The sequence below is a fragment of the Pieris brassicae genome, chromosome 11 (genome assembly GCF_905147105.1).
Source record: "Pieris brassicae chromosome 11, ilPieBrab1.1, whole genome shotgun sequence".
In the NCBI taxonomy this organism is placed as follows: Eukaryota; Metazoa; Arthropoda; class Insecta; order Lepidoptera; family Pieridae; genus Pieris; species Pieris brassicae.
Window position 1 is genome coordinate 3,991,598 of NC_059675.1, and position 72,089 is coordinate 4,063,686.

General features: G+C 32.3%; 3 protein-coding genes across 4 annotated transcripts; 2 read left to right on the plus strand and 1 right to left on the minus strand.

Moving 5' to 3' along the window:
- Window positions 1-375: 375 nt before the first annotated feature.
- Window positions 376-3,345, plus strand: LOC123715876 (leucine-rich repeat-containing G-protein coupled receptor 4-like). The gene is made up of 3 exons (XM_045671213.1): window positions 376-526; window positions 1,399-1,577; window positions 1,897-3,345. Exons 1-3 carry the CDS (start codon window positions 523-525, stop codon window positions 3,220-3,222), a joined length of 1,509 nt encoding a protein of 502 aa, XP_045527169.1. The 5' UTR covers window positions 376-522; the 3' UTR covers window positions 3,223-3,345.
- Window positions 3,346-3,768: 423 nt separating this feature from the next.
- Window positions 3,769-8,148, plus strand: LOC123715874 (chaoptin-like). The gene is made up of 4 exons (XM_045671210.1): window positions 3,769-3,904; window positions 4,203-4,270; window positions 5,069-5,270; window positions 5,539-8,148. Exons 3-4 carry the CDS (start codon window positions 5,091-5,093, stop codon window positions 7,588-7,590), a joined length of 2,232 nt encoding a protein of 743 aa, XP_045527166.1. The 5' UTR covers window positions 3,769-3,904; window positions 4,203-4,270; window positions 5,069-5,090; the 3' UTR covers window positions 7,591-8,148.
- A 336-nt stretch (window positions 8,149-8,484) lies between these two features.
- Window positions 8,485-43,703, minus strand: LOC123715875 (protein windpipe). Of its 2 annotated transcripts, XM_045671211.1 has the most exons (3): window positions 43,467-43,703; window positions 24,184-24,228; window positions 8,486-11,558 (listed from the first exon to the last, which is right to left on the minus strand). In XM_045671211.1, exon 3 carries the CDS (start codon window positions 11,556-11,558, stop codon window positions 9,438-9,440), a length of 2,121 nt encoding a protein of 706 aa, XP_045527167.1. In that variant the 5' UTR covers window positions 24,184-24,228; window positions 43,467-43,703; the 3' UTR covers window positions 8,486-9,437. The 2 variants fall into 2 exon arrangements, with proteins under 2 accessions (XP_045527168.1, XP_045527167.1); XM_045671212.1 differs by lacking the exons at window positions 24,184-24,228; window positions 43,467-43,703 and adding an exon at window positions 18,140-18,249 and having other exon boundaries at window positions 8,485-11,558.
- Window positions 43,704-72,089: the final 28,386 nt, after the last annotated feature.

The window sequence follows — 72,089 nt, forward strand, 5'->3', positions numbered from 1 at the left end:
TTTATAAGGCAGGGAAACTATTTAACTTGTACCTATACGAAATATAACTTACCAAAGATTCTCATCCATCAATAACTTTATAAGTATATGAGAATTTTATGATGAACGTTCTGTTGTGAACCAAATTATGTGATATATATCATTTTAGGCATTACATATAGTTATTACTTGTGTATTCTCAGATAATTATAATCCTCCGTTAAGGCTAAAATGATTAGACAACTAAGTAAATACCTACTATTTAAATAGGTAATTTTTTTCTCTTACAGTTTTGATAATCAACTGCTCTCTATTTTTGATAAAACTGATAAGTTTATAATATTAAAACACCATTTATATCTGACCAGCTCCACGGGCTGGGCCAATGCGAACAAATATAAGTTTTTCAAGATTATTTAGTGTGTGATAAGGTATAGGCTGTTTTGTGAAAAGGGCAAAATTTATGTGAAAAATCATTGCAGTTATACTATTGTGTGGAATATGTGACATGAAAAATACTATGCGGAAGAATATTTTTTTGTAATGGGTAAGTTAATCTTGTCTATCTGTGTTGCAATACAAATTACTTTTAACGTAATACTATCGTACCATTTATCTGTGATAAAGGTCAAAATGAAAGTAATCTTAATCTTGTTTCTAGTTTTATTACTAATCATATAGCCTGTTGTTTACATTAACTATACCTATATCTTCTGAATGTTGTCAAAGCGCAAATCTATCTTAAGATGTACATCATTTTGATATAGTAAAATGTCTACGTGTGTGTGTTAATGTTAAAAATTTTAAGTTATTAAGGAATTTTTAATATGAATTTAATTCTAATTGTATCCTCTTTGTACAATCAGTTTTAGAGAATTATCGCTTCCTATATTCTACTTAGATAACACAGTATGTAAGTGGTGATCGCATATATATATATATATGTGTGTGTGTGCAGAAAGAATATTAATATATCATACTAAAAGTCTTAAGGCATGCAATTACCCTGAAAATTCGCTATAGAAATAATGTTTTCGTGAGTAATTAACGAACGTGTCAATCCAGAAATGACGTTTTTTATACTGAATCTGTAAATGACCACTGTTTTATATAGGAATATCAAAAAAACATTGGTGATACGAAAAGACCCAGTGGTAGCCCCAGGTCTCTAGCCCAGCCAACCAGTTAGGACTAGCCCCTTCTTACATGACGAGGTTTTGAGCCATTGATTGATAGTAAATCACTCCTTCTGTTATTCATACTAAGGGACCTTAATTAAGATATTATATATTCGGCATTGATTTAAATCTAAGAATGTGAAAATAAGTTCACATTGTATTCAGATCCATAGATTTTTAATGTATTTAAGGAGGGCAATACCAAGTTTAACTCCATTCATAATCATTTATACACTTTCAGATGTGGGTGTTATATCAGTGGTAGTATGGTTGCTGCCAGCGGTGGTGTTGGGCGGAGTCCTACGCGACGACATTGATTTTCAGGATGACCCTTGTCGTACTTACAGTCTGGATGGCCTTACGTATTTAGACTGCTCAGATCGGGGCTTGACTGAATTACCCGATAATTTGAACTACGATGTAAGTAGGATTGTAAATAGGATATAAGAGGAAGTAATTTTTTTTGTGTGAAGTGAGACTTATATATATATATATATATATATATATATATATATATATATATATTACAATTTAGTTGATATTCGAGTTAGCTATTTAGTTTGGTAAATGATCAGAAGACAGAGTGCAACACATAAGTGTCATGTTTTGTTATGAAATAAGTACTTTCAAAAATCTGTTATATGTATATTTTGTTTGATGCTTTGTAACTCTGCCAGTGTTATTAATAATATAATTATTCAGTTATACATTTGAATAACATTTCCTTTTAAAATTTCAGGTGCAGGTGCTAATACTGGCTAATAACAACTTTGTTTCATTCCCGAAACAACTCGAACAGTTTTCAGAACTCCATACACTCGATATGTCTGGCAATCGTCTCGCTACCTCACTGCCTGCGTATATGGAAACATTTCAGTCACTAAAAATCCTTAATTTATCAAATAACAATTACGATACCTGGCACGCTAGTCAGAAAACCTTCAATTTCAATAGATTGGATCTTTCTAAGAATAAAATAAATGAAATAGAAGAAGATGCTTTCGCGAGGTTGCGCAACCTTTCTTTTTTGGATTTATCCGAAAATAGACTGAACGACTTACCGAAAACTATGTTCTCCCATGCGACTAGTCTATTTGAACTTAACCTATCGAGAAATTACTTTTTATCGGTGCCACAGTTCCAGTCCCGGTATTTACGAATTCTACATCTTAGCAACTGTCAAATTGCCGGTTTCAACAAAACCGCTATTTCTGAAATGACGTCACTCCTCGTGCTTGATCTCTCAATCAATCAGATTGAATCCATTCCTGATGATTTTGAATCATTAACGTTACAAGATCTAATACTGAGCTACAATGAAATAAATATGTTAACAGACAATACATTCTCGTCACTACCGCATTTGGCGGTTTTAGATCTGAGAGGAAATGCATTCAAAGAAGTCTGGTTGACCTCCTATTTTTCCTCAAATCCCTTTTTGAGGAATGTTTATGTGAAGGGGAACCGTTGGAGCTGCGAAGGGTTCAGTGTGAACTTGCTTCTCACTTATGACTTTTTGACGAAAGAACCGTCTAAAGTGAGTGACAGAGCGTCGTTAATTTGCTATTCCCCTTCGAATGTAACACAGTTATCTTGGCAACAGGCTTATATTAGGACGTGGCATGCGGACGATAGCTCTGGCAACGGATACACATTTATGGCTGTCATGATAGGTGTAATTATAGGAATTGTATTGACATCCTTTGTGTGTCGCAGCTTGATGTTTATAAATAAGCCAGATACATCTCGAACTACTGCGAATACAGTTTTAAATGGTACTGCAACCCCAGCCGCCACTAATGATACAGAAACAAGAATACCGTTAAGGGTTACTAATCGTGAAGATTTACCTCCTACTTACGACGAGGCTTTGCTTCTGCCGCAATTAACATCATCGTTTCATTCACTTCCAGATTTTGTTGATACAGAAGATAATTTAAGGAGAAATCGTAGATCCAGGTCTATTGGTGATTTAATAGAGCCAAGGCCTCGTTTAAGTGACAGACGATCAATTCGACGAACGGTCCGTTGGAATTCAAACGTTGAATCCAGAGAAAATTCCTAAGTGTACCGTATTTATTTTTTTAAAGTGTTTGTGTTACTGTTTTGTTGTTATATAATTAACGATTTGTTAAGGTTTAATTTATATGCGATTTTTAAATATAGTTTAATAAGATTTAGTTAATGAATTATACGTACATATAAAACTGTTTTTATTGTTTCATTTATGACAAATGTGTTGGATAGTTGTGTGTGGTCACGAATTTACTGAAAAGTGACATCTATATTTAGATATATAACGCATGTTAGCATGTAGAAACTGTGGTTAAGCTTTAGAAACTATAAATCAAGGAAAAAATTCTCAATATCAAGCAGAGATGGCGCTGCTTTTAAAACTATTATAAATATCTTTCAGAAATAAATTTAAAAGTATAATAATTGCTTGTTAAAATGCATTCTTAATGCAATACAAAATGTTATTACTTAGTCATCGAATTAGGTAAATAAACATATTTTGTTCTAAAGTTAGTTATGAACGTATAATCTCATAGAAACCTTATCGTTATCAATGATAACACGTCATTCGTTGATTTGGCTCATACAATGTTATCTACTATAGAATATCGCACGCAAAAGACAAAAAAATATTTTTTTATTGTGGCAACTATCTGCTTTAACTGTGTTGTGTGTGAAATATAAAGAAGAAAAAACAATCAAGAAAATTGTTAAATGTAAAATCGTGTATGGTAGGTTCAAAATTTTTGTTTAAAATAATTTTAAAATAAACCATAGAGTTTTCCCCTTTTTTATAAAAGTGAATTTTGCTTGAATGGGTCTTAAAAAAACAATTAAAACTTTCTCCAATAGTTTTTTTTTTGGTATCTTCACCGTTGCATCGTTGAACTTGAGCGTCTAAATTTAAATCATTATGACTCTATCATCAGAATTGTACAAGCTTTAGCTTTATAAACAAAACCTGAACCCTCATACTAATAGTTCTCTAAACTATTAAACTAGAATAAAACATAGCGGACTTCTTTGCAGCCATTACAGCATTTATAAACACATGGTACTGGAAAAATATTCATCTCTGTTTGCAGTTTCAATATCAGGTGAGCAAGTATATAACGACCTAAATTTAAGTATTCCATAACCACTTATCAAAGTTGATAACAGATAAAACTGTGACTATGTGTTTTACCTACTTAGTTTTAAACATATATTTGTCGATAAAAAGCCTTAGACGTTGACTTAATTTAATAACCACAAAATTTTGGAACGCCCTAAAATTTTTATAATCAAAACAATAACTTTGCTAATTAGACGGTTCGGCTTTTCAATTAACTAAAAATAGTTTTTCTATATAATCAAATTTGAAATTTGGCATTTTTGTACTGGGACCCAAAGAGTAGTACGAAAAATGTGAATATTTTAATTTGTTTATATTTACGGGCCATCAATTTAGCGCAGAACCATTTTAAGCTTCCGTCAAAGCGTGACCGGAAATAAATTTGAACACCTGACAATGACTCAAACAGGAAACGAGCTCTACAGTATGATCTCAATTATACTACTTGCAAATACAGATAAAATAGGCTTAAGAATCCTAGTAAATACAGTATGTTTACTAGGATTCTTAGTGTTCGCCTAGCTTAAGCGTAATCAACCCCGTGGTCGCTCTTTCGAATTACGGCTGAGCACTAATGGATTATATTTTCGATGTACTAAATTAACGGTTGCTCCTACAGTGAGGACACCGGCATTTCTTAAAACCAAAATATCGACGACAGTTATCAGGCCCAGAAGGCTGTTTACCTACTTGTCTATAAAACCAATAATTATAATATCCGCGTATTTGAACATTGGTATAGAATAAAACGATACACATATATTATTTTTATTAATTTCAGGTAGTAATGATCCAGAGACGTGATGATACTATTGCGACTACTAGGAATATGCGTTTTTATTTTATCAACAAAGGCAGAGTTATTAGACTTCGATGACTATACCAGCGAAATATGCTACCTATGCATATGCAATGACGATAGATCCAGTATTGACTGTTCTAGGAGAGGACTTACCAATCTTCCAGATGGAATCCCAAGAAAGGTAGCTACTAAATACACATGACTATCCATCTCTGCAGTGTCTGACTTGGGACCAACTAAATCTAGATATGATGTATTAAAGGTTTTTGATATATCAGCTCAATTTCTTTCATCTACTATAGGTAAACCAACTATCGCATGCCCTGTACATAGCGTTTAGTGAAACAGATTCCCTTTTAATTTTTATTAATGTTCTAAACTTACTGTAATTTTGTACAATAAATATGTATATGAACTATTTAACTTAATTTAAAAATTTTGATTTTCAGGTCAAGAAGCTTAATATTTCAAACAATGAAATATCAATTTTTCCGGCAACATTCAGCAAGTTGTATAACTTAGTATCGTTAGATTTAAGCGGCAATCAGCTCGTTGAAATACCTGAGAATTCCCTGCAAAATTTAACATATCTCGAAGTTTTAAATTTATCAAAAAACAATTTTGAATCATGGATAAGTATTAATCCTAATGAAATCCTACAGCCGTTATCTAATTTGAAAATTCTGGATTTGTCCCACAATAAATTTACGACATTGGCAAATTTAGCAAATCAAGAATTGTTAATAAGTCCATCGTTGGAAACCCTTATCTTGGACAATTGTGAAATAGAATCAATACACGGAAGATCACCATTAAGTGGACTGATAAATATTAGAGTATTTAAAATCAACAATAATCCTTTAATAAGATTTCAAAACCTTATCTCACCAACGCTTAAAAGTTTGTACTTAAGTAACTGTAAGCTTAGTTATATTAGCCCTAACGAATTATCATATTTACCATCGTTAGTTTACCTTAAAATGTCACATAATTATCGATTAGAAATATCTTCAAGTATTAACACTCTCTCTTCAACGTCCTTAAAATATTTGGATATCTCCTATTGTAACGTACTTCAACCCAGCCTTAAAGGTTTTCAGAATTTAAGAAAAGCTATCATTAATCACAATATGATAAGATTACTCCCGGGAAATGAATTTTTCGATAACTCAAAGCTGGAATACCTCGATTTGTCATACAACAACATTGGATCAATTTCTAGTGATACATTTCGAGGATTGACGTCACTTAAATTCTTAGATCTATCTTGGAATGAAATAGCTCAAATACCAGAAGATAGTTTGTTAGAAATGCCATCCTTAACACAAATGAAATTGGCAAGAAACTATATAACACGAGTTGGATACTTGAAATCTACATCACTATCAATAATTGATATGAGCTCCTGTGAAATAAATACGATAGGAAAAGCGTCTTTAGAAGGTATGCCATCACTCATCGAACTTGATGTATCACACAATCTTATATCACATATCCCAGACAGTATTTCTTCAAGCTCCTTGAAATATCTAAATCTTAATTATAACAGACTGAGCCATATAACAAACAATACCTTCTTCATGTTACCGCGACTCAGTGGCCTCGGAGTAGTTGGAAATCGATTTACAATTATCTGGAGTAGATATTTCTTTCAGTCTAATCCATACTTAGAAAAATTAGAGCTAAGTGACAATATGTGGCGTTGCGATTGTACGGATGACAATATGTTCGATTTTTATGAATATATTACTCTCGAACCGAACAAAAAGGAAGAATCATACAATTTAATGTGCCATGGACCGCAAGATGCAGTAGGACAAACTTGGTTAGAGGCATGCTACTTTACATGGAATCCCACGGAGAGAACACAAAATGCTAAAAGTTTAATATGGTTTATTATTATTATGATTGTAGGATTGACTCTATGTCTTGTATTAGTAAATGGAATTAAAACAACAATGAATCGTCGTGTAGCATCCCTCCAAGCAGAAAGAGAAAGACAAGTAGAGGAAGCGAGAGATAGACTAAGGCAGTTGAGAATACGTGCAGAACAGGAGGCGTTATGTAATACCCCAGACCCAAGAGACTTAATAGCCCCACCCACCTATGACGAAGCTCTCTCCATGCCAAAATTAAATGTCTCTTGCCACTCTTTAAATGAAACGGGAACTGGTAAAAGCAGGAGAAAAAGAGGTAGGAGGAAAACTAAGTCAAGTGGTGACTTACTGGAGGAAACCGAAGCGCACGCTGACACAGAAGACTTGGAACTTACAGAAACTAGTAACAGCCGAAGAAGGCGTCGTCGTAGATCTACAAAATATGGTAGTCATGAGATTACAGAACTAGATCAGTCACCAGGCGCAAGGAGAAGGCTTATGTCAGGTAACGAGTCTGACGATGATAATGTAGTAGTACAAGTAGAAGCTGATCTGGAAAGATCTATGCGGAATAGAAATAGGCGCCATTCTGTTAATGAAGCGCCAAGAGAAAGTGACTTTTAGATAATGTCTGCTTTATTGTACTATTTCAAGTCATCACGAATAGACATTTAATTCAAATGGACTTTGTTTGGAGTATACAAGTATTATACAAATTTTATAAATTATAATATTATTGAGACACGTTAAGTTTCGTCTTTTTATTTTATTTTTTGAATATGTATATAATATAAATATTTTGTAAGTGACATATGAAATAGACACATGTTAAACAAGGCAAACACTTAAACGAATTTACTTATTAAATTTAAATATATTTTATTGAAAGCGCCATCTTGTGAACTTTCTATAAAATCCTCACTCACTTATTAAAAAGTTTAAATTCTCGAATGGCATTAATTACAGAGTTGTTAGGAGTGGCTAACAGATGGCATGATTTACAGCATAACATTTATTAACCACGTCAAATTGATCAGATTTTCACTAACATTAAACTTTTCTACATATCAACCTGATTACTAATTATTTTTGTCCAACCTTAAAATTTTTATAAAACTTAATAAAAGCTTAATTTTTATCTATTTTTCCCGCATCGCATGTTGACAGTACTCGAATTAGTAGCTTGCAAGCCACGAATTGTCTCCGTAAGGTAAAAACATAATCGTCTTGGCACGGTTTATGTTACATCAAGTTCAAGTTACTAAGTGCATATTTTCGTAATAGTAAGTACATTTTTGGTTCTAAAATTGTAGGGCGAAATGATTTATATAACTTCATAAATTAACTATTTATAATTTTTTTTCAGAAAGTCGTATTAATAACCATTTGAGAATATTTAATTTGGGTGTTTGAGATCAGCCTTAGTAAAATACTGCTTACTTATCTGTTGTATTCTATTCATAAGTGTATGTTTTTCTATGCGTGTCAAGTTCATGTCTACACTATAAAGGCATAAAAAGAAACACACTTTCAATCAACATTTTATATCGTTCAAAATAAAATTACATCATTTATAAAAAATATTACATTGGAATTATTGTTCTCGTATTTGATCCTTATAAAGACTCAATATTTATTAAATAAAATATTGGTGTTCAGAATAAGTCACAAGCACGACACGAGATAATAGTTAAATGATAAAACAGGGATTTTTATTGTATTAAAAATAAAAATATGAAATAGACGTTACTTAAGCAAATAACTATCAATAAACATTTGTTTCAATCTGCATAACTAAGATTTTACGTTATAGCGTTGCTTACAATAAAATGGTATCACATTCTTAAATACTAAATAATTATAATAATATTACTTAAAGGAACTTATGCTTAAGTTATGAAACGAATCTCTGGTAAGACAGAAAGTAATAATAGTGACACCGAACTTTCCATAGTATGTGAGTAATGGATAGAACAAGTAAGTACACAACCATTGAAAACTCAACATTGTATCCAGATTTTTTATAGGAGATTTCAAAAAAGATACAGGGCCTATGGTGCCACAAACGTATCTGGCCTGGTAATACAAGTGAGGAAAAATGGAAATTTACCAGCCGTTACTGGGACAGATATATTTCTAGCATACAGGGATGCGATAACAGCCGAGCCTAACGAGGATTCCAATTTTAAATGTAACTCTAAAAATGGCAACATTTTATACACATTACAAAAATATTCACTTATCGCTCAATATACTCTCATAAATATACTAATAAGTTAAAAATAAAGGCACTGTCGACTACAAACACACTTTGGCAGTACTTAATACACAGTCAATACCTTCATACCAGTTACGAGTCCCCCTTTAATTGACACACATACGCATAAATCACAGAATTTTGCCAATAGTATAAGTTTGTTGTTAGACACCGATATATACAATCCCTTAATGTTTTAATATTAAACTAAATTTCAAGTAGCTGACTTGCGTGCGTTTCCATCGACTGAAGGTGTTATTATTATATCTCCTGCGTTAGACCTGCTCCTAGTAACTAGAACTGGAGTCTTAGGTTTTGGAGTTTCCGACATTTTGATTCGAACCCTGCCCATATCAGGTGAGTAAACAGGCACATATTCCCGAGATGGTGTCAGATAGTCGGAATCAGTGGCTCCATTAATAAGTGGTTGCGAAATATCAGAGCCTCCAGTGCCATTTAATCTGGGTGAATCATCATCAATAGGAACAAAGATATCTTCACTAGAAAGAGAATGTCTGTTACCAGATGTTGGTGATGCTGGGTCGGATTCAAAAGAAGTTTCTTGTTGTAAAACTGGGTCATCAATTAAATTATTATCCTTAGAGCTACTTTTGTTCTGGTTTGTGTCTCGTGGGCTATCCGTTCTTAGGTGTTTATCATCATTCTGCTTAATCCCATTTCCTACGTCTCCGTTTTCATTTTTTTTCAGATTGTTTTCATGTGTTGGTACTAGTTCATATCTTCCGTTAGTCTTTTTATCAATTGGCGCCTCTACTGCAGCTGGCTTTCCTAATAACGATTTATTCATGTCAACCATTTCTTTTGAAGCTTTTTCTACATCACGTTTTTGTTGCCTTAGAAGTCTTCTGTCTCTACGTTTACGCATTTGTCCTTTGGTTATTGCAAAACCAATTAATCCGACTAATAGAACCACTATTAGAGCTATACATACATAAGTTCCTGTTTTGTGTGGCGTTACTGTTTCTTCGGTATTCGGTATTTGACCCAAAACTTCTGAAGCCTGAGTTATTCGTATTTGTTCTGATACAGTCGTGTCTCTTGTGATTTGGGGTGTTACTGCTTTTTCAGTCACGACTTCAGCATTAGCATTTTGACTGTGCCAACCAACTCCACCTTGATAAATAGATGGAGGTTCTGGAATGGGGAATTCTGTAGTGGTCTCATTGATATCTTCATCATTTTCGAATATTTTATGAACCGGTTCCGGATTAAACTCCCCATATACAGGTGTTGTAGTCTCTGGTATCCTTTCAGTCTGATCTTCGTAATCGTAATGAAAAATTCCATCTCCAGAACCCTCTCCAGATCCTTCTAAGGGATTTTCTGTTGTTGTAATGTCATTAGCGGGTAATATTTCTTCTGAAACCATAAGATTGGCCAATATTTTTTGCCTATTAACTGGTTCAATAATATCACTTATCGTCGTACTTTCAGCTTCACCAGAACCCTCGATTTCACTTAAAGGAGAAGAAGTAGACAAGTGACCTACTTTCATAAATTGTACGCTATCGTCGTCTTCAGAGAGTTCTTCACCATGAATGATATTTCCATCCTCTAAGTCATTTCCAGATACTAAGGACATAGATTTTAATGCTGAAGTTTCCTCTCCAATCCTTATAGCATCAATTGGTTGGTCTCCCATCATCATATCCATAAAATCCGATCTAGCAGCTTTACATATATCTTTCGTTTTTAGTTCTAACCAGGAACGGCCTTTAAGCCTCAATGGAGTTTGACATTTAACATCATCTATGTACACATTTAAGGATAATAAATGGTCCCGAGCAATAACATTATCACAAGAACAATGTAGGGGATTTCCTTCAAGTTCCAAATGTTCTAGACTGGTCAAATGTGTTATGTCAGAAGGCACGTCTTCGAGTAAATTATTTGTTAAATCTAAAGAGCTCACGCTTTTTGGTAAATGCACAAGTGCCAACTTTTGAAATCTATTGTTAGCCAGATTTAAATGTACGAGTTTTCGTGCATTGTGTAAAAATTTATTGATTTCTGTGAGGCCATTCGTGGATAAATCTAGAGTAACAACTTCAGTAAGTTTATCTAATTCATGAGTTATTTTTGTTATATTGTTGTGCGAGAGATCTAAAATATTAACATTATGGTGTTTCTGACGTAGAGTGTATTTGTAAAGCTCTGCTAGGTTGCTGCACGTGGCCCGGTGTAAGCCATCTCTTGTAGTACTGCAAACGCAGCTTTTTGGGCAGATGGCAGCCAAAGATGAATTCAGAAGTAGGGATACCACTATGAAGCAAGCAGATATACGCAGCCACGCCATGTTGTAGCTTTGCGCCATCTGAAAAGAGAATACAATATTTTAGTACAGAAAATGACAAGAATTTTTCATCACAAAAAATATTTCTGGCTAAAAAAACTGCGAATCATTGTCACAGTGAAACAGAGTCACGTCACCTCAAATTCTATTTATTTATATTCATAAATCCTCGTTGCACTTGGCCGACGCGCGGGCCAGAAGTAGTTCAATGTTAGAGGCAGGAAGCAGACTGTTAACCATTTGTGCGAATGTTACACTGTCTTCGCGGGAGACGCCTAAGTGGACAATATTGCACAATACCTAATTGACTTCGTGTGTATATACTAGAAGCTTGAATTGTGCCATTAAATTTTGAAAACTGAAATAAACTCCAAGAAACGAATATATATATAAGAGTAAACTCCATGTAACGTCCTTTGATTCAACGACCATCTCCCTAAAGCGTCGAAATCGAAATAGGCTTTGGTTGGTTTAGCCAGTCTTCCATACAATAATACACTCTAAATAGTATTACACCCACTCCCAATAACGACAATATGTGCATTTTACACACGTTGACATTATATATAATATTATACATATTGCAACCATAGTTTATACTTTAAAGAAGACTACAATGTAACCTAATGTAAAAGTTTTGAAGCTAAAATAAAACCAACTCCAAAATTCACTCAAAATAAATAAGATCATTTCAGATAAATCCTTACATATAAATAATTGTATCTATAAACTATAAAGTATATAACTATAAAAATATAAAGAAAACAATGAAATTAAAAAGGTAAAAATGTATCGTCTAAGATTAAATGAGAAAATGAATTTTTCATTTTTTAATAACATACTCCAACATTCAACTAACTTGCACTTAATCGCTTGACCAATGTCTTTTGCATATTTGAATCAGAAGATAATTTGTATAATAATGTAGTTCCTTAGACATTTCATAATTCGGCGCCTATTGCTACAAAAGTATATACGATTAAAGACGTCATTCCAACTAAATTACCTTAGATTCATATGTATGTTATGGTTCACTGCAAAGGTTTCAAGTTTAAAAAATATAGAACCTCAATAAAATCAAAACCTATATATACGTAATTCCTTTATTTTTAACAATTCTTTGAGGTATTTTTTTACAGAATTTAAAAAAAAGAAGAGGATGATTTACTATACTTTATTTATTTTTTGAGTCAGATACCTATATTAAAAAAAACATGATTGTACATCCTTAAATAATCGCAACATATACTCAGTATAAACAGTATCTTTAAAATTCATGACACAGATTATATTATGATGATTAACTATTACATGATAAAAATTCGCCAAGGTCATTCCTATTCGTATACCAGTTGGCCCTGTGCGTATAGTCCAAAGGTTCTGTATCAAGCAAACAAAACTAAACTTTTCTATAAATAAAAATAGTTAGTGGAATCACACGCAATATTTTTATCAACATTGGTTAGGTGTGTCACACACACACATCAATAGTTATAGTTAGAAACACAAGATTTATAAACTGGCCTTAAATATATAATTGAAAGGCAGTATTATGAAATAATGAGTCACAAAGGTCGTTGCAACGGATATACGAACAGACATAACGACCTTGGACATTAAAACGTGTCATAATGATCCGATTTTAATGTCCTTTTATAGAGGTATGACATTTTAAATTTCGAATGCTTGTAAACTTGAAACAAATTTAACCTATTTACAGGGTCATATGTACTTGTTTAATTACCAACAAGATTGACGACCGTTTCATTATACATATATTGTCTTTTGTTTTTCTAACCTTTAACCTGTGTTTAGATACACATTTACATATACATATATTATATCATTTATCAATTGTATAAACAAAACTTTTAACTTAAAATTCTACGTGATTTTATATTAATAGATTTTAGGAAAAGATATATTTCATAAAACCATAAATCAATGCATGTACGGGTGGCAACTTCATTAATTACAAAAGAGAATTTTCTCATGGCTTTCGCGTCATAATGCAATAACTGAAGATCGGCTTTCCAACAAGGTTACTTACGTCATTGCATGTGTAACAAATTATCGGTATCTATAACCTATTTCTATCTATAACTAGCGGACCCGATAGACGTTGTCCTGTCTTAAATATGAATATTAGTTTCGAATTGGTATAATTAACTAAAAAATTATTTCAGAAAAAAAGTGTTTATTATTCGAATTATGATATATAACATTCTTTGTTTGTTTTTCTGGTCGCATTCTGTCAGTGTTATGTCAAACGCCATAAGGTTACATCAAAAAAATTGAATTGTATAAGCGATATGCGCACAAATTTGCTATCGTAACAAAAGTCAGGATTAATATGGTGGTTAAATATTCTTAAATTTTCTTTTTCTTTTCCGCGCAATTTTCTTAATTTTTTCTCTCATAAGATCCTTCTCCTGACAAAGACACACATAACAAATTTTTTTTTATCGAAAACGGTCCAACCGTTCACGCGTGATTTTCAATCAAGGGAAATAGGGATTCAATTATAGATTATCATGGATTAATAAAATTACAATATGGTGTAGGTATTGTACCTTACTGTTAATAATAAGGTAATGTAGGATTTAGTCTTTTTTTAATTCCTGGCTGCTTATAAAACTTAATAGATAGAATTTATAACTTCTTCCTTTTTGTAATTGCATTTGTAGAAATTTTAGCTAGAGACAGGTCATATATATAAAAGTGCATTCTCCGGTTTTATAGTGTTAAAATTAGAAAATAATTTATCGTAAGTAAATTCAAAATTCATGTTTTAAACTGTTGAAGGTGGTTTTAAAATTGCTTTGATAAATAAGTTGTAGTCATGAGTATGCACCTGTACCAACATTTTACGCAATCGTCGTATTAACGGTAGTATCAATAAGTTATATTGAAAAAGGTAAATCCTCTTAGACATTTTGTCGCCAATTAAAAATAGAATTAGCATTCAAGCTAATTTTAAATTCCATTGTGAGCGCTTTTCAAGAGTCAAGGTAAGTTTACCACACAATCACAGTATGGTTAGGTTAGGTTACCTATTGCAGGCTATTTGAATGATAAAGTTAAGAAATGTTCCATAGCCTAGCATCCAACCGTGGTCTTACAACAAAGAAACATTATCTATATGCAAGTTTGGACAACTAAAAAATTTATTGTGAAACATGAATACGAAAACTTTCATATTACTGTGTTAAGCCCCAAAGGATATGTTAAAATAGTATTAAAGTGTCATTGTATAACCTTGTCACCAAAACCGTATGCGTCACGTAAAATGAACATGAGATCAGAGATAACACAAGTTCCATTTAATTTACGTCATCAAAAAACCAAATTTACAAACCGCAAGAGAAATCTAGTTCTCAAAGAGAAGACGTCCTAAGGTTTATAAAATTGTCGTCTTTAATAATGAATTTAAAAAAAAACTGTTTTTGTTATAAAAAGCACGCCCATTAAGCTAAGTACTTTAATTTACTGCAAGAAATTGCGTTATAAATCGAGAAACAATGTTGCCAATTTCGGGGCTATTTTAAAATATTTAATGATACTGGCAAGTTCTCTCATTGTTCTGTTCAAAAAGTTTGTGATTTTCATACCACTTGTTAATGTCAACTTTCTACTGGAAAACCTTAATTGAGACTACGTAAATAAAGCGAAAGGTCACCCACCTCGGCTTCCTTATTAAGTTGTTTTTTTATCCTTTTTTGGGAAAATGACCTTAAGTCACGGAAAATGTTCTCCAGCGTATCTGTTACAGATTTATTGTAATACGATAATTTATGAGATATATAGTTATATTTATATTCTTAATACATAATAAAGGTATACCTGAAGAAGTAACATTGAACGCTGCCATGAACATTTTTATAGATTACTAGCACTCAAACGTTTATTTTAATAATGTATAGTTTTTCTTTCTGTAGTCTATGTCTTCTATAAAACTGTAATATCATTCTGGTCTATTGCCAACATTGAGATCTTCATTGATATATTTTCACACCTGGGATTACATTATCGAAGATTTAGTACATTTATATTATATTACTAGTCGTCACATTTTATTATGTTTTTCTATTTATTTATTGACAAAGGAAAATCATAAAAGTTCCCCTCCATAGCTAAGCATCTATTTGTTTAGCCTTCAAATCGAGTAAATAACCTAAACACGGAAGCAACGATGTGTTACAAAACAGTTTTTCTTAACACAACGTACAGAACAAAGTTTTCGTTACCCAATTTATTATAGACTTAACAACATTCCTCGGTTTTATTTAGAATCAAATACACTTGAACTTGTAGCGTTATTGCGTGTGGGTGAAGTAATAAATCTTTACTTCGAGATGGCGCGCAAATTGCATTACATTTGAAACGTAAATGATTTGGGTTGACTTCAAGAGATCGCTTAGGATAAGGCCGCCCGTAGCATCATGTTTTTTAAAAAAATATTGTTAGTATTATTATGTAATTGTCTGAAAAAAGTGTGAGTTAATAAATGAATATTCCATACTCGCATATACTGCATTTTTTAAATATTGACGCTCATAAGTTTACATTTATATAAATATTGAATTCTCTGATATAAGAATCACAGAATGTAGAATTATTCTTTTACGTTATGATTGAATAACACCATACCACTCACTCACATACCAGGTAAATAATTTGTATTATATAATTTATATTGTAGCTATCTTGAATAAAAAATGTATAGTCTTATAAACCCTTTAAAAATAATGTTTAACGTGCATTCATTACATTATTTACTTCAACCGTTCCATTCGATATGTAAGTCGAATTTAATAAACTTGCGTTTATATCCGAATTAAAGAAATATTTTAAAGCGTACACCAAAGCCGTTATTAAAATTATATTAATAAAAGACAGCGATTCAATTTCAAATAACATTATCCCAACTGTCTACAATATCTAAGTATACAAGTATATTAAAAAGTCCATTATAGCTGTATTACAAAAGTAATTTCCTTTAAGCTATAAAATCCCTCGCCCCTTTCCTTAATGCCGTCTGTTTTATGCGTATGCGCATTTCGTCGTAAACCTTGTTCGGTATTCCGTTCAATACAAGTGTAAAGCTAAATTCAATTATTTAGACAGGTCATGTAACGTGGGGCGCAATAATTCACATCACGTGACAAGTCGTGACTATTCATATTTCACATTTTCCTTTCAAGTAGTTTATATGGAATATAATACGACGTAATTATGTCATTATAGTTTATTTGGTTGGCTTGTGCCGGCATCGTATAACGATATTTTGTAAATAGTCTATTTAAATTTTTGGAATTAAGTGTTATTTTAATTTATTCGATACAAACATTAAAAAATATAAATTATTAGTGTTATTAATCATTTATTCATTTCACATAGTATACTCTAATGAACGTCAATAAAGAAATTCATATTAAATGTTTGTAATTTTACATTTACTGCCAGTTCTCGAATGGAGGGCGTACGGACGAAAGGACTGGTAATAAACTCTAAACTAAACTTATTGAAAAAACCAGCGCCTTAACAACTCTTTAACGTCTGGGCCTCAGATTTCTGTATTTGTTTCGTGATCATTTGTTTTTCTAATAGACAAGTATCAGCCTTCTGTGCCAGACACATGCCGTTGACCTTTTCGGTCTAAGTCATTTCCTTACGATGTTTTTCTTAACCGTACGAAAGTATTAGATGCGCACATAGACAGAAATTTCATTTATACACAGCTGGAGATGGAACCTACGACCTCAGGTAGGAGATTTGCTGAAGATTTCGTACACCCTTACTCCTAAAACCGTACTGCTCCTCCTTCTCATTAAATTTTAGAAACGTCAGAATATGTAATACGTACAATAACTATTCTTATATATTTTTTTTATTTTTTTTAGTTAATTATTACAGCTAATATACATATTATAAAACAAAACACTTAGATAATACAGAAAGCCAAAAAAGATTACATAGATAAACAGTACATATGTAACAGACAACCTAGGAGACCAAGCACCTGTCTTTCGAATTCTTCGCGATTTTAACGGATTGAATCGTGCTCATCCGGAGCTGGATATATTCGGTTTCAGAGAAAGCATGGTTAGGTGCCTATCTCGAACCTAATTCTCTGTTTTACTGATGGTTTTTTCATTATATGTTTTAATTGTATTTTTTATGTATATTTTTAATTGTTTTCTTTAATTTTTAATTTATTTTTTGAAACACTTATGTTTCCTTCAATTGTCATACATTTTAGATGAAAGATTTTGTATAATATGCACAGTTAAGTACAATGTATGATGTGGTAAGCTTTAATAAATAAACAGAAAAAAGTAAGTACATTAATGGACAATAATATATTCAAAAAAAATTAAACAATATAAAACTGAAATTTAACATTTGAAACAACAAATAATACTTAATATTTCAAATTACTGCAAACAAACTACTTCCCGCCTATTCAAATAGTTCCTCACGTCTTTTTTGGTGTGGTGGAAAATATCAATATCCTCATAGTTAGATAAAACCCGAAACATTGGCGAATTATGCAGGTAATGTGTGACATTAAATAACAAAGCTATATTTTATTGACTCACCAGTCCAGTAATTCATCACATCATTACGCACTTCTTAAAACGGATATGGAAAAGTACAAATATTAAACACATGAACAAAGAGACTAGCGAGAAGTGCACAAACATTCATTCAAAGTATCAAACAATCTCGGATGTCTTCGAGTGAAAACTGGAATTTATTTGCGGTAAACGGCCAAGGTGATCTCTCATTGGACTGTGTCCAAACACATTAACAGCACTCGTTTTTTAACGTAATATTATAAAAGTTTCGTTGTCACGATTATAGGTGGCGATATTGCTAATAATCCAGTATCGCTTTTATAAGTATCTCACCATTGATTTTTTATTCAAATTATTAATACGAAAAAAGTAGCTTTTCGTTTGCGCTTGATCATAATTTTCATGTAAAGATAAATGTTTATAAATATTAATCCTCTATACTCTATTAATCACGTTTCCAGAAATTAACGATCAACGGAAAGTTCCAAATGAAATGTGATTTTTAAAGACAACGTAATACGTGCATGTTCTTAAGTTAAAAGCTTTGACATACGGTCCTTATATATAATGTCATTATAGATTTTTTTTTTAATTTTATAAAACAGTTCAAATTGTTTTAGACAAGTTTTTTTAGATTAGAGCATTTTTCCAAGCATATATATATTTCATTTCTAGACTAGACCGAATTCGCAATAGTAAATTAAATATTTCCAAAAAACAATAATTCTATATACATTTAGTTTGTGTTGTCTCTAATACGGCTTTACACTCGCCTTGTACGTTATAACCAATGAAGATTTTAAAATTCGGTGACATTGGGACTTATCATATACTTATGAAATCTATTAATATATATCCTCATAATAAATCAATTCCAATCTGATGAAAAACACAAGTTTAAGTAATATATCTATTTTTATTTAGTAAAGAATAGCTTTAACATAATCTTATTATAGTCAATAACTAACAAGGTAAATTAAAAATATCGTATTACTTCATTATTCCTACGTAATGCGCGAAAGTGATATTTTCCTCAATAAAATTAACTAGAAGTCATCACATAAATTGGTAGATATAACGTACCTACTAAAAACACATAATTTAAATGAAGATAATATATGCTTATTGTTTACGTTCTGGTCCCAATTGCATAAATTGAACCTCCACTAACCCAATTTTGAACAATACATTGCAGTACCACATTCTGCCCACTGCACATTGTTTATTAGTTTATTATCATTGGAAACTTGGCAAACGTGCGTCAGACGCACGTCAAACTTTTTTCTGACTCGGTATAAATACCTGTTATTATGATACAACGTATCAACGTATTTTGCACATAAAATATGGTATTCAGTTACAATCCGTTGTTCCTATTTTGAAATTATTGTTTGTCGTCGTTTTTTTAGTAGATTAGTGAAATAGTCATTTGCCAGATCGCCCTGAAACGCAGGAGTTTTACTTTAAAAGCAGCCATTTTTATTTATAATTACAATTAAGTATATATTTCTTAAACATGCAGTTTTTAATATATATATCATACTAAATAAACGGATATATATAAAATGTTAACGCCAAGAGAATAAAACAAATATTAATCACCTTAGACTTTTTTATATCTGTCCTGAAATACAATATTTTTTAGAATATCTAATGAGATCTTTCATATACTTTTAACAGCTTCAACTACTAAAAGATGTTGCCGCTTTTGACGATGCGTGAGGCTAGATTTACACCGTAAAAAATAATAATTAAATGACACAAAGACCCAGTAACACAATGAGTAAATTGGAATTTTGTGGCAGGTTGCCAACGAAACAGGTGCGGATGTATACCAGACGACTAGCCGCCGGTTTGACTCTCGGACGAAATAATTATTCTAATTTTAAACTTTTATAACTAACTCGGTAATAACTCAACTGTACTACTAGTACATAGCTGATTTTAAACAATTTGAGAAGTGAGAATTGATCTTTTGTGCTGATTGTTCCAATTACTGTATCGCATTAATGTTTTGTGTTATCTGTGATAGTGTATGATTTTATGAGATATGCATTTACCCAATGCTTATGTAAGCTATAATATTAATAATAAGGCTTCATTTATTCCTTTGTACAATATTATTTACAAAAGACATACTTGTATACAAAAATAGCTATTCTCTATTGGACTCTTATTTATTTTAACTTCATCCCAATTGATGAAATCCATGACCAACTAGATATTAATTAGGTTTAGACAAAACCGAACGAGAGATAACTTTCGTAAAATTATGATGATATATTATTAATATTTAAATTGCGTATATGATTTAAATTTATACACAACAAAGACATTAATTATTAAATTTTAATCTGTGTAGGTAAAATGATCGATTCAGTACTTAACAACTACAATGATATTCGGACACGAGAAATTATTGGAATAAACAATTGTTCGTGATAAACTTTATTATTATAATTGATTATTATTAAAAGCGTTCAATAATGTAATATAATAATACTGTGGTTGAATTTTTATTGTTATTTTATAATGTTGCTTGAAAGAAAAGCTTTTACAGGACTAAAACGCTTTTTCATTATTTTAACCTTGATTTGTATAATTGAGATAAACACGTCTAAAATCTAAATCCTTTCAAGTATTTTTTAGATGTAAAGAATTTGACTAAAATCTAGTACAGTAACTAATGTAAAAAAATAAAAAAATCAATGGCGCTACCTTTTGAGATCTAGGTCTCATATTTCTGTATCATTTCATTGATCATTTGTAAATTGAATAGGCAAGTAGGTGATTGGCCTTCTGTGCCTGACGCACGCCGTCGACTTTTTGGGTCTAAGGCAAGTCGGTTTCCTCACGATGTTTCCCTTCACCAAATGTTAAATGCGCACATAGAATTTGAAAATCCATCGGTGCACAGCTGGGGATCGAACCTAAGACCTCAGGGATAAGCGTCGTACGCTGAAGCCACTAGGCCAACACTGCATCATAAACGGTTTTGAATGTAAATCGGACGATAAAAATATAGTGACGATACTTATAACAGATACATATGCTTATAAACATACACTTGGGTTTTATATAAATATATCCTACAATACCGACTTAAGTCAGTAGTAAATTACTTGTCTTAGGTGATTAACAAACTTGATTATTTAAAAAGGTGTTCTCATTATAGACTAAATAAATAATGACTACATGACTAGCTAATAAGAGCTGTCTAGATCCGTTAGATATATATTTGCCTAAATAGAACGTTGTTTGATGTTATATCTTAGCATCTTTATGAGAACTCAGAGCGGCGTACAAGATTTCCTTATTGTCCATTTAACTGCATTTATTTTAATCTATACTTAATATTATAAAAAGGAATGATTTGTATTTTATAAAACTCGAAAATTACTGGACAATAACTTAATTCACCAGCAGTGCTTCTTAGAAAACGCATACGTCAGGTTTGGTATCGCTATTGGAACTTGGAACTATTGAAGCGATACTAGTACTGTGTTCGATAGCGAGTCGTCATGTGTAGTAACTGAACAAGCGGTATATTCTTTGTTTATCTTAAGTGAAAATTAATTACTCAATTACAATTACAACATCAATTGTGGTGAGGCGAGGTCCAAATATGATCTATATACATTTTTCTAACCAGCTTTCCGTATTTCTATGTTTTCAAATTTACTACAATATATAAAAAATTTAATATAATTCACGTTTTGACGGTGTATATCTATTTTATTAATAATTGACAAAACAAATTCATTCAAGATGGTCGTGACAATTTTAAATTCTCATTTATCATTAGACATTTACACAATCTTTGTTTTTTACTACGCGATTACAACAGGATTTGTTTGACGTAAGGATGGCGTAGGTTTAAACGTATTATCAATTAGACGTTTTGATAATTTTATTGTATTAGATATAAAGATACGTAACGTATCGTATTTATATATATCGAAATTTTTTATACAACAAAACCTTTTTCAGAACATAGGCAGCGATTACTCTAATAAATTTAGTTCTGAGTCTGAACAAAAAAGAACAAGGAATATCTATAATTTAACAATTAACCATCGATTATGAGAATAAGAGACTCTGAGCAACTTCTGGCTGAATATAAAACATACTAAACAAACAACCGTGTTCAAAGTGACCGTTTTGGACTAGGGGTTTATTTGATTTGTATTGTACTAGGATTGGAATCTTTTTCTAATTACATTCATCAATCTGCCTCTTTTTTGGGTCGGTCATTTTTTAATTTAGATCAAACTACGTACTGATGATAAGTACATACTTATTCTTAGAATTTCTCACGTTCACATGCTATTTTTGCTTGTGTAAAAACTTTTTTTTATGACAAATTAGTGTTTTTGTTCAGCACTTACATTAATGTGTCTTGGACGGGTCGACTTTTTGTGTGGTAACAAAAAGCGTCAACATGATATTTTCGGAATGCAACAACATATTGAGATAAGATGTTACTGTTTCTGATTAGTAAACGAAATTGTTTAAATATTAGTAACGAAAAATGGTGGCCATTAGGTGAATCGCGATTTGTAACGAATACTATATAGACCACACGCAATATTGTATATTAAACAAAACTATTACAGGTAAGGTTACCGAATAATAACCAAATAATCGTTACATGTCTAGCATATGTCTGTGACTGCCAAGAGAAAACAAACTAAGGGAAATACAGCAGAATAAATTTAGAATTTTTATTCTCGAATGCAGAAAGAGTGACACAGTGACATTGTAGCGAAAATACATTTGATACTTTGACTATAAGTGTATTTTAGAGGCGAATTCATACTTATTTTTCAATGTTTTTAAAGAAATGAATATATTAAAAAATCTCTGACTCATCCTTATTTAGGTGTGATCTGATGTCACTTTTGCACAGGTGTACGTAATCTGTGACTAGAATTTGAATCATTTGTTTTGCGAAATTATACGATGATGGCATTACTACTATTGTTTAATTAAAAAGACAATTGCTAGTAAGTCATATGCAGCTTTTGTTTTTAATTATAACAGTCTAAATAGTATTCAATATGTGAGCTATGTAATCAGAACAATATATCGGAGACTCAAAGTGTACACTAGCATATCCATTAGGGTTTCTAAAAGTCATATGAATGTAAACTACATAATTTTTAATATACAATTTTTCACGTCAACTTAAATGATAGGTTATAGGAATCACAAGGAAATTTTTAACGAACTCAGAAAATTTTCAAATACATAAAAAACTTACGAATTGCTCCCCTTAATTAAAAAATTCAAATACCCCCTATGGAACGAGGGCCCCACGTGGGTAAACAATGATCTAGACAAAACTATAATACGACAGGCGAGACACTATCGCTTGTTGATTGAAAATTAGGAATTTGTAAGAAAACAGTCACTTGACTATTAACATTTTCATAGACTTTAGTGATACTTAAACTCTTGTTGAAATAGTGTATGAGGCACGAATAAGCCTCAGTATTTAAGTCCTTAAATAATTATAGGTAATACCAATTTTAAGATACTGTGTCGTAATTTTTTTTAATGATAACCTTTGAGTCGAGTACCTACTCTCATAAAAAAATTATAAATACTTTTAGTAATTGTTATGATAATACATAATATTTTTATCAAGGTTAATTATTACTTTATCAGGTGATTATATTAAAGTGTTGTATAATTTATTGAATTATGAGGTAAATAATATTTTGTTCAGGTGCATGAGTAGGATGCAAGAGATGCAGGCAAGCATAAATAAAGAGAAAGAGAGAAATAGGAGTATGTTCCAATACAGATGCAAGTCTCAAATCTTGACGACAACTTCTATTGTTGTCCTTGTCTCTCTCGTCTCATTTTGTCAATACATAACTGAGACAAAACATATTATAATATCGCAACTAGGGTGACTATCCGCGAAATACTACAGTTATTTATCACAATCAATCAACAAACATATAATTAGGAATAATGAATGTTTTTTTTTTCTAAATTTCTAATTACGCTTCTTAATAATATTTGTTAAATCATTAAATATTGAAATGTATACTTACTCAATTTAAAATCTCGGCGATTATGGCATCCCACTTCTTGCACTACTGTAACAAAAGAAATTTAATTTAGTAACATGACATTGAATTATACAATTAAAATACATATTACGCATATGCTTGTAGTATTTGACATTTGTCTAGGATTGTTGCAGTCAACAATCCTGTTCCTACATATATCTACGCCTTAGCGTCGACTTAACTAAACATAGTGTATAGCACGGAGGCAGGTTTGATGAACTAATAACTTCGGGTTGGCAGTATAGCAATATTCTATTTACCTTTAAAAATTAGAATGTTAAATGACAGTTACGAAATTATGCAATAGGTAAGCAGATGATATAAAAACCAAGGATAAGTAGCAATTAATCTAAAGTTATTTGAACATAATATAAGTTACCGGCCAGATCCTAATATATAGTCGACTGAATCCAACAAGATTATAATCTATTATTTATTTCCAAATATAAATCAATATAGTATAAAAAGTCGGTTTTCTTCGATTTCAAAGAAAGGCATCAATAAAGGTTTGATAAAAATCCCTTATAATAATAGGATAGCAACAGATGTTTGAATACCACATTACTGAGCAGGTAAAAGATCGTATGATCGCACGTCACGGCCTTTGACTCGTAACGGTTGCTTAACCGGAGAAACTTGTGAACACACGTTTATTCAGGCTAATTAAATTAAATATCAAAGGGATTTTGCAACTAATTATTGTCTTAGGTCTTTTGGTCACGTTGACTTGCGTCCTTTGTATATCAAAAAACGAATAATATAAAGTATTGAAAAATCTTAATATTTCGACAGAATTCTTATGGTCATGTAAATAAGTTTTAAAACATTATTTCGGCGAGTACAGTTAAAGTAACATTTATGCAAATGCTTATCCAACAATAAAGAAATTTATGAAGGACTTACTATCCCCAATTAAGTTGTACGAAGAGCTTGTCATATTCAAAATGTTAAAAAAATTAACTTAAATTTTTCTAAATCAGCTAATTCTGTTTTCTCTACAAAATAACGTAAGTAGATTTACTGGAATTTATCAAATATTTAACTCATTTTATCAATCATTCAACTCTCAAAAATAATAGTACATAAACGTATTATTTTTTTGTAGAAATCCTTTAAAACGCAATCAAGCATAGACAATATATGGGTAATATGTGTAAAAAAAGAAATAATTACTGTTTACGTATTCACTAAATAAGAAAATCAAAGACAATTCGAAGCCCCCAATAGTGCTTACGTAAGTTCAATTATTATTCACCAATGTTCTCCACAACGTATAATAAAATTATTGAAATGGTTGAGTGAAAGGTTATCGAGAACCGTCTTAGACATAAATAAGTCTTTATACTTTGATTTATTCATTATCTCAATTAGAACTAAAGGAAGCTGTTCATAATTTATTCATTAATTTCAAGGGCGCGTCATTCGTGAGGTAGGCTCGAATTTTGTAGTTTAAGTAAAACGTATGTTATATCTCAAGGTATGTAGTATTGGTAATACTTTTGTAAATAAAATAAAAATATATTAGTTTCACAAATAGTATAAAGCAAATATAAAACAAAATCAGTGGCGCTACAACCCTTTGGGCCTCAGATTTCTGAATCTGTTCCATTATCATTTGACAATCTAATAGGCAAATTGGTGGTCAGCCTCCTATGCTTGACATAAGTCGTTGACTTGTTGGGTCTAACGCATATCCATAGAAAGAAAGTCCATTAGTGCACAGCCGGGGATCGAACCTACGTCATCAGGAATGAGAGTCGCACGCTGAAGCCACTAGGCCAACACTGCTCATATAAAGGTATATAAAAAACAGTAAAATTTCCACTACCTACTTTCATAAGTCCTAAGAGACATTTGATATTTAAAACTTAAAATATATAAAATTTCTCAACTTTTTCAGAAAGCACAGACACTAATGTTTCTGTCGTGTCGTCAAAACAAGGTCAGCAGATGAAGATAGCCATTGACTTTGATTTGACATCGTAATCTCATTTGATAACCTAAAATGATATCCAAGAATATTTAATTATACAAATAAATTACCGTATGCAAATCAATATAATTAATATGCCTATAGTGTTCTCTAGTAATATACAATATATTTATTTATTAACACTTCGTTGCATTAACATAATAAAAATTGTACATAAATAAATGAAAAGGTCTTATCACTTTCGAGCGATATCTTCCAGGCAACCAATGTGAAAGAAAAATTTATTATATTAGATAAGCTAAGCAATAAGTGTAAAAGTGTTATTAAGAACATAACAGCAAAAAAAACTAAACTAAAAAAGAATACATGAAAAATAAAAAGTGCACATGAATCACGACAAATTTTAGCTTCACCTATTCACATAATTTTTAGAAGGCTTATAGGTTGATGGGGCCTTCCCGACTCGAAAGTCCTAAGCTAAATAAAAAATAAGCTTCCTTATTTTAATAAAGTAACAATATTAATTTCAATTACAGATGAAATGCGCATAATTTCCATATGCATATTATTTAAGTTTACAAGACCACATAATAGTTCAGCCTAGAGTGACTTCACCTTTGAAGGTTACTAATAATAACATTACGTTTAGTATGCCAATGTACGTTAGATTACTTCGGCGCCTAACAATAATACAAAAACAATCGCGTCCATATTAATAATTTATACGTATCGGCGTAAAATATTTCCGTTGTGGAAGACGTCTGCGTTTATACAAATGACTTATAGGAAACTTACGAGCATTACTTACAAAAAACACATTTTAGTAAGTGATCTAGCAGCAGCTACAATAACGCATCAGTGAATACATATTGTATTTTAATAGTGAATACATATAAAAGCGTTTATAATTACGTAATACAAGTCCTGATGCATAGTTCACTCCTTAAAAAGCATATTTTTACTTCAATTTCAATTTAGTACACTGCCTCGAAGATCTGTTTCGCGTTATATTTTCTTTAAACGTGTTATGATTATTCAAAGACAAGTTGGTAACTCGCGGTAGTTAAGGTAACGGTAATCAAACCGCTGCAGATACCGTACTGGATATAAACCAAAAATGGCTTTGCGAGGATTTGAATTCTGCTTAAGACGATGCTGATAAAAGTTAAATTGTAGTTCAACTTTTATTACCCGTATATTTTATATACAACATAAACAGATTTAAGAATTATATTGGTTCAGTGTCATAATTACATCGTAGGTCGAGGCTCAATAATTAATCAATACTTCAGGGCCTTGACTACGGCTTCAGTTAGATACTTGTGTTGATCTTATAATATTCAAGACTGTTTTTACTATCTCGGTATAATCTAATACAATTCATGTGACATAAACTTTTCGGTTGAACCTGAGTCGGCTCATACTGTAACTATTATTGGCACTGTTGGTGAGGACCAAATAACCCAACCGTTCCTATAATGATGGTTACAAATGACCAGTGGCGCTACCCATAGGTTGGTCTCAGATTTATGTATTAGTTTCGTGATTATTTTCTTAACGCCAAGAAACGCATGATTTACATTATCATCACCGTACTATATCAACTGTTAAACGTGCATATAGAAAATTTCATTAAGGCCTATCCGTGATTGGTCCCCATTAGGAGAGGCACACGCACATGCCAACACTGCTCACCTGGGTATACAACGTACTGAGCACTCCATGGACTTTCAGGACAGGATTAACTACATAAAAATAACATGTAGGTATAATGAAAATAATAATACGTAATAAAAAATTTTGACAGTACCTTGGTGCACCGCTCGCATTCAATAGCTTGTAATAAATATCCAAGGAATCATATTGTTTGGGCAAACAAAGGCACATTTATAAGACGTGTGCGTAACGTTTTAATTATAAATTGATATTTAAACTTGAATCTAGGATATTTTGGCGTTTGTTTACATAAATCCATAGAAGTCACACTAACTATTGGTGGAAACTGAATAGAAATCTGTTCAGGCAGACTTTAAGAGACAAAACTGAGAAACTCTTAATATTATGAAGATATTAAAAGCTTTCTTCATAAGCAAATGCTGCAAAATAAAGCAAATATTGAGGATAATGCGTACTGTAGGTAGATCATTACGCAATCATAGTCAGCCTATATAATCAGAGCAAGTTGATATAGAGCCAGTAAAGTAAAACCTATTTAAAATAGCTACAATTGCATAAAGCCTGGGATACGAAACGTAGTAAATTAGAACCATTTGCGGCTGCCTGTAGTTATCCATTAGTGCGTAAATTGCATGTAGTTCTCATGTTATCCCATCTGCCCAGCATCGTGAGAACCAAACGCGGACTGCTCACAATGAGTTTTTGTATCCATTCATGGTATTTGCAAAACTATTGTCCTCAAAGACATAGTGTTCACTCGTATTTCTAGATTTTGATACTTTCAATCAAAACGCGGTACACAATGTGACGATTATAATTATGTAAAAATATATCTGAAGCTAATTAGTTTTTCTTAAAATGCCGGCAACGCACTTGCGAGCCTTCTGGTAATGTGTTCTTGAGAAGCGGTTATATGTAATAGCAGATGAGCCTCCTGCCCGATTGTTTTAAAAAGAAAATATTCATGTATGCGATATTTACGCACTTAACGTGTATTCATGTTAAACCGACCACGCCCGCACAAATACTCTCACTGATAAAGCTGTTTGCACATCGACAAGGTCACAAGGACAACATAACTTTACTGACATCCGGCAATCGATACTGCTGTATACTTATCATATTCATATCATACTTTAGGGTATTATTTTTATTGTATAACCCACAAACTCGAATAAATTCGAGTGAATGGCATTTTTAATTCTTAGAGACTTAGCTATGTTTGTTGTATGAGATGACATTGATAAAAGTTAAAGGCCGGTAACGCACTCGCGACCCTATGGCAATGTGACTGTCCATGGACGGCGGTATCACTTAACATCAGGAGAGCCTCCTATTACATAAAAATATTTTAAATTTGTAAAAAAATATTTTCAATACTTTTTAGATGGATTTAAATTGAACAAATAAAACAAAAAAATTATTTCTCTTAACTCATTATGTCTATCTATCTATATAACTCATTTAATTGACGACACAAAATGGACAGGTCATGTTGCTTTATTATTCCACTTTTCAGTTCTTGGTATTAATGTCACCCAGGATATTCAGAAAACAATCAAATCTTAGCCCCAAGCCTCAACTATAAGTTCTTTAAGATAAGAAGGTTAATCCAATGCATCATCATCCAAAGTCCAAAAAAAACAACGAGACACTTAGCCGAAGCGCGCTAATCAAAAGTTTGCAATTGTAATTATAAGTCATGACCGTATGAGGTGACATTCACTTTTATATACGATAACAACTACTTACAAGCAAAAAGTTGACCACTAAAATTCCTTTAAAACAGTTACGTAAAGTTTCTAATTAGCTTCAAACTCGCAAACCAACCTTATCCAATCGACAAAAAAAGGTCGCTAAGGGCATTAGGAGGAGAGTACAAAGGGTCCCCGTGTCGGAGGTCTCAATGGAATTTAAAGGAAATGATTTTTTGTGATTTCAAGGCGTCGCAATGACGGTTAGACTCAGGTAGGAATTTCTATTCACATATGATATTATCATACGTAAACGTTACTATCTGAATGTTTGCTCAAGCTCGACCTCACGATTTGATTGTGGAAATATATTTGCCTGATATGACTGGCAAATTCGTGGGATATAAATATCATGAATTCACGATTCAATTTAATTTTGTTGAAAATATGATGTAAATGTTACGTAAGTAATTTTCTAATATTTTAATCAAAAATCTAGTCTGTGATAGTTGGTAACAAAGCCTGCATTCCATTTTCGAATTGTACGAATCTAGGTGAAGAAATGTTGTTTTGTATTATTATACCGGAACAAATGCAAGGAGTTGTGTTCACATTAAGAGTAACATGATTTATTTTGTTTTCGAAGGTTCCTACCGCTACTATTTTACATAAATACTGTTATAACATGCACATAATCATGGGTCAATCTAATTCGTATGCACACCTTTTAAATATTTAAATATTCGTCTGTCAAAACGAATTCATTATTTTCGTGAACCTTTTGTTCCGTTCACTATTCTATTCAAAACTACTACGTGCTTTGACTTTTTTTAATGAAAAACAAACAATACCAACAAAGTTATAAAAAGGATAGTTATCGCTTTGAATGTCTTTTTTAATTCAATATGAGGTTTCGATTTTGTTTGTTCTTGGAATTGAACTAAGTGACAAACTGAGAAGTGAAGATATCCGTGGAAAAATTAATATTATAGACGCTGAGGAGCATGCGCTATAACTCAAATGGAGATATTGGAGATAGCCCATAGTCCGTTCTAAAGACGTAAGATAGTGAAAAAGGATAACTAAATGAACTATACCGAAAATATCGAGAAACAAGGGTAGTCAGGCCGATAGTTAATACAATATATACAATTTTATTCAAAGGGTAGTTCATTTAGTATTTTATTTAGTTTACACTGATTTTTTTTTCATCATAACTTAAACAGACCCTAATGGAAAGAGACAAATAATAAAGTTTCACATCCTTTATTAAACTAAATACAATATACATGAGGTAACGGTACATTATACAGCGAAAACTTGAAACGAATTCATACGTAAATCTATACGAAAATATGTCCGACTGAAAATGATTAGCCAATAAGAAAACGATATGAAATCGAATGATTGTCGCCACTTCCTAATAATTGAGACGATGCAAAACAATATGCAATCTGGTGCAAGTATCAGTCGACCGTGAACGAACATTTAGTTTGTAAAACAAACAATTGTTTAAATTCTTTGAAGACTTTTGGAATACATGTTTCTTTAACGTATTTGATTTACTGAAACTGTAAATCAAAGTATTCAAACTCAAGCTCAAAATATCGTTATTCATATAGATAAACAAATACACTTATGAATATCGAAAAGAAGTTAATTCAAAATTTACATTTACTACCAGTTCGCAAGTCAAGGGCGTAGAGCGGGTAAGGAGAACTGGCAAGAAACTTTCCGCCACTCTTTTTAATCGCCAAGTATTGAGTCATATAAATAGATTGAACTGGAGCAAATCAATCCCAAGGGTTAGGATCATTTAAGTATTCGTCAAATTGATATTATTCTCTAATTTCCACTAGATAAAAGAATGAAGATAAACCACTCCTTATATTTTCCGTATAAGGAGTGGTTTATCTGAAGCCTGGTTGGTCGTTCACTCAAATTAGTTCTATCGCTTTTATAAAATTTGATTTTGTCTTTTTAATAAATATTAAGTTCATTTTCATTTTCAAGATTATATATAAAATAGATTTCGAAATCAGAAAAATACTTACTTTTTCGTGTTTAGGCTATTTAGTGCTTTTTGCGTAAATATTCGCACGTCGCTTAAAATCAGGGATGATTTCCAAGATCATATTGTGTGTAAGAAATCGTCCACTAGGCAGTGAGTTTTCATAATTACTTAGGAGCTTATCATGATGGTGGCAAGATCATGTCGCATCTCGTATGCCAATCAGGTGTCTAAACCTGTCAGGCAGCTGTCAATAATGATTACGACCTGTGGTATTCCTGTCCCATATAAATATAACCTACAATTTATGCATGGCAATAATTTAATGTGTAGGTTTGACTTATAGATTCATTTTAAATTATATAACCTAATATAATTAAAGTATTATTGGTTCCGAAAGGAGTGTGATCCCACTAATTATTTTACATGTTTTTTACCCACTACTCCGTAGTTAACTGTTGGCTTGGAGCTCCTGTTACTATGCTTAGCGAATGTTAAATTTCGAGACAAGGCTAAGTCGAGCAAGAAAGCGGCACGACCATACCATCCTTTTCTGGAAACAGTTAAGGCCATTTTCAACCCGCATTGTTTTAAACACGGTATATTTAAAATTTAATTCAATTTGAACCAGTAGTTTAAGGATTATAACTTGTCAAACTTTCTTATTTTTGTCACTCATTGCTCAGTGACTGACTCACCGATCGTCAACACAAAAAGGCACATTTAGCAAACAATCTACTAATTTAGAATCCAATAAATATTTATTAGTGTATAAATCACGGAAAAACAATATAAACTACTTTGTAACATCGGTACAGTTTCCTAGACCTGCATAAATAACATTTTGATCCAAAAAAAATAGGATTACAAAGTTACATTTGCAGTAAATTGATCAGTGTACCTATATATATATATATATATATAGGTAGGTACACTGATCAATGTGTACAATATATAGTGTGTGTTTGAAGAAGTAGAAGTTACCGAAAAGGAAATCAGATGCCATCAAAAACATAAACGCAAAACAGTTCTACCGTAAAAAGTTTTGAGATGTACAACATGTCGGTAATAAAGGAACCTTTCGTCTTAAGTTAGTAACCTGACAACATATCTATTTTAAAATCTTTTATGTTTAAAATAAATAGATTGACTTGGCAATCAATCCAATTTAATATAATATGCTTTACTTGTGAGATATATTGTGTTTTCATGCGAGTGTGTTTACGTGGTTGGATAGAATTTATTCCAGCACATATTCTTAGCAATTCAAATCCAGTAATTTACATTATGTAAACTTATCAGTGTTCAATAGACAATACAGTCGATAAAATTGTGAGAACTAAAAACATAACATTTCATTGAAAAACAACTTTATGTAATGTGCACTCAAGCGTATCTCAATGTAAACAGACGTATTCGCAAATAATGCAGTTGAATTAGTTTTTTAAATATTTGTTTTATTTCAACACATAAATATAACTAATTTGCGTCACAATAAGAAATAAATGCACTTATCAAATAATGTTACTTAATCTTTTATAACATTAGATACAAACTACAGTAGCATTACGAACTTAAAATTACATAACAATATTTTAAACAGAAAAACTCCACAACTATGTAGTCTTGGCTTGGATTTTTATAGATTAGCCATAAGTAATCAGCGTTCTGTGCCTGCTGTCACGTCACGAAGTGATTTCCTTGCGGTTAGGCAAGTATGCGCAGAACATCCAGTGGTGAACAGCCATTTGATTGCGGGTTCAAAGGCACGATCTCGGTGTAGTCTCGCGTTTATTTCAAGATATTGAAAATCTACAAAAAACCTGTCGGGGCGCACTAATAACAATTTGTAGTAATTTGCCATGACCAAAACCTAACGTATTTCATACATAGATTATGCCACTTCATATTAGCAGTAGGAAATATAAATAATACGCCTTATTACATATTGTGATAACATAAGACCCCCCGTCACGCCTGACTAACTTCTATAGAAATGTTAGGTTCCAAATATGGTGATAGCCTTATATTCCTATGCTAATACGGGCGGTGAAGTGAAACAAAGTGGTTTCATATGACGTACTGTAATATAATATGACGTGTAATTGAATAATTAAAACATTCGTCAACAAAATTGTGGCCCCGTAAGATATTTGTCGGAAGTAAACGATAGAATAACACGTTTTAAAATAAATTTTAAATTCTAATAATTAACACATTTAAAAAATATTCCCCTGATTATATAATTGATTCAGTGGATCTTTGAGGAATAATTAAATAACGTAAAAATAAATTAATTCATGAAATTATTAAATCAAATCAAATATATTTATTCATTTTGCTAACTATAACCAATGATGATATATTATACTTAAAGTTGTCTAATTTTTTTTATTTACTACCAGTCCCAATAGGTGGGTGTGAAGCGTGTAAGAAAAATTGGCAAGTAACACTCGCCACTACTTTTAATTTAAAAAAACATTGTGTACAAGGAAATTATAAGGCACTTCAACCTAATTGACACTTCTCCTCCAAAATCCTCGTGGTGACCCGGGATCATTATAATGATCAAATATTGAATGACTTTAAATTCATCCTTTAAAACAACGTGGTAAAAGCCTACTATTAATTAGTTCTATAATAAGGAAATCTATAAATTCGATACTTAATACCGATATCAATCGAAACGGCCGATTTATAATCTGTGGTTTATTACTCCATTTCCTGCGAATAGAAAGCCTGAATGCCACAGGCCGCAATACATAAGCCGACATTAGCGTAGGTGTAACAGAATCCCTACAGTTCAACCCAATGCCTTGCAAATGTACCTTCTATTCCATATTCAAATATTCTATAAAGGACTCACAATGACAGTTGACAGCATATTTAGACGACTTGACATTTGACATATGATGATGATTTTAGCTTGTTGATGCAAAAAAAATGTTAAAAGGTAAATCTTGCTCGTGCTTGATCCATCCAATAAATATGGTGACTACTATACTTAAATCATTACATTTTTATTCCAATATACATATTTAGCTTTTTATGTATTTTTTGCCTGTCAGCCAACCTTCAACACGGAAGGCTGTATAAAATGTATATGCTGAACAAAAAAAAACCAATCTGGTTTTCTGCATTTATTAGTCAACATTATAAATTAATTATATAAATTATTAACATTTTTTAGTCGTCATTTATGTCGGTAGAATAAATTTTATTCGCAAAACAAGGAAGATATTCCTTTTATGGGAGGTAAGGACGTAAATGGCTTTGGAAAGTACACGCAAGCAGTTTCTAAAACAAAGATTTATTTAACATTTCAATGGTTTGTTGGATTTCTATTAGAAATATACAAAAAGCTTTTACCATATTCTTCAAGGTTATATTTTTAAATTGACAAAACTATTTTAAATTATTATAAGTTACTACTTTCCATACTTTTTTACGACAAAGACCAAAAAACATTTTCTTTATATATATATGTATTCCATAAAAACATGTAAAAATCTTGCGACGAAACTAAGGTCCTTACAAAATGTATCAGTGCGTGTGTTTTAACAAGTCGATAAGTAGTAATTTATATTACAGGTATACTACAAATACGACGTTTATGGGGACTAGGTCACTAATAATAACATAGAGGTTCTTGAAAGACATCGTTAAGAAAATATATCACGTTAGTCCAATTGGAAGTCAAAACTAAGCTAAGCCTATACTTGGATAATGTTATTATATTGTTTACTGCTTGCACTCGTGACTTGGGAATAAATTGTAAACAATCAGTTTATTTTCCTTTTGCTCATAGTAAATCTAGGCTTGTTATAAGATAAACGTTACGTCAAAAGTATAAACATATTTCGCCATAAGATTTATTTGTAATCACAGATATTTTCATTCTACTCTTCCTTAGCAGTATTACATTTTTCTTTGTTTAAACATTGAGTGCATATTCAGTTCTTTAATGTGGGAAAGTTTTTATGTCGAACGATGCTTTTTATAAACACACCTATGAGAGGAAATTTGCATTTCATAAAAATGTGTGCTTTTAAATAACGAAATGCGAGACCGTATCGCTTCATTATGATTGGTCGACAGGGTCTCTATACCGGACACCCGACGATGCGTCTATATAATAGAAGGGGATACATTTTATCGATTGTCTAAATACAATCAAACAAAACTCATCTTTCGTTTAATTCAACATATATTACGACGTGGTTTTTAATGCTAATTGTCTACTACTTGGTTAGTGTCAAATTGTATTAAAAATTGTAAACGCAGAAAACTAGTGACATTAACTAGACAATTATAGATGTTTGGTTATTTAAAATGTACGGTTATTAAACAATGAGCAACAATTACAATAGGCAGATCAATTGTCGCGCTGACCCATTTTCGTAGAGTTGTAGACCCACCTTAATCACTTAACAGTTGAAACATACTGTAGTAACTCAAGTCAAAAACATTTATGAAAGTGATACTGTCCATAGATACGCTTTATTAAGAGATTTGTTATTGTTTTTTACTAATCAAGTAGTACAAAATACATTTAAATCTAGGTAGACCTAGGTTTCCTGTTGGGCATATAAACTATAGGTTTCTTTACAATAGTTGAACGCTTTTTAGTCTAGATATAGAATTCACAAAAATCCTTCTAGATGCTGCCATGAAACGACGCTACTTAAAAAGTTCCTGTATCAGGATGTGGGGGTCAATCAATAGTAACAACAACTGGCAAAAGATTCGTTAAGTCGTCCATAATTTCACAAGACACAAATAATGGTAAAAAATAAAAAGATTTAATTGTATTGACTAATAAAAAATTTGATAGTCCATACCGCTTTCGCATACAAATTCACGGTTTAATTATGGAAACTGTATTAAAGCTAATATCGCTTATCATTTATAAACTGTCAAAACGTCGTGAGTTACTGACAATTGACATAAAACTGTGCCAACGTTTCAGATGGCCTACTTACACACCTTCGAGTTCATTCATGCACGACTTACGATTACAAGAGTGACTTAATTTGCTGAAATTAAGACAAATTATCTTTTTTCTAGTTCTAAAAGCAATTCTCATAGATGCCTTTGCACAATGAAACTTTTATTACACAGCAGACGTTAAAAACATTTTAATATACATGCTTATTTTATATTAAAGTTTCGTCGCATTTTTAAGAAAATTCAAAACATTTTTTTATATAGTTTATTTACATTTAAGTAAAGTATGTAGGTACCATTTTTCGATAACGACATGATCCCATGCCTATAGAAATTTGGATTTTTTTATGACAATTAAAACATGAAAGTATCAGCTGTGAACTTTGTCATTCCTGTTTCACATTATAAAATTTGACAATGACCGTATGAATTAAACATCCTTTTCGCGAGACCAAGGTAAATGAATAAATAACTTCCGTCTTCACTGTGAATACATGGCCTTGATATAAGCAAAAAAAGGTAAAGGAAAAAAGTCTATACACAATTGTTTATTGAAATTTAAGCATTGTTGGTGGAACAAGAACTATTCATATAAACAAACATCAAAATTAAATTATATAAAATTAAAGATAAGGCAGATTGTTATTTACTTCCGCTTTCCTCTGCACTAAACTTTAGTTAGAACAGACCGAAGATTAACAAGTGGTTTCCCCTTGTTACCATAAACGACCAATGAACAGTAATTTCAAAATGCTAACTTTCTATTAAGCCTAGGGCACAAGTTTCACAGCAGTAACAAGTCCTTTACGACATTTAAAAAGACAATTACATACCTAATTAGTTTGATAAGAGTCAAGTGAAAGTTAAACCATTTAAGCTGTAAGCTTATCTTATTCTGACAGTTCCACAAAAAGGTTTCATTTTAGGCATGAGTCATAAAAATCTAGGCAGCTATATAGAGTTATATTTCCTATACTCCTCACCGTAATAGCTTTGAATACCGTGCACATAAACAATACATACATATTTAAATTTCTTCCGTATAAACATTACCTGACCACATCTCGGATCTTAAATTAACGTAATCCATGTGCACTTTTTAGTTTTATTTTTCTTGTCTCCCTTTTTAGTTTAGTTTGTTTTTTTCTTTTTCTTGTTTAGTTTTTTCTTAATAACTATACATAATATGTATTTTTGCACTTCTTGCATACCTTATTCAATTTAATTAATTTTAGTATTGTCTTTTATTAACATAGCAACATTCATTGCTATGAGGACGACAACACTGGGGATACTCTTTACACTGGGCCGGGCAGGTATTCCTCGAGCAGTTGTCCATTAGTACCGGAACAAACTTGTGTCTGAAGTCGAAACTCTTCTACGTGGAGTCTCGGACTGGGGTAGACTAAACCTAGTCCAATTTAAGCCCAAGAAGACACAAGTTTGCGCGTTTTCCGCGAAAAAAATACCCTTTGTCGCTACTCCTCTTTTCGAAAACACTCTTCTTGAAGCCACAGCCAGCATCGGAACACTTGGCGTTGACATATCGAACGACGTTCAGTTTCGCGGTCATTTGGAGGGAAAGGCTAAATTAGCCTCCAAAAAGCTTGGTGTGCTCAGCAAGGCGAGACGGTACTTCACTCCGGGCCACCGCTTGCAACTCTCTAAAGCGTAAATACGGCCCCACATGGAATACTGTTCTCACCTCTGGGCGGGGGCTCCCCAGTACCAGCTCCTTCCACTTGACCGTATCCAACGAAGAGCGGTTCGAATCGTCGATGACCAATCCCTCTCCGAGCGGCTCGATCCCTTGGCGTTGCGTAGATGCGTTGCGGAGATGTAGGGTCACTCTGCATCTTCTACCGCATTTACCATGGAGAGTGTTCAGAGGAGTTGTTCGTATTAATACCTACAGCTGAGTTTCATCATTGGACGTCGAGGCAGAATACAAAATTCCACCCGTATCACCTCGACGTCCGCCGTTCCACGACTGAGCGTTTTTCAAGGCAATTTTTGCCGCGCACCACCGCTATGTGGAACCAGCTGCCCACTGAAGTATTTCCGAACCAATTCGACTTAGGGTCCTTCAAGAAAAGAGCGTACAAATTCTTAAAAGGCCGGCAACGCATTCGGCGAGCCCTCTGGCATTGAGAGTGTCCATGGGCGGCGGTATCACTTAACATCAGGTGAGCCTCCTGCTCGTTTGCCCCCTATTTTATATAAAAATATATATATATAGCTTTTATACATTAAGAAAACAATTTTTAAACGGATTGAAGCTATGTATTATTATTATAAACTTATAATTACATGTCACCGTGACCACGCACGCTGTAAAGCACGCGAAACGTCGGAAAAAATTACATTTAAAATTATGTAAATATTTATAAGTTTACAATAATAATACATAGCTTGAATCCGTTTAAAAAGTGTTTTCTTAATTCATTTTTTTTTTCTTACAGTGGTTGCCTGGAACAGATAGCTCGAAGGGATAAGGCGGCCTTTGCCCTCCTTTTATTTAATCATGTTCAGTTTTTATATTGTAATGCAACGAAGTGGTAATAAATAAATCTTTATACTCAGCGGGTAAAATTGCAGGCCAGTGAAACCCACAATTGTTTAATCTAAAACAACCCAATAGCCTAAATTTTTTGCAATTGTGGTTACAGTTACGTTTCGTGAGCTAATTCATACAGACTTTCACCTCTGAGTTCATATAAACGACCGTTTAATTATGCCTTCAGCTATTCATAACCGTGTATTATCAGATCTAAATTCAGTGGGTCAAGCGTGAGTTTTATAGACAGATTGCAGACCCAAATCTATGCGATACGGTTAGGTACTGTCCCAATGTGTCCTGTCAGAAAGTTAGTACCTTGGTTATGTTAATACGGGCAATACAACTTCTACCGCTAGTACTGTCTATGTCACTCATTGTCGACGATATCTCAGCGGTAGCCCAGGAATAGTCAAGTCATGATTGTGTAGTGTATTTATTTGATACACATACATTGCATTGTTGGATGTGCAGCTCTGAACAAACGAGACGAACATCGTGAAATAAAAAGCAATATACTTTCAAAAGACAAAACGTTCATGTTAAATACATTGAAAGTAAATTTATGAAAAATATTATAATTGGAAGTAAAGTTTCAAGTTACAGACAAGTCAAGTAAATTATGCATTATGTCTTTGCTATGAAAGTTGGTTGATGTTCCATAATCATCGCCAATGGTAAAGGGCAGACACATTTCTATGTTATTTGTTTTGTAAAAATCTGCGTTTGTTACCGGGAAATCGTGATGGTGTCTTCGGGAATCGAACCTAGGACCTTCGAGTAAGTTATCTAAGTTAGAAACTAAGCGAGGGATTTTCATAAATATTACATAATTTTTAATTTTCGCCCATTCTATACGTGATCAATAAATGTAGTTCTATAATTAATTTTATTTCATTAACTTGCCAACACATTAATATTATGTTGCTAACGTAATGTATATTATACAAAACACGTTGAAGATCAAATAACTTGTTTACTAAGTGGTTTTGGTAAAAAAATTCTTTACAATCAATTTGTTAGACACCGATTAGCAATTACAAATATATTTATCCTAATTATAAGTTATTATTAAGTTTTTGTTGCAATATCAAGATTCTTATGATCAACCGCAAATTAAAAATATATACCTAAACAAAACTGCAAAAATAAAGGCGTAATTAAAATACGTTATTTGTAAAATTAGCTTTTTATCCATTATTAAATGCAATCTATACGACATAACTTAACACACCATTTAGATAGGAAACTTTGCATTAATATTTAAAAAATATCGCATAAAATTTAAAACAATTTAAGGAAATAGAAACGTGAAATGGGTAATTTATCGATTTCGCGGCAAAAAAAGGCGTCAAACTAGAATGGTATAGATTATAGATATTCTTATAATACACGTCTATTGAATGCAAAAAGTACTTATTCGGGTTAATTTAACATTACATATGAGTGTAAAAATATACAAATACAAAAATATGCCTATAATTTTATCATTACTGAGTCTGAATAATAAATCCGATAATGTAAACATTATTAACGTAATTTTTCTGACAACAGAAAATGTGTAAATGTATCGTAAGTTAATTCATCACAAAACACCACCAATCCATCTAATCATCGTCTAAATATTAACTGTATTTTACGAATCTTATTCGTGACTTTGCTGTTATCACTATAGTGATAGTAAAAGCGTGTATTCGTCATTTGATAAGTAAATTAGCATTATAAAAACCGATTACATCACACTCTAAGGTCACGACACGAATATACAATGAGATATAATTCGCGTTTTAAATATTATAACCACATCATTGGCCGATTTGAATTTCGAACTCCGAAATAAAACTTACAGATTGCATAGCTCTACAGAGTATATTAATAGTAGCATTAAGTAGATTTGTTTAAAAAATACTAATGATATTAGAATCCCTATAAGTCTGTCCCTGTAACATGACATTCATTCATGACTTACATAAGAGCTACGGTCAAGGTTTATTTATATTACAAATGAAAAGCAGGGGATCATAATAGCGATATCCTTAAGTGTAGTTCTGCGCCATTGGGGAGCCGTAAGTAGATTTGTTTAAAAAATACTAATGATATTAGAATCCCTATAAGTCTGTCCCTGTAACATGACATTCATTCATGACTTACATAAGAGCTACGGTCAAGGTTTATTTATATTACAAATGAAAAGCAGGGGATCATAATAGCGATATCCTTAAGTGTAGTTCTGCGCCATTGGGGAGCCGTAATCATGCACTAACCATAAACGGTTGCTACACAGGTAATGGACCTCGTTTAGATCTATTTATATTTTAATATCTAGTTATTTATTAAGTGTGGTTGGAGAACGTGTCACATCTGAAACCTTTAAAAATTGTAGAATGTACAAGGATATTTTAATGATTTAAGGTTCTCCTCTCACGAGTCCATACTTAGTTTGGGCCACAGCCGAAGATGTAAATACTAATTTTGGCCTCAGATAATGTATGAAAGATGCAAAAACTTGTAAAATAAAATAAATAAATTAAGATACTATTAAAAACTTATGGTTTTGTACTGTTCACAGAATATAATTAAGATACAGTCCGCAAGGAGCTAAGTATTTGAACATTTTTCTGTCACTGATCAAATGGTAAATAATATTATTATTCTTATGTGAGTAACTTAATAAATAATACCAACTATGAGATTAATTAATGACTGTATTTGTTCCTAATTTGCTGGAGTTAATTGATATTTCGTCCTAGAAAAAGAGACGATCATTAAGTCCGTGTTTGATTCAAAAACAAAATTATTGTAAATTTTTCTTATCATTAAAATGTATTTTTATAAAAATTACCTTATTAAATATATTATCGAAGCATTACTTTAATATTAAAATTATACATAAAGTACCATTTCGGTAGAATTTATGGAAAAAATAATCTTTCAATATAATTCCACGCCTTTAAATGTACGTCTTACATCTCCTACTCGCCTTAGCCTTTAAAATATTTATAAAATTTTATTTCGATAACAGGTTTGAAAATTTAAAGTTAAAAATTACGCTTTCTATCTTCGGAAGGAAGCTATTCCAAAGACACAATATATGTTTCTGTGTAAGAATATTAAATATTGAATATAATAATACATGGAAGTCAATAACCTCGTAAAAATAAAATTAAGCACGGGGTTTAAATGACCCCGCAATCGTCTACGCCGTTCACTTATCACGCCACTGAGTATTACCGTAACATCGTGCAAAATTTTAGTCGCAGACTCCAAGCCGTCTAGGTAATACGGCATTGCCTACACAAATCTAGCCTTGAGCAGGTAAAAAGGAGCGTGGTGGTTTGACGGGTTCTACAGCAGCATATAAGACATAATTATTGCTTATAAACGGTAATCATACGAAAATATTCATGAATTTTAAGAATCGGCTTTACTGGAAGATTATATTATTCTTTGGTTAAATACGCTAGGAACGTCTGGTGTCAATTTTACAGTCAATAAAAGTATATCAAACTTTGGCTGATTTAATGTAAGTAACGGAGGCCTAGCTAGTTTGGAATATATAACGAGTCAGTAATTGAATACGGGTGTAGAAAGGATTTGGATATAAGGGTTTTATTCATTGTTATCCAGTTTCCATGTAATATTAATTTTAGGTAAGAAGTTATGTTTCTTCTAAAACCGAATGCCAAAACTGAATAATTTATTTAATGTAATTTAAAAAAAAATATACAACCTTTACAGACGTCACTGACATTGATAATTTATGTAGCTACAATGAAATTACGTAAAGCAAAAAATAATGAACATTTTATTCATCTGAGGAGATAATTTATATTTCAACTGTCATAAGTTGAAAATGCGTTTGTATATTGACATTTTTTATGATATTTAACATTACAACGGGGTTTTAAATAACAACATAAGTAATACAATTGATCAGATCTCGTAGAAAATTTAAAACATACATATCCATATATGTAAACTTATTATCACTTAAAACCATAGGGTAGTGTTCTTAATACATGCATGCCTACCTGCGTTTCTTAAGTACTTATATTTATAAGGTAAATATATAATAAATCCTATATAATGCATGCACTAGGAAACTTTGTAGTTCTTTAAAGACTTATCAATAATATGATAAGTTTCCGATAACACATGGCGACATGATTTACAATAAACTAAAGTATTAAATAATTATGTCAAGTACATCGATAACATTTGAATAATTACGTATAAATCTAGAATAATCTTCACCTATTCCTTGTCCAATATTTTCACACGTTCTATAAGTGAAGGAACGAGAAATAATGTAGATAGCACAAAAAATCTCAGCGTCATATTCACGTAAAACCTTGAAAACCAGTCCTCAGGTCAATAGTCAAAGATTATAGAAATAAGTAAATTACTTAATAAATGATGTTCATACTATTTAACACAAAAACTTACCAAATAAATGGTGGTGCTGTAGAAGTTTTAAATTCGTAAAATCGTACTCGTTATCGCAAACTGCTGGTTATTCAGCTAGTCCAGAGAAATTCCCGAACACTTTTCTCCTCACTGACGCACTGTCACTTTTCAACCCGTGCACAGCCGGCTTTTTCTGTCACGCCACGTTTGTGCGGTGTTTAGCACGGAGTGGCGTGGTAGCTAGTCGATGGTTCGGTGTGGACTGAGAGCTCCGCGTTCGCTTGCACGATCTCACCACTCAACAAACACGTCTCGGATAGATAGCGTAATTGCAACCCTCGAACCCAAAATTTTTAAAATTCCTGCAATTAGAATGTAGCATGACGAATGCATTCCTAAATTATCACCGAAAAGACTATTTACAGTTATAACTGGAGCGCAACTCGCGAAATATGAAAGTAGCTGTAATCTGGTTTAAGCAAACCAGATTTTCGCCCCTGATTGTACATGTGGCCCTTGGTACAATACCTATTTATATGTACTGGAAACTGGTATGGAACCACATCATTGCTATTTGTTGTATAACTTTTTGTCCATTTTTTGTACGATACATGTAGCGTGACTGATAACCTATTATTTTATAATGAGTAAAATTAGCCAGTTATAAATATTTGTAATGATACCCCATTTTGTGTACCGAATTTTTGACTGAATTATAAAATGCTAGGAATATAATGTCGCTATATGGAATTAAGTGTGTTATATTATAGCGCTGATGTTAGTGATAACTTTTCTAAGCGAAAACTCGTGTGTCAATGCGAAATATGAATAGACCATAGATTGCAAATTTAGCAACAAAATGTTTATTATAATTTTTTGCAATCTTGACATATACATAATTTTGAATAAATAAATTTGAACGAACTTTTGTATTTTTAAAATTTTTATATTAATTTATACGTATGTTAATTTTTACCATCACTAACATTATTTTATGTCATTGTTAATGATTATAACGGAATTATAAATAATTACATAAGTAAATAGAGTAATATAATATTTAATTTCTATACTTCGTAATAAACTGATTGGCTTTTAGTAATCAAACTTGTCAATTTAACTGATAATTTTAATGTGATTAGATAGTTACTGGACAATAGATACCAAAATAGTAACCGTACCATATTATTAATCTGGGATTAATGTTTAGATACTTAGTAGAACAATAAGACTATTTTTCTAGTTCCCATTGTATTACTACTTCCATTATTTTATTACAATCTGTAAGACAATCGTTCTAAATTCATTAAAAATACAATAAGGTTATTAATAATTTACATTTCGAATCAATACTATTCAGGTCAAATTATTATGATGAGTCGCACGACAAATCGGAATCACTTTTAATGTTTCTACAAACGAAAAGATTTAATAATGTGCTCTTTCTATATCATTCACACTTGTAACACGTATCCTGATGTGAAAACCTGTCATATCTTTGGTTTTACTCCTATATGCTGCGTATGTACACAAATGTATTAGATTTTGTTATGCATAAGTTAGCGAGTCGTTTATGAATATCAGTTCTCACCCATAGATCCAAAGACCCACGTCGCACAGAACACTAAAGAATTATCAATGATAACTGACAACAACAGATGCAAAACACACTTAAAGGAATTTAGCCCCACTGGATTAGTGATACCGCTTCATATAAAAGTTTTATTATTAGTAACATTTACTTCTTTTGAAGTTATCGCTCTAATTTTAAACAGACTAAAATTTCGGCAGACTAAAGCGGAATTTGGCATGAAGCTTAAACTTGTAGAAAGCCTTAAAATATACAATACATGTGAACTGTGAACATATTGCATATCTTATAAAAGCCACCTCGAAGTACCGGCAATCGCAAATATACGAAAATGTTTAATCTCAAGGTCGCGAAGAATTTTATCAGATTTTTATCATATGACGACTTTCATTCAACGATAATTTTCTTACGTAATTTACAATTAGAGCAGTGTTGGCCTAGCGGCTTCAGCCTGCGAATCTCATCCCTGAGGTCGTAAGTTCGATCCCCGTCTGTGAACCAAACATTCTACGTGCAGTTAACATTCGCTCGAATGGTGAAGGAAAACATTGTGAGGAAAGCGGCTCGTCTTAGACCGAAAAAGTCGACGGCGTGCGAAACCAGAAAAAAAATGATAAAGGCACAGAAATTTGTCCGCCCCATGTCCCAATGGAACTAGCTGTCACCGGTTAAACGTTTTATGATATAATTTGTTACAGTAGTACACGGGTAACACATATTTTTTCTCAACAAACACAATCTCACACCAAAAAATTATTTCTCAATAAGTTATCTACGAAGACATAACTAGAGAAGTTTAAATGTAAAACTTTAAACCTCCGGCCACTCAGGGCAAGGCTATAACCTCGATATGGAGCGCTTGTATACGAACTGACATATATCAATAGTTTTTAAATGTATTGTTATTGCTATCTGTGGTTAACACACAATGAGTATGATGCGAGGGGGTCGATTGACGACGAAATATTTGTTGTCTATGGTAAACATTTTGAACACTGTCGAAATGCAAAAAAAACTAATACAATGTAATCTATCATTATATTAAAACAAATTGTTAGTAACATTAGAAAATTACAGTAGAAGTAACCTCTGCTAATTATTATTTACTTCAACTCTAATCATTGAAATTATACACCTTGTAATCATTTTAATCATGATGACGGATGATTGTCTGTCAAACATATAATATCATGTAACCAAAAATATCACTATTATTTAAGAGTAAATATAAACTATACAAAATGTAGCAAAAACAATATGTAGAAAATAGTACCTCGTAATAACTGAAGTTACTGAAATGCATAATCTATTCCTTATACTATAATCTATAGTATATAATCCTAGTTTTGAGGAAGTCTTTCCTAAAACCTAGCATTTTCTGAGGTAAAAATTCATAAAAACTAAATATGGTTTATTTTTATTTGAGAATCTGGGCTACAAATATTGTATTGTAATGTATAGTTAATGAATGAGCTAAATATCGAACTTCCTAATGCGCCAGAGCATTACTTTTATCAGCTATTTAAAAAGATATATTTTAATGTAATAACCATATACATTATGTATATGGTTATTAAATCTAAAGCAACTACTAAATAAATAGAAAATAAGTTCAAATATGTTGTTTGTGTTATATACCTTACATCTATAGTCAGATAAAAAAGTTATTACTCTACTCGAACAATACAAATGTTATCACAACCCTGGTAACAGTAACAAAGACAACAGAGTGTCGTTGCACGATAACATAATTGTTACATTTGCACGATAATGAAAGTATATGGAAACTATTGTAACTCGAGTATAGACCATAGAGCGACCTACTTACAGCTAATCGCCTTTAGTGTCGTCTTACATAAATGGAAGAAGCTAAGGAACTGTGTAATAACGCATCAGGATGACAGGATACAAAATTATACAGTTATGAAACGTTGGAAACAAATAAGCATGCAATGTAAATAATCTATAAAATTCTCGTATATCTTTTAACAAAATAGAGTACGAGCAGTGTTGGCCAGTGGCTTCAGCGTGCGACTCTCATCCCTGAGGTCGTAGGTTCTATCCCCGGCTGTGCACCAATGGATTTTCTGTCTGTGTACGGTTGCTCGTACGTTGAACGAAAACATCCTAAGGAATCCAGCTTGCCTTAGACCCATAAAGTCGTATATCAGGCACACCGATTTGTCTATTAGATTCACAACTGATCATGAACTAGATACAGAAATCTGAGACACAGACCTAATTCTGAATACAATATAGAGGCTTTGTCAAAAACAAAATTTGCAAGCATTTTATGTTTTTGTTTAACTTTGTGCCACTATATACATTTTATTAAAGGAACCGAAAATAGAACAAATATGATACGATGATGATTTCATATAGAAAGTGCACTGCAAACATCCGATCCACTTTTACTAAGATTTAAATGATTTTAATTACTATACTAAGAACGTTTCAGCACATTCAATAACATCGTTGGTACTTGAAAAGATATGCTGTACAAGTATATTCACCTCAAAAACGGACGTATAAAATTAGGAAACGTATAATTCACAATGCCATGCTTGGTACAATCAAGAAAATTTGACGATGACCTTCGTGTAAGCTGTCAGGTGACGTCAATACACATAACAATATATTACATAACTATACAACATCCCATTTTCCCACCACTTAAATTATTTTAATTACTAGAATCATTGATAATTAAAAATAATAATAAACCTTTTTAGGTATAGGCCTCAGATTTTTGTATTTGTTTCATTTGTCAATCTAACAGTAAGTGATCAGCTTCCTGTACCTGACACATACCGTTTAGAGTCTAAGGCAAGCCGGTCAGAATGTTGTCCTTCACCGTTCGAGCAAACGTTAAATGGGTAAAAGATAAAAGATAAATAGATAAAAAGTCAGTTGGTGTACAGCTGGGATCGAACCTACGACCTCAGTGCCAACCATGTGCTAGTTAGAATCATTAAAGGATTAATGATGTTTGTTTATTGGAATGATGTGCGAAGCAATTTACTAATTATTTCTATTTAATGAAATTATTGTCCCCGCAGTTTCACAAATTGCTAAAGTGTAATAAATCTTCGTTCTCCCCCAGCTGTTGTGTAAAGCCATAAACATTCTATTAATTCGTTTCATCACGCGTAATTAAATCCAATAGGACGACCCTGTGTCTTAACATTAATAATCAACGATAGCTTAAAAGTTTATTTATTTGAATACTACAAAAGACCTACAGCTCTTGTAATTATTAGCAGTATTGTAAAGCTGAAATTCTCACTATTATTTACTAATAATATTATTTTACTTATAATATCTGTATTATAATTATAATATTTAATTAATATTGTACAATGAAATAACAGTTATTGTTCAAGCAATTGAAATGTTCATTTCTAATCATTTTATATTTTAAAACATTTACCTGTGTTGTTTAGTTCGATCCCCATAACTATAATTATACGAAGCGTCGTCTCATAAGGCAACAACAACCTACTGATTTCACACGTCAGTAGACAGCAAGGCGGTGATATTAATTAGCGAAAGAATTCGATTTATTCAATTAAAAACCTGTCTTGAACGAAACGGTATTCTGAAGCACTTCTGTGCCCATGTTCGTGATGCCTGCACATTGTTTGGTTTCACCGGTAATAAGCGTTAGAAAGCCGCGGAGATGTGTTAACCATTTAGTGAATGCTATCGCAGAAAATGAAAGTTAATGTTAAATAATTGGTCGTTTAGTGACAGACACACCCTTTATTGTGCCCTAGCGCTTACGCACCTTGAACACTGTTTTTTGTTGCAAATTCAATGCTCCATATATAGCCAGAAAATCGCTGCGGATTCCGGCCAAACTAATTTTAAAGAAGGACAAATTTAAATTGTAGTGTCTTTCACTGATTATAATTGTTTAATGCTGGGTAATAAAACCAAATAATTAATGACGATAATAAAGTTTAATCCATATCCCACTGAAGGTAATGGAACTCCTTTTTTAATTATCTTTGTTTATAGTTTAATTAAAAATGAAAAGAATTCAAGTCGATTTTTCAGCCCTAACTTCAAGAGCCCGTTACTGCTTAGTTGTTTTAACAGTCGCTGTTTCTGGTTACAAGAATGGTCACTATTTACTGGTAAGATAACAAATGATGTGAATGGGAATAGGTGAATGGGCGATGCTTCAATAAATATATGTAGAACCTCCATAACTCAGCCTGCATACGAAAGAAACTATATCAAGTATCAATTGAGAAATTTGCAATGAACGCGAAGCAGGATGTATAACTAATTTATTTCATTTTGGAGCACCCCGCATTCACTTAAAAATTTAAACATTTCATTGAATGATGATTATAGCCGTTAGTCCACAGAAACCTTAAAAATAATCGTTAAGCTTTTACTTAAGATTAAAAACGAAAACTGTATCGTATATAAGAATTAATGAATAAAATGTTTCCTGGTGAACGAATTAAGATCAGTATTGGCCTTGTGGCTTTCTTTCTATTCGCAACATCTTGAAGAAACTAGCATGCGTCTAGGCGTCATGATCAGGTTGATCATCTATTTGTCTATGAAAAATGACCAAGAAAACTCACGCAAACCAAGACCCATGTAGGGTTATGTTTGTATATATTTGAAATGAATTTCCGTTTTAGCGCCATTGGATTATTATTATTATCTGTACGATATTAAGATCGGAACTCTGCGAAAGTAAGTAGTTAGCTAAAACTTTCTGTATAAGAACAATGCGATAAAAGTCCAGCAACTGACCTGGAAGAAACAAATCAATTGACAGAGTTGGGTCGCTCCGCAAAAGTACGACGTAAGTTTTTTGAGGCCGGAAAATATATTTTTATAGATTACAAATCACAAGCTGAATACAAAATCATATTGTCTTTACTAGGTAAATTTGTCGACACGGCACGGAAGACGGATACCTTAAAACAATAAAATAAATTAATCAATGGCACTACAACTTTTTTAGGTCTGGGCCCAGATTTCTGTATGTTTCATGATCATTTATAAATCGAATAGGCAAGTAGGTGATCAGCCTTCAGTACCTGACGCACTCCGTCGTCTTTTTGGGTCTAAGGCAAGCCGGTTTCCACACGCTATTTTCCTTCTCCGTTCGAGCTAATGTTAAATGCGCACATAGAAAGAAATCCATTGGTGCACAGCCGGGGATCGAACCGAAGCTAGGCCAACACTGCTCTTCACCTTAAAACAGCCCTAATTTTTTAAGCCCTAAGCAATTAAAAAAAACTGATAATGTTACATGCATGATGTAGGTAATATGGTATCAATTCCCAGCGAATTACACGAGGTAAGGTAAGGTTAGTTTTTATTATTATTACTTTTTAATTCTAAGTCGCGTTTGTGGTTAGGGTTAAAACCAAATTTTATACCTATATTCATAAATTTCACAAATCACGAAGTTTTAATAATTTGCTGTGAGGTTAAATGGCATGCGCATATTATTGCATGGTACATCATTGCCGAGCGATGAAGGATTATAGATAAAAAATGGCATATGTTTAAGGTACAGCTGTGATTCGACAAATATACCTTTACTATACTTGAGATATATACAAAGTCAGGTCTAGAATAAGAATTAAATAAACACTGATCTAATTCTTTAGCGATTCCGTAAATGGAGTCTCTTTGAGGTCGATTACTGCTAGACCTCGCTTCATTGTATTCTTTGGTTGGAATATAAGTCAAGATGCTTTTACAGCCTAAGCTTAGAACTTGTCGTAAACTTTAGTGTGCATAATGGACTTAAGTACAACACGTATCATGCAGATTTACATGAGACTGGTATAGTGTTTCAATGTGTTTGTGTATATCATACATTTCTTGGTGCTTATATGAACGCCGCTCCGGCTTGCATAAGCGTTCATGCCTGTACATATATATTACTCGGAACGTCAGTTGAGGTAACCTTGACAAAAAATAATAATAATTGGATTTCCATGCGCCCCAATAATACGTTAAACAGGATATGATAATCAATAATACGGGACAAAAAAGAGACTTTCATTCATTGTTGTTGTTTACATGAAGCGAAAACACTTTTAACCTTACAATCGTAAAACGACATTGAACCGGAACTAATGATACCAATGTAATACAATTACAAATATTAAACTCACTTATGTTTATTACTGACTGACTTCACCGTACAATAAAAAAAAAAACAGTTTAAGGACTGCTTATGAACACATCTTACGCATAGTTGGAAATGATTCTGAGACCTAATATGTAGTTGCACATTTGCACTCACTCATTCACTCATATGCGCTCACACACTCACTAATACAATCACGCGTGTTACGCGTAACGTTAAGCTTTTTGTTAAAAATAAATGGGAGAAGATGTTATAAATAGTGTAAAAAATAAATATGAATTAACTATTAAGTTTGATAGGGAAGAGCTGGAAACCCTGACACAGGTATTTATTACTTAAAAGGGTTCGAAAATCTTACACAATATAATGTATTGTAGTGTGTATTATTATTGACAATAGACACATTATTTTATTAACATTGACAATCCTATTTCCCGTCTCATTCCTTATTTATCAGAATTATTTAATCATGTCCCCCGTGGATTTTTAAGCTGCTGTATGAGCTGATGATTCAATTGATTTTCTCATACTTCACCAAAGGTTGGGCAAAGTTAATGTGTACCTTGACCCTGGCTTTGAATAAGGATGTCCTGGTGCAACATCACTTTGCTTATGGACACAAAATATACCGGGGTGGTTGCTATCAATCTTCATACGTGAACCGAAAAGGCGTGCCTCCCGTCTTCGCGCATAATCGGTACGGTCAACAGGGGCCGTCTATTGAATATAGAAGATTGTTATACAAACCTTTTAAACGAAGTCTTGTAATTGGAATAACACTAGGTATGTATCTATTTAAATGTATTAAGATAGGCTTACATAAGCAAGTACTCTCCATATGGCCCCGAATACAGCGATTCTCAAAAAGGCCGGCAACGCATTCGCAAACCCACTGCCGTTGAATGTCCATGAGCGACGGTATGACTTAAAAACAGGATCCATCCGCCCGCTTGCCACCTGTTTTTATATATATGTGCTATTTTCGATTATAATTTATTATTTTTTTATAAAGTCTTATCGAATTGCGGTTATTGCGCAGATAATGAAATGAGTGCGCAGTGATGGACTTAATTAATGGATGTCAATTAAGACCATATACCGTAAACATGAGAAAAGTTTTTGTAATTAAAATCTGATGAGAGGTTTTTGGGGCGATGACTACTTAACTTAAGTGAACATTAAAAATCTGCACTCACTGAGTAATAACTCAACTAACTAATATCCATGTTATGTACATATAGGTCATCATATGTTCCTGTGTAACATTTCTATTTAGAGCCAAAAGTCCCAATAGCGATAGCGATCGCGTTCCCAAGGTTCCGTTAAGGTTTGCGCGACTGAAAATTATTATTTTTTTACTGTAAACCACAGCATAGACATATGAAAAAAAATGTATTTGGTTACCGAATGCCAGAGTTGCCAAAAATTTAACAAAAATAAAATATTTACGAATTTTTCTAAAATGTAAATGATTATATATACTTCTACAAAACTCATTATAGATTACTCATTTTTATTATATACGTTTATATATAGTTATGTTTTATTTGGATTTTTTTTCTGTCGCTCCCTTAGCCCGCATAACAGCAATCTTCGCATTTAAGCTGTTGACGGTGACGCTGCGACCTTGTGCGAAGTCAGGACACAATTAGTTGTCCCGATCCTTGAGTGCATCCTTACAATATAGACCACCGCTAGAAATAGACGTATTGAACTCATTGTTTGGGTTTCTGCTACATAGGGACAAATACCTCTAACAGTATATCAAGTTCTTAGATACAAAGCAAAATGTATACACTATAAACTTATGATTGAGAATACTTCATGTTAAATAACAACGCATAACGTTATATAGTAGCTTTTTGTAAAATTTAGTAGAAATATTGCGGCCAGTTGCCAGTCTAGATGCTTGGCGTGCGACTATCACCCCTAAGGTCGTAGGTCCAACAAATAACACTGTTGATTTACAGGTTTAAAAACCGTCGACGGCGTGTGTCTGGCACAGAAGGATCATTTACTTGACTATTAGAATAAGAACAAATGGTCACCCATGGCCCAGTCCGTATATGTTGAATCACCAGAGAAATTTTTTACTGACGCGTAAATATTACATTCAATAAGAAAAATCGAGTGAAACAATTTCCAAGTCCTTAATTACACAAATGACAAATATATTATATAAATACTGACTGACTAGCTGACTCGGCAAACGTCGTTTTGCTTTGTGTATTATTTATAGGAAACATTTTTTTAGTTCAATAAAAATAATTATCTACTATAATAAAAAATAGGGTTTGATCGTAGAAGGGTGACAATGAAGGGTTGTATATATTTTTGTATGTTGTATTATAAAAAACAAAAAAAAATGGGGTGGACACCACTTATCATTTAGGGGCTTGAAATATAGATAGTAGCCGATTCTCAGACTTACTGAATATGCATTAAGAAATTCATAAGAATCGGTCGAGCCGTTTCGGAGGAGTATGGGAACGAACATTGTGACACGAAAATTTTATATATATATATAGATTAGTCCATTTCATAAAGATATGAAATGGAAGATATATATTACATTCGATTACAATGTATTAGAAATCATTTCTAAATCACGTAACAAGTTCCAAGTGCGCGGCAGCTGATAAATGATTCCAAGCCGACTTACCGCTATCATTATTCTTCGGTTAGAAATTTGCATAACAACGCCCCCATCACAAACGAGCATAAACAGCATATTTAGTGTCTTCAGGCTATAAGAAATTGCTTGGTTAAACTGCGATTACTATAATCTCAAAACCAAGTATGGCCAGCTATGTATCCTCAGTAACGGTCAGCAAATTAGATATTGACCTAGAGAAATATTAGCGAGTCAGGTCAGTCACATGGCTATAATTGTATAAAAAATAAGACGCTTAAAGAAATCTTGTTAAGAGTTGAATGCTATAATGATTGGTTCGATGTAGCGTGAGTGATTAGCCTCAAACTTTTTAACTGTGGCTTAAATAGAGTCGGTGAGAGCAAAGAAATTGACAGACATAATATGGTCTTGCTTTCATATTTGGAAAGGAATTATGTGCAAAAGAGGTAGAAAATCTAACAGGGACATTAATAGATTACCGATTTAAAGATACCGATCCAATCGTTTTTCTATACAAGTTCGATGTAGTTCTCTTAATTTCTGTAATACTGATGTCGCTACCTTTGATTTACGCGGAAGAAAAAACTCATTCTTGGGATCTAGATCGCTCTCAGTTGTTATTGAAAGTTACGAAGAGTACCAAGGTCATATCCGATCGGCAAGTAAAAAAGATCATTTACTGACTTATTAACTAAAAAATCTACTGTAAGTTAATTTACTGAGAGTTCACTGAAAGTATGTTTTAATGGGACAGAACGCAAATGAGCAGTTGGGCAGATCACTCGTGTTAAGTGCTTACCGCCGCCCAAGGAAAGTAGGTTTGCGTTGCCGGCCTGTCAGTGGTATGAAAGCCACAAAGATTTTAAAATAAAATTGACAGATCTACAACGTATATTTTTTACAATTTCTATAGTCGTCCACGGTGATTCCTGCTAAGTTAAAATAATAAACTTAGCAGGAGTACCTAAATTTTATTATTACATTTTGTATCAGATCGTCTCTCTGTCATCATAAAAAGATCAATGATATAATAGAGCTTGTTAGCTAATGACTATTTTTAGCGGTAGATGTAAGGTTTCTTGTTATATCAGAATAAAATTAGATTATGTTATTTATATTTTTAGGGAAATGCCTGCCTTACATTTACAGGACATAGGACCTGTCACGTAACTTTAAAGTTTTCAAACTGATGACTCCTAGTTTATTCTTTCAACGGTAAACCACCTAATATAATTAGTATGAATCCATATAGTTTTACATTACGAAATGAATCAACATTTTAATTGAATTTCAATGTAATCGGATGTCAATGTCCTGCATAATATTATATTGGCACCTGTCCCGTATTTCTGTAACTTCAATTAATATTTCTCAATACTTACGTAAGAAAGTACTCCAGGGCTTAAAGTATTCAACAAAAATTAAGAACGGTTTCAATAACAGTGAAGATAATTTAAGTATCTGTTCTCGACGTTCAGTTATATAAAATAAATTCGTCTGAGAAAGTGGGCTATTCGACTAGACTGCTGCTAGACACTATTGCGTACTGTTATAACTCTATCAATTACGGTGCTTTGAAAATGTTCAACTTTCATCTCTCCTCTTGTTTGCTTCAGCTCTCTCAACTTCAATCAATGTCAGTTATGTATTATAAAATGTATTTATTGTTTTAAGCACACGCAATTTTTTCTTTTGTAATAACCGCTGGGTTAGCCTACTTATTGTAGTGTAATTTGTTCTATCATTACAAAATAACATTATAAGCAGTTCAATCAACTTATCTATATCAAAATACGGTTATTTTCAATTGTGTTCATTCTAATCTTAAAGTTTTAATAATGCCTCTCATGATTATACTGATGAAATCAAATTATTTATTTGTATTTAAAACGTCTCCATTTTTCATTTGCTTTATGTTTGCACAGGTCACAAAAAGTGATTTTTATTAAATTTAATGGTTGTTAAAATGATCATTAAAATTCCGTTACCATTATGTAAATAATATGTGAAATAAATGAAATTATATACTGTGGCTTATACGGTTAGTATATATATATTATTCCACAAACGAGGAGTTTATTGGCTTTTATGAGTGGTCTGGCAGGCAGCTTACGACGCGAGACATGAGTTAAGCCTTCTGAAGTTTGCCGGATGGGAGATATTTCTTAATTTATATGTTTAATATTATCCGATTACAGTACATAAAAGATACAGATTTGCCTTCGTTAGAACAATAGTTTCTTAACATATTTTTAAATCATTCAATACAAAAACAGCGTTTGCATTGTCTATTACAGAGGATGCCTTTTTTGCTAAAATACAAAAGTGAACATGATATATTCTGATGGCGAAAGTAGTATTTAGATATTATGCAAATATTATCTAGGTTACTTCATATTGTCGAGTGTGCATACACAATGTATGTAGGACAGATATCGTACGATTGTCTCTAGATTTGAGGTCGTAAAGAGTTGATAATTTCTTGTAAATTTCGAACAGTCCTCCACGTATTCATTCTTCTTTCATATTCGAAATGCATTTTTTTCCTTTTTCTGTTTGAAAACATTTACACGATTGATCGATCAATATCCATTTACAAATGTGTAAATTTAGATTGATTACGAACATATTGAAGTGTCAAAATAAACCTAATATTAAAAATGAAAATAAAAGAAACGTACGGATTTTGTAAAAGCATGTAAAGTTGTCGAGTAAGGCCTGATTGTTTCTTGTACAAGATGGGTTGGGATCACATTTTGTCCTGTCATCACCGAACCAAATTTGTTAAAATATATTCTCTATTGACTGCTTTGATTGATTTTCTACTATAAACTATACTGAACTATAAACAGACTCATGTTTGTGTATGTTTCATAATATTATTTTTAAGAATTCGTGCCTGACATACGTCTTCGATTTAAGTCTAAGACATGGCTTTTTTTTCTTATGTTGATAGCGCTTTATAATTTATGGGTGGGTGCGGTTCAAAGGTTTATGAATGCTTAACACTAAACTAACACTCTCCACTATACGTCTATTCCTACAGATTTGCTTTCAATACTCGTGATTCCTCTGAGTATCCAGACTTATTTTAGAGCGTACTAAACTTTCAATTGTCAATTGTCAATCTTTCCTGGGTCAACAATGATTTCATGTTGTCAAATCCAATGCGTCTTTGAATTCTAAAACTCCATAAAATATTTGTAATAGATATTGTATTCTTACATGGAAGAAAGAGAGATAAAATTTGATTGCCTCTTTGTTGTAAGGGTTAATATTGAAGTGACAAATTACACTTTGTTCCTCAGCGCCATAGGTGGTCCTATTAACAGCAATCTGACGCTATATATTATCGCGATAATACCTCTTTGTATTACTAAAACGAATTCGGGTACTGTCGTATAAGATTCGATATGTAACTTAGACCACCAAATAGTGATCCTTTGCCAAGGTAATAAAAATGTTAGCGATTGTTACTTTCCTGGCATTTTAAACGAGCTCAGTATGATAAAATATAAGTTGCTTCACTGTAAATGCCATAATAACAAATAATAATATAGGTATTTTTAGGTGCATCCTTTCGAAAACACAAACACATTTTGGGATATGACCAGACTTGCGCACATAATACCTAAAATCGCATATATACGTAGCAATGTTTATGTCAAAAATTTGAGCATCGCTCTGTGGTCTTGAGAAGTAAAGTACGGACACATCTTTCAAACATAATTTTTTTGTAAACTTCATCAAATTTGTTCGAAAATCGAATGCATGCTGTTTGGTTTTTTGATTGAAACTGAGATTATTTTATTGAATGGTTTTTAAAATCGCATTTAAATAGTTACGTGAATTCGTTATGAAGGTTATCAGAAGTTTGTATATACTCTATTCCAATGTGTAGTTTTAACGCATTTTTAACGCCTCTTAAATTAACTATAAAACTATTGGATAGGCAGACATTCAAAACACTTTCAGACGACGAAATGTCTAATGTCAATTCTCTTTTAGTTGAATAGCAAATTCGTGTCTTACAAGAAACATCAGTTTCGTGATCATGTTGTTTCATACCAAGGTTCACGCAACCTTTCTCTTAAGTTTTTGGGCGCCTCCGATTCAAAATGTCAGGTTTCTGAAGTCAAGTCTTTTGTTATATCTGGTATTAAATCACTGTAAAGTATGTACGATGGCTTATCATCAACAATACCTAAATGCGTCAATATAGCTTAAATCTACATATTTGCCATAGGATGTAAAAATTTACTTATCAAAAAATAACATCAAAATGACGTATTCAAATTTTCATTTCCTTGAAAACAATTTGAAGAATGAATCCAGGGACTTTAGAACTACGCTAAAGTTTTAGAATTATATGAACAAATATTTCATTAATAAAGGTCTTAATGATTAAGACAAAAATACTGGCTGACAACGTTTATAGCACAACTTACGGCATATGCTATTTCTATGACAGAGATAAGGTATTGATGTATTCTCGCGAATGGACCATCGAGATAGAGCAATATTGCGCCCGGTAGGTGGTCCTGTTTTACACCTAGTAATATATTCAGTTCGTGCTTTCCCGTTACGATACAATACACTTCTACGAATGATCCCAGTCAATTTCTTTGTAAATACATTTTATTACATGCAATTGACGCTAAAAAGAGGTCAGTTTATCTATTCTGATTCAGTTTTTAGGAAATTAAATCAAGTTCCAATAACTTTTATTTTCCTTAACTGTGGAGTAAATATTATTTTAATTACAATTTTCCTGTTAGTATAAACCTACCGAGTGTTAAATGCGCACAAAGACCGAAAGGTGTCAATGTCAAATGGTGCACAGGCGCAAGACACTAAATAAACACTACAAATAAAAAAACTTACCCAGTGAAGTAAAATGGAATTGAATGAAATGTAAGACATTCGCATAATATTGGCATTATTTTAGTTAACAAAGAATCTATCACAGGAAAAAGTATCTATTCAACTTTGCTCCAATGAACATAAGGTCACCAGACAATTACGTAATGAACAAGGCTTAAAACTACTTCATGGGTTTCAAAAAACCTAAATTAGATTACGATTTAGTGCTTCCTGTTGCTCATTGTATTATGAAACTAAAGCCTAAATGTGCTGTGTTATATGTTTTGCTTGATATTTTTTACTTCATTTAATTAACAGAATGCATAAATAAGTTAAAAATAAATTAGTGATTTTTTTTAAATCCGTGATTTTGATATACACGACTCGATCGCACCTTAATTTAAAAACAAATGAATGTCTTGTGTTTGAGTATGATTTTGTTTTTAGAATTGTTTTAAGAGTCTGGTGTTTTTATAACCTACGACAACTAACGGTCCACGAAATTTTTTTGACAAGCGATCAATTATACGCAACGAAATTATTTATATTACTTGTGGTGGAATATACCATTATAGATAATAGTCACCTTTCTATTACGTAATATTTAATTGCATAAAAGATTTAAATAAAATTTTAAAAACATATTTACTCTTGTTATCATTTGCGGTTATCAGAAGTAAAATTTATTTTTAACCCGATAACGAAGATGGTAGAACGCATACAATATTTATTAATTTTGCAGTATATAAATAGTATATAATAAGTTATGATAATATAATTACAAAAAATTATAGCTTAGCTTAGACGAACAAAGTTTGTATTTATTTGAGATTAATTTATACACCTAGCATAATCATAAGACCAGTGATGGCCTAGTTTCAACATATGACTCTTAATCCTGTGGTCGTAGATTCGATCCACGGCTGTGGACTTTCTGCATATGGCGCAACACTTGTTCGTACGGTGAACGAAAACATCTTGAGAAAACCGGCATGCCTTAGACCCAAAATGTCGACGGTATGTGTCATACACAGAAGGTTGATCGCCTACTTGCCTAGTAGAAATGATTACGGAACAGATACAGAAATCTGAGGCCCAGACCTAAAAGGTTGTAGCGCCATTGGTAATAATAATGGTGATTATTTTCTAAGAGCCAGAACCTTCAAGAATTTAAGTGCTATAAGACATAAAAACGTGTTTCAAGTTAGTCTGAATCTTTTTGTATTGTATCGATGGAAACCAGTTATAATCAGCTGCTGCAAGCAGATGGCAATGATTGCTAGGTACAGGATTCGGAAGGATATTTCAAGCAGGTATAAATGACAAAGTCAGTTACATTGTTATATTATCAGTTAATCCTCTAATTTTGTCATCAAAATATTACATAAATATAGAACTTATTTATGTAATTGAATATCTTTCCGTTCAGTTCAATTTAACTTTGGTTAAATGGTTTTAACTGAATCAAATTAATAATAATCCAGGTCAACAACTATATCCTTGCAATTTAAAACATTATTATATCGGACAGGAGGTATATGAGCTAACTGGGTTACTTTTAATAATGAGCTGATCAACGCGCATAGACTTTTTGTATTACGGGTTTTTTTTCCGACCCGAAGGAATGGTACGCTCTTTTCTTGAACATAATTAATGATTGTGATCTAACTCTTAACAACCAACAATTTAAAAAGCTTTGTGAACTCACGTATAATCTATACGTACGCGTATTGGTTTTTAATTTAATGCTCAATAGAAAGGTATTTTTATGTTATTTTTCTTCCTCAACCTATGTACTTAGAGCAGATAGTTAAATTTAAAATATTTGTACTAACCTGTATCTTGCATAACACGTAGTACATTCAGCTTGAGCTAATAAACCTAAGATTACTTGTAAGCCGCAAGATATGAATGTGTACATAAGTAATTGAAAATGAGCAATTTTCTGCATTCAGATGAAGAAAATTATTATTGCGTGAGAATCATTTCAATACAACCAAAAGCTTTTATTAAAATATATAAATACTGCAAAAACATCTGTAGTGCATATTTGGAATTAGCTTTCATTGCTCATATTATTTTTTAACGCTCCGAAGGGTTTTGCGTGAGCATCGCCTTCAGTCACATGGGTAACACTGTATGTACACAACAAAGCCTTTATACTAAACAAGTTGGATATGGATCCATATTTAAAATGATAATATTATTTTATGTAGAATTTTAGCATGTTCTGTGGCATTTATGCAATATCTAAGAATGACTTCAGTTCTAGGAAGTTTGTTTTTAAATTTTTTGACACATAGAATGTTGAGCAGAAAGATTATAAACATTGTACGAAATATAAATTATTACTTTTTTAATATAAATAAAATGAACCATACTTTTATATATCATATTATTTAACTGTGGTTTTCAAATATTAGGTGTTTAAACCACTTGAAACTGTTATGATTTTTGCCAATTGTTTGTCATTTTCTTAGGTTTCAGAAGAATATATCGAGGCTGGGTAGGTACTCATTGCTTACAGTTTATTATTTAAAAAATGTGTAATATATGTATATATACCATATATATATGGTATATGTAAGTTTAATCACCGACTTAGAGCCCTCCACGCTTCATTTAATGACGGCTGCATATAAACTTAAGACCGTATGTATCACAAAGACTCCCAAACATCTGTAGGTATTGGGACAAGTAAAAAACAAACAATGCAGCATCGCATGTGCAGATCACACGTGCACAGCACGTTCTTGTATCGGTATTTGCTTTGTATGCGTCCGCGCCTTTATTGAGCCGTCATACTGCATCAAATTATAGGCTTACAACTTGGCATGACGTAGTGGAATATGATTGGATAATTGAACCTAATAAATCAACCACAGAATATACGTATTATATTTAATTTCTAATAATTGTTGCTTACTAGATCTTGTACTAAAAATATATATACCATTCATGTAGCTTTAAATGGCGGCTTAAACAAGAATTAATATCGCCGAATCAAACAAAAAAGTGTCCCGCTCGTAAATCCTTTTCTAGAAACAGTTCAGGCCGAATTATATCCTCCTAACAGTTCCTTGTGGATAAAACTAGAAGCCTGAATTTTAAATACATTATAGTTACTGAAACGTCTTATATTGACCGTATAAAAATAAAAATATTGTATGTTTAAATAAATAGACTGGCTTGACCATCGCGCTAAATAATCTAATTTAATTTATATTGTGATATATGCGACGATGGCCACGTCAATTTCATGATGGCTAAATAAATCGATTTATTGAAAACATTATATATTTTTAATATGGATATGGTCACTATAAGATGTTGTTAGGTTAGTTAATTACGTAATGTCTTAAGACAGAATGTCCCTTAAGTAGGGACTGGATAAATAAACCGACTTCCTATTACTGTTTCTGATGGCTTATTTGATAGTTTATATCAGTATTCCCAATACTATAGATAAAACAACATCTATTAAAGAATTTTAAAGAAACCTACAGTTGATTTTTAATAGAATTTGGGTGTATTAATCGCAAATCCTGAATCAAATCATATAAGCAATGCGTACATATCTTGCCTAGGTATATAGGAAAGAAAAATGCAAACAATTGTCAGTAAGGATAAGGAAACAATAATCATTATTAGTCGTTAACGCTTTTACATTTTTCGCTTTTAACATTTAATGGCAGTTAATGATATATGAAGTAACAACTATATCTTTCGTGTAATGAGTATCAGTTACAAACCATGCGATAGCTAATAGCATTCCAAATCTTGTTCAACAGGTGGGGTCTAATGGAAGCATTGATCTAGAACTTTTTGCGACAACCCACGCCGGTATGACCATACCTTTAATTATAAAATCACTTTCGTTGCCTTTCTCTAGTACCCTCACATCAATCAATATTTATATGATAAAGCGACGTAGGCTTTCTCAGTCAATGTTCTTTATTAATTGAGTAAGGAAATTGTATGAAGGCAGAGTGATGTAATAGAAAAATAACTTTTACGTTTTTAGGTAAATAAATACACGAGAAGTAATTACGTAAGTCGTGACTTACTCTTTTGTTAAGGTTAAGTAGCAGAATATCGTGTAATCTATATTCAAATCTATGAAAACTATATTCAAATCTACTCTACCAATACATCTAAAACGAAAAGCTCTGGACTGTGTTGTGATGACAACTCCAATGTTTGCCTGCCCAACTTGGACGTATACGTCCAGAGGTATAGTTAACGAAGTAAAAGTTTTCCAAATAGCTACAGAGTTAATATCAAGCGCACGGTAAGAAGATGATACACAGATATTAAAAAAATAACAAATGAAACCGATGCTGTTGTAAGGGCATGTAGGGTAAAATGGAGGTTTCACGTCACAAGAGTTAAGGAATATGTGCAGTGAACGAGCCCTAGATTGGCAGTCACGCTACGAGGACGCTCGCGGCTGCGTTGTTCCGACGACCTGGTGCAGCTGCCTGGTGGCACACGCCGGGTACGTGCAAGCCCAAGCAAAGGAACTTTTGAAGGGGTTGAAGGAGAGTATGTCATGGGGTTCTTAAAACTAAATGTGCGTGTTGCGTGTTGTTTCCACGAGAATGTAAGTGCGTGCTCCTATTTCACCAGCCTCCTGCTGATGTCATGTGGAACATGGTGTAATGGTTGCAGCTCCTTACAAACGTTGTGTGTAATACAAAAAAACAACTTGGTGATTAAAAAGAGTGGCGGAGAGTTTATTGCCAGTTCTTCTCTTCCGTTGTACGCCCTTGATTTGAGAACTGGCAGTAAATGTAAAATTAGAAGCATTTAATGTATATTTCTTATTTTTGACGTCCATAAGTGTTCATTATGTTACCTATAAGAATAAATGATTTTTGACTTTGTCTTTAAAGTTAAGAATTTGTTTATCATTTTAACAAATAATATAGAAAGTCAATACGATCTTAAACTGATAACGTCTATGTATCTATACAAATACTTGTTGAAATTATTATAAAGTTTCTTAGTTAATCTCTCGAAACTTTGATTTGAGTATAAATTTAATATGTAATTTCGTTTATTAATTAAAAGCTTTTTCCGTACATTTTATAAACTGAAGTCCAGTCGCGCACGAAGCGATTAAATCAAAAACTACATAACGGGTTTTTTCACCGAAAGGTTTAGTGGTATAATTCATTATGATTTTATGTAAATTTTGTGAAATATATCGATTATTGTTAAGGTGCCGAAATAGCCGAAATAAAAGCTGGGACCTCACTGCGGAATCTTGTTAAAGTTATTACAACACTAGATCTAAAAATGTGGTAGGACCTCGGTAAATAAAATGTATATTTTATAAAAACATAATTACTAGTCGCAGTAAATCAACCTTTGACACGGTAGGAAATTGTTTTATGAGCAATAACTACGTTGTTCGAAAATGTTTCGTCATTTCAAGACTTTACATAATGACGTGTAAATATGCACGAGCTAACAATAATTATTTGTACAAAAAAATCTCAACTTTGCGCGATCAAAAACTTGGTAACAAATACTACTAAATACTATTCTAGTGTTTAAAAACTACTAGCTCGTGAGATTTCTTGCGCGTTAAGTATGCGCGAATTCAATTAATAAATATCTACTATTTTGTCAGTATATAAAAAGATTTATAAAGAACAGAGTGTCTTCCATTTATTAGAGACTGTAAGTAGTGTTATTGGACACATTTTTAAGTTAAATATCCTTATTAGTAAATTAGGTTAGCTTAAATTAATAATTTTGCCGCGATTCCGATATTCCTTGTGATATCTTTAATATCAAAACAAACTAATCCATATTATAAGATAGATAGCCACTAAGCCCCGGAATGTTAATAGTTCATTTATCAAATTTTAATTCCTTCCTCAATTTTACGCATTACTTAATTTATCCTTTCATTCCATTCTGATCTGTAAAACCTAACTGTACGAACTATTTTAGAGCACTGGAGCTTTGTAAAGGCTTTTATTGGTCTATGTTTACGGTGCATTTAAGCATAATGGAAACCGAACACTAAAAATTTATTTTAATTTATGTATTTGTATATAATGCACTTTCCTATCCTCTTAAAGGATTTGTAGCTTGAAGAAGATTTATTAGTGACGGTTAGAAGATTTTGATAAATATTACGGCGTATGGATCAAAACTGATATGCTATTAGAGAAATGTCTGTCTGAAACTTATACCATTAACTTTATGAATAGTTATGCATACGTACTGTGATCGTCATTTTTACAATGTGGTCTCAATAATATATTGAAATCGAAGATAATATATAGCAAGGAAAACTAGTGTCGATATTCTCGATATATAGAAAAAGAATTAAACAATTATAAAAGTAAATGTGAAAAGATACATTTCTACGAACATACATTTTGCCCTTATATGTAACGGAACTAGTAAATGATATAACATTGTTTTCAAGAGTTTTGTGTGTTTTTTTAAAGGCTATTTATTGTACTAGCGTCGTTTAGCAGTATTTTTTTAAGAATTTTAATTATATAATAATATTCCTTGCTGTTAGAACGTCAAGGTCTTAAATTGCATGTTTATGTGAACATTTGTTTTTATTAGACACTGATGATAAGCGTCATATTTGTCGTCATTCATTTGTCTAACTGCGTCAAAGCAACTCAATGTAATTTGTTTACCATAGAATCTAGAGAAAGACACGTGATTTCATGTTAAGTTCAAATCAAGTCGTTAAATAATTTTCACGAATTTCAAAATTTGTTTTAGTCCAACAAAGTATTTTTGCCCATAACCCACCTGCTTCATACGGTGAAGATCGTAAAGATTAAAAAAGGAAAAAATATAAGGTAACCTAACCTAACGGTCAAAACGTTAACGTTAAGTCTGAGGGTAGTCAAAATCAAGATTTGCAGGATTTCTGCTGTCTATAAACGTTGTAAAATAATTGACACACATATTGGTAAAGTGAGATTTCTTGAAATAATTTAATAGGAAATCTGTGACGAAGCTATTTAAAAAATCAAAACCTAACAAAATCTAGTCAATAAGAAATTAATCTTATATGGCTGCTACATATACGCGGAGTTGTTATTTGAAAGCTCTGACATTAATTATTGTTATTAATGAATGATCGCCATGGCATTTAGCTTTCGCATTCATGAAGCTTTTCAACTTAAAGTATTTCTCACTTAAAACTTTCGAAATGTAAATAACGGTTGAATATTTAGTAGATTGAAAAGTGTTATTAATCAAGGAACGTTTGGACTTAAAAAGTAATTGGAACCGCGACTCCGTCTGCAAAAAGTACTAGAATATGAAGTGAAATATGAAGTGAAAACGTTTAGTGCTTCTGATTTAATCGTTTATGTTATACCTCTATATAAGTACCTCATAAACTTTTAAAACTTAAGTTACCATTAACTCTTAATAAACGATTCGTATGACGTATGACTAATGACTATTAATAACTTCCGTGGCTTAATTAGATAATGTCTAAGCGCGGTATAAACCAGGCTTGTAACTATTAGGAGAAAAAAGAGATATAGAGAAAAGAAGAATGTTTTGGGCCGAAATGCTTATGACCAAATTGCAAATATAAAAATACTTAATAATATATTGTGAAATAGAAATTTACTTAAACACGTAGATTCAACTGATTAGCGTTGTGTATTTATTAAAACAAAGTCTATTTGATGCTTTTTCTCTCGGCCTACACCCTCTGTCTTCTATGCCGATGAGCAGAGATGTCTACCGATTTAAATTTCACGTGGAATAAGTGATACCTGTATCTAGAGCAGAGTTGGCATAGTGGCTTCAGCGTGCGACTCTCATCCCTGAGGTCGTAGGTTCGATATCCGGCTGTGCACCAATGGATTTTTATTATATGTGCGCATTTAACATTAGCTCCGACGGTGAAGGAAAACATCGACCAAAAAAGTCGACGGCATGTGTCAGACAGAAGGCTGATAACCTACTTGCTTATTCGACTAAGAAATGATCATGAAACAGATACAGAAATCTGAGGCCCAGACCTAAAAAGATTGTAGCGCCATTGATTTTTTTATTTTTAAGTGTTACCTGTATCTTATATTCCATAATAAACATTTTTTTTTAATAAATCCGATTAATTTCGGTTTAATTTTCTGTAAAATGTTCACGATTGCTTGGTCGACGATTGATACTAAATGCTTTTCATACTTGTTGGAGTATGTTCTATTAATACGTTACTAAGCCATGAGCTAGACGGGATTTAATAATATCTTGAGAATATATTTGAAAGTAGTTTATATATATATTATAAGGTAAACATAAGTTTAAGTTCTTTTTGTTTATTCTTTAGCTTTTTATAAAAAAATAATCAGGCCTGATCTACTTCTTAACGATTAAAGTAACACGGACTCAAATCGCAATAAATGCAGAGCATGCAACTCAATATGTGCGGCGGTTTGCGGTCGCGTTACATTGACACCGGGGTCGCTGACCCCGACTTCAAACAGAAGCTAGTAAACTTTTAATCAGAAAAAATTTTATGACAAAATAACATCTAGTTAAGTCTTACGACATCAATGTGATCTTATGTGATCAACTGCAACACACCAATTTGGCATGCGGCAAAAGCAGGGGTACATTTCTGTGTCTGTTTAAATATAACACCACAATAAGGAAAATAAACTTTACTTTTAAGGAAATACCATAAAGGTTAGTCGACATCACTGGAGACCGGAGCTGGCAGATACCTCGGACTAAGATAAACTAATTAGTCTATTCAAAGGTGGAACGCTGCCAGTATTTTAGGAACCTTGCCTAAAGGGAATCCTATTATTAAAAGGATTCCCTTTAGGCTTTATTTTATTTATTATTTTTTGTTATTTGTTATATTAATTTGTTTTCGCAGTATCATGTTATTGTTATTTTACTTGGTTACCTGTATGAATAAAGTTTTATTAGATATACACCACAATAGTATCTTTCATAATTAGTTCTATTTATGCAAGATACTACTGTAGCAAACTTTTAAATTCTATTTTTGATTTTTAACGAATGTTTAAGACATTGTAGGTATCTTAAAAGTATATGAAGAAGTATATAATACAAATATTAACTTTTAACAATAAATTATACACAGCGTTTCAATTTAATAAGTTGATTGATTTGACTTATCGTCTGATATACCATCTGGTCAATTAAGGCGTTGAATGTGCTATATTATATGATTTTTAATATATCTGTAAGCACAATTAAAGTATTATCAATATACTTTGGTGTATTGATAATACTTATGTTAAATCGTTTAGAACTAATTTGAAAAAAAAATACTTCAGGGAGCACAAGTTCATAACCCATATAAATTCATTTCAAATCAGTCAAATGTAAAAAGGTTCCTTATTTGAATCGGTCCAGTATTAATAATGTACTCAAATTTAAAGAATATTCAAATTTATTAATGTGTAGCGAAATGACGAGAGCTTGATGGTAATTTCAGACTTCCATACACAGTTCATAGATGGAATAGAAGAGCTAATGCAAGGAAATTTTACTAATAAAGGTACATGCAAGGAAAAGGAGTATATTCGTTATCACAAATATGAAAAAGATCACGAAAGAGGAAAATTACCGACCGTTTTGCCGAAAAGATACAAACTTCAGTATTCAAGCTCCTAGATAGATTTTTTGCTGAGTGGGTCACTGAAGCGTAAATGAGGAATTGTAAAGTGCAAACAGGTCTTTGAAATGAAGCTATTCAGAGCGGAAAATCGAGGTCTCAAAACGTCTTAAAGTAACTCTAAAATGGACCTAATTTCAAAAAAATCGAGAAAATTGCATACTTTTAACACGAAAAACAATGTGTTGATTAAATTTATTTAACATTGAAACTTCTCCTTAAGAAATGAATATAATATTTCAACTATAAACAAATCATTGTCTGTCACTACGCAGCCAGGACAAATTTATTGTCATTTCAATGGCTCGGTAAGCGGGTCAGTGCAATTGATTCACTATTATGCTTTATCGCCCACTACAACTAGTACCACAGTTGGATATAAATAGTCCTTTAGTAAAAAAACTATAACACTGTTCAGCGAAAAGCATTTAAAAGCCAAATTCATTTGTTTTATTCGACACATGGCAAAATCACCAAGCTGGCTGCATCAATATTGCTAATAATCATTCTATTATACACTAAGATTTCCCCCGCTATGAATTTTTTTTTTCGATTAGTACGAAAGCATAGCAGTCTGCGATTGGCAGTGTCGTGCAACCTACAAGATATGCGCTGGGTTCTAGCATCATACACAATAGGTATAAAAAATAAATAATAATAAAAATTACTTTATTTGACCCAAAAAACATCACATTTTATACTTACATTCTAAAGGTTGTAAACATACAATAGGCAACGAAACGTTGAGATACAATATTCATTTTGGTTAACCTTTTACATAATATACTTCTATGAGCACCTGCGTTTAAACTAGGCCTAGCCTGTATCTTAAACGCTAGTTCCTTCCAGTGTCATTAACAAATTAATGAAGTTGTTTGTCTTTAGATGTTTATTAATTTTATTGTGTATTAAACCAAATGAAGGTAGAATCTATTTAAGTTGTTGCAATGGTTTAGGGTATATTATATAAGATGCTAAAACAGCCGTAAGTTCTGTTACAAATAAAAATTAATTTTGGAATGGAATATTTTTAAAATTTATACCTACATCCATATTTATTAAAGTCCCAATAAAAATATTTTATCCGAAATGGCTTCCTTTAGTTTATACTTTATATACAGGCCTTTAATCTCTTTGGCCACGTATCTTTATGGATTTACTACTGACTTTACACTGTTTCCAAGGGAAATTTCGCGACTGCTTGCTCCACAGATTTTTTAAGAGACATAATGACGCCGTGTTGTTTAGAGCAGGGTAAGTTCTCTAAAACTGACCATACTGTTTGAAGTCAAAAGGGTAGAAGTCTGGGCTAGATGAGGGACAGTCTTCAGCTCTTACGGGGCTCTTACGGGGTTCGGTATTTACGACGAATTCTGGCTTTAACAGCATTAACAGCCTTTGTAGTTCTAACAGCACGCAGCCGCCCCGATATTTTCTGGTCTTCGACAGACGAAGTGTTGTTGTAACTCTTTATAGTACTATATACGAAGATATGGCCTATAAAAAGCTGTTGAAACCGACCCACTTTGTACAAAGCGATCACTGCAATCCCATTTTCTGTAACAACCCATTCCATATTGTAATTTGATAAAAAAAATATGTGAAAAGTCGCAAAATCAAAAGATGATTTTAAATAAAATAAGTGTTCCAAATTCAAAATATGTAGGTATTTAGTTAAAAAGTAGAAGAAAAAAGTTTTTATGTACAGTATTTATGGCCAGACTAGTTACACATACATGGGAAGAAAATTTTACTGTAACCTGATAATAAGCTTCAGCAACGGGATGACAGAAACAAGATGTTGCCGTATGTAAATAATAACAACGTTGATGTGCCTATATACTTAATTATATATTAAAATCTTTCACATAAATCGCTCCACATATTAGTGAACCATATAAAAATTTCACTCAGCCGCGAGCTGACACACACAGCGGGAGATTTGCGAAACAAAACACAGTTAATCACAAGTCATTTAGACTAGCAGCCAAAGAGCCTTATTGTTTATTATTATTTAGAGCATTTTTTGTCTCGTTTATTTCAATACAAATTCACTAGAGAGTGATAAAAATAAAATACTCAATAGATGTTTTTTAGGGCTGAATAACGAGATAAGAAAATTATTTAATAACATGTAGTTGTTTATGAGCAAAATGGCCTTATACAAATAACCCCTGTGTACAATGAAACACATTATTTATTCTTATAAAAGGACAACGGTAAAGCTGCTAGCCCTGACCACGATAAGTGACGCAAATACACATTTCCTAAAAATATGAGTTCGCAAAAGTTCAAAGTAACCGCCTTTCAATACAAAGAACTCTGTTAAAACAATAAACATTTTTATACTATTTAAATTGATAAAATGGACAATCACCGTTGTGTTACTCTCAAGATGATGTACGATAGAAAAACGTTATTCCTATCAGAACTTTATAGATTTTAGAGCACTAGATGCGCATTTAAAAAACAAAGTAAATCGTATGTATACGTATATTACTAATATTTTTACGTTATTGCACGTATACTCAAATGCAGAAAAATCAAAATTATCATAGTTCTCCTAATTAATTTTGTCGTAAAGCCATTTTATCTGTAAGGTATACGATATTTTTATCAATCAACAACAATTCAACAAACAAATTTGTTACAAAGTTCCGTTTTGCATAAAAATATTCGTTTTGTTAAACGCGTGACTCATAGAGATGTTCTGCAGATATACAGAAGTCCTCAACAGGATATTAGTCAGAACGATAGTGTTATCGAACTTTCCCGAATTGCATTATTGTTCGAAATATAAAAGCGACGAGTACGATAACAGTCAACCATGTTACTGATTGCTATGTATTTTTTCCTTACTACGATAGGTATATTCGTTTTTTATTTATGGTAAAAATTCTATTTCCTTGGTACTTTTAGCAAAATTCTACTTATCATAATTTTTATCAAAAAGCAAACAAATTTCCGTGTAAGTGTGACGTCCAACTTATTTAGTAAAGGGTAAGTCTGTGGGTAATTTTATGCACTGAAATTTATTTATTATTTATTATTATTTATTGCAATGAAATAGCAACGTGAGAGCGATTATTAGGTATAACATATTTTTTTCAAAAAATCTTGAGTAATATTATTATATTGATTCAAAAAACCTCTTGCGATGTAAAGGACCTCTATATCTCTATAAATCGAAGGTCTAAGTTTGATTTGAATATGGGAGAGGGCACAATGCGCGAAGACTACACTAGCGTAGGTCATACGAGTATAGTTAGATGGTCAGATACAGGCCTTCTAGAATGTCTAAGGGACATGTAACTGACTTTTATTCAGGTAGAAATGGAGGCGAGAGAGGACAAAAGAGGCCTTCTTGAGAACGGCAGCTTGACTTCTAGATATTTGACGGACTTTTACCACGAGAAGGTTTGGCCTTAAAGGATTACAACTTTTTTGAGGCAGTAATGTCGCCAGCGTGAACAGGAGATGCGCGAGGACCACACCTAGAGGGATACCAGCCCTACTGGATCAAGGGAAAGATGATGTTCCCTCTTCACGATAGCGCATCGAGCTGTTGGACAAGTAGTCGTGTACAATGCGCACGAGTCTTAGTGGCACTTGAAGATTTGAGAGCTTGTCAACCAAACTGTTGTACTAGACTTTGTCGAACGCTTTCGCTATGCCAAAGAAGAGCGCACCCGTGGCTTCTGTCTGAAGCCAAACTGTTCGTCGGGAATGAGCCCTTTTTGACTATCTTCTCCTACAGCTTGCTCAGCATATTGAAAAGGCTG

Excerpts from the sequence above, each read along its gene's own strand:
- LOC123715876 (XM_045671213.1), top strand. Across the intron at positions 1,578-1,896 it reads CCGATAATTTGAACTACGAT|GTGCAGGTGCTAATACTGGC; the intron begins GTAAGTAGGATT and ends TTAAAATTTCAG.
- LOC123715874 (XM_045671210.1), top strand. The coding sequence starts at position 5,091 with ATGATACTATTGCGACTACTAGGAATATGCGTTTTTATTTTATCAACA. Across the intron at positions 5,271-5,538 it reads CAGATGGAATCCCAAGAAAG|GTCAAGAAGCTTAATATTTC; the intron begins GTAGCTACTAAA and ends TTTGATTTTCAG.
- LOC123715875 (XM_045671212.1), bottom strand. The coding sequence starts at position 11,558 with ATGGCGCAAAGCTACAACATGGCGTGGCTGCGTATATCTGCTTGCTTC.